This window comes from Diachasma alloeum, unplaced genomic scaffold, assembly GCF_001412515.2.
Source record: "Diachasma alloeum isolate Michigan unplaced genomic scaffold, Dall2.0 Dall_scaffold_00394, whole genome shotgun sequence".
Classification (NCBI taxonomy): domain Eukaryota; kingdom Metazoa; phylum Arthropoda; class Insecta; order Hymenoptera; family Braconidae; genus Diachasma; species Diachasma alloeum.
The window spans coordinates 251,083-323,171 of NW_021680533.1; the positions used below are offsets into that span (position 1 = coordinate 251,083).

A 72,089-nucleotide genomic window follows, 5' to 3' on the forward strand; every position below is an offset into this window, starting at 1 on the left:
CTACTGATAAATTTTTTAGGGTATGAAATTTTAGAAAACAGTTTACACTACACAATGGCACCTGACACTGCAAACATTTGAAACTCGTTTGGATCGGGCGTTTCGACGGAGTCCTTTTTTTCAACCAAGCAAATGACACACGATTGCACTCGGCCTGTTATTTTCCACATCGAATGATTCACAATCGCTTGGTCAACACTAAGCATATCTTCTCTTGGACTCATACTGGTTGAAGGCCGAGATTGTTCCTCTCGACCGGCACTAGCGCTAGTTGAAGACGGAGATTGTTCCTCTGGACCGGCACTGGCGCTAGTTGAAAGCAAGAATTCCTTCTCTTGTCTGACACTTGTTCCCATTTGATAACGACCAGCAGACATTTGACGATCTTGACTAGAAGTAATTAAAGAACGAATCGATAAACCAGCATGCCTCATGCGATAGCGACGACTCGAAAAATTTCCAATCAATTGCTTAGCTAAATTTGTTTGAAATTTCAAGTGAGTAGTTTTGTGCCCACTCTTCTTGTAAAGAAGATAACTATTTACCACACACACGTCAAGCATGAAATGGAAATCACACACGATACCACCACCATCTGTTACTAGGACGACCGACTTTATAATAAGAGCGGTGCTGATCAGCTAAATCAACTCCTCCCATGCACTCGTTATATTTTCTCACAGCCTCAGGACGGGTAATTGTAATGTTTTTCTTGAGTTTTGCATCCCAATCCTCTGCTGAAGAAGTCACACTTGGATCACAGTTTGTAGAAAATATATACACTTCTTTGCTGTCTTGCCAAACTGTAGCACTCACCTGCCCGAGTGGAAATTCCGATCAGGTCTTGATCAAGTTTGGATCAGGTTAGACCTGACCACTGATCAAGTATTGATCAAGTTGACGGATCCGGTTTTGAATAGACATGTTACGCCCCTGACCAATCCGGATTTGATCAGGACGAATGGATCCGAACTTGATCAAGTCAACTGTATGAAAACCGGATGACCTGTCTGTGTCAATAACAATTATCAATGATAACTAATCCAAAACAAAAGATAATTCAATTCTTTCACCGTAAGCCGCCTCTCTTAATGAATCTTTACTGTTATTACCTCTGAAAAAGCTTATTATTTTTTTACCGATGCTGGGGATCGAACCGAGGACCCTATGATTGCTAATCCTATGCCCTACCCACTACGCTATCACGCTATTACTATTGAGTAAGCTGTACATTGCCTATATGATTTGTATCGGGGTATTCGTTGAATTTACGATTATTCCTGATCTCGCGGATGTGCGTGTGTATTCTCAGAGATAAAATATGTTCAATTAAATTTCATTAATGAATAATAATAATGATAATAACAATAACTCTAATAAATAAATAGACATTTGGTGATTTTTTTTCTCAAGATCATTTGCGTGTAAATTTGATACTCTTCTAATACGTATTTACGACATCATCATCCCTCCCTTCTGTACATTTGAGAAGGACTGGCTGTTAATTAAATTGATTAATTAAATTAAATTCATTAAATTAAATTAATTTGATTTACTTTAATTATAGTATAATGATCCTTTTCAAAGATTGAAAATGAATATTGAGAATGGTTGATAAAACTCAATTTGAATGGTATAATAATAGTTAATTAAATTATCTCAAAAACTTCCCGCGTAGAAAAATTTTCTTTTTCAAAGATTGTCCAGAAATATTGGGAATAATCTTTGAAAGATTATGTGGGAGATCTGCTTGGTGCCCCAAAAAGATTCTTCAGAAGACAAAATTTTAAGGGTCAAAATTTTCAAAGTCCAAAATTCAGGGCTTAGTAATTTGAGCGTCAAAAAAGTAAGGATTTAAGGAGTAAGGATCGAAAATTAAAATTGTCTCTTGAAGATTTTGTCTTCTGAAGAATCTTTTTGGGTCACCAAGCAGATCTTCTACATAATCTTTCGAAGATTCTTCCCAAGATTTCTAGAAGACCTTCTAAAGACAAAAATTTTTCTACACGGGTTATTAAAATTAATTTCAGGTGGACCGGATCTGAATCTAATCATTTTCGCTTCAATTGACCCCGTTCAAATGCCGATCAAAGACATCAAATCCGAATTTGATCAAATTGGGGTCAGGCAGCCGACTTTAGGGTGAGATCGTGCCTACCTGATCAGAACTTGATCTGAATCATCCTGCAGTTTTTCGGGTCCGATCTACTGGATCAAAACTTGGTCAGGTTCTCATCAGGCATCATCTGATCATGTCTACCTGATCAGAACTTGATCTGAACCCACCTGTAGTTTTTCGGATCCGATCTGCTGGATCAGAACTTGGTCAGGTTCTCATCAGCCATCATCTGATCATGTCTACCTGATCAGAACTTGATCCGAATCCGCCTGTAGTTTTTCGGATCCGATCTGCTAGATCAGAACTTGGTCAGCTTCTCATCAGGAATCACCAGATCAGTCGAACCTTACAAAAACCTGATCAAGTTCTGATCATGCTTCAGGTGGGCCTGAAGCAATTTCCACTCGGGTGATTTCTCTGCCTAACTTCAAACGCTCCTTTCTGTAATTTCAGATTCTTTGGTTTTTTAAATTCCAGCTGCCAGCCAATACGATTAGTACGAACCGTTCCACAAGCGTAAATTTTTCTATCCAGCCATAGCTCCATCAAACGCAAGGAGGTGAAAAAATTATCAAAATAGACGTGGTGATAAACGTCAGTATAGGCCTCAGTCAATTGCAATACTACTTGCTCTCCCAACAGTAGATTCTTATCCACCATCTCTTTTTTCCCCAGATATGGTTTCATATTTAATATGTAACCAGTTATTTAATATGTACCCATGGATTACGTTGATCACGCATATACTGTCTTGTGGAAAATTTTCCTTTGTATTTGCACATTGCGTCGTCTACTGAGAAGGAACACTCTGGATGACGTAAGACACTACGAAATTGCTCGGCCAAATCGAGAGCCGGTCGAGCTTTGTATAAAATGTCATAATGGGTCGAATTGCGCTCTGGCATTTTTTTATTGTCAGCTAAGTGCAAATACCGATTGATTAAAGAAAACCGCTTATATGTCATCGATTTCTGAGATTCGTTTCTTCAACCAGTAATTTGTAAAACTCATTGTCAACGAATAATTCGAAGAATGCTTTCTCGTTGCTGCTTGGCGGTAGAATGTGCACTGGTCCAGGATGTCCCTCAAAACTCTCTATTGCACAACTTTTCAACTGTTTCGACCAGTCCTCAGAATTTTGTACGGTGTGTTGCAGTGTTGATTCGTCTTCATTATCTGAGAGTTCAAATTCGTCTTCGTCAAATGAATCATCAGTGCGGTCACTATCATAAGCATGATTATCAATATTTTTTTTCTTATTTTTATTTGAGGGAGCACGTTTTTTTTTACGGTTCTCGCTGAACGTTTTTTCGGCGAAGGACGCTTTACTTTACACGGAGACTTGTTTTTCTTTGACACTATTTTTGGACTTTTAAATGTAGATTTTTTCGTTAAGGTGAGACTTTTTCGAGTATTTGGACGTTGAGACATTTCTCGTGTTCTCAACTTTTCGTTATTATCAGCGTTTATTTTTACCTAGCGTTTTTTGCACACACCATAAACAAAAAATACTCTACACACTACACATAACACCCCGAAGTTCACAGCCTATCAATTTATTAATTCGTTCATTTTCTTTTTATTATTAATTAATTAATTCCACACGGATATTTTATTATTTCTCTTCTAAATAGTGGCTGTAGTGGTCACGGGGGGAGTGTGTGGCTCTGGCGGTCATCCAAGCTAAGCAGCGTTCAGTCTGCCCAGTACTTGGATGGGTGTCCGCTTAGGCACACCTAACCGCTTGGGACTACAGTCGCTAGGCACGAATGTAGGGAACCACTGTGCCAATTGAGTCAGTGTGACCCATGGACACAGCGGAATCGCTGCATTATCGGCCGGCTGCACGACTGAGGTTTTCCATGGTTTACCTGGCAGTCCAATCCCGAATGGAATGCAGTTGGGGATAAAGTAAGTCGGCCCATGGTAACGCAGATAGGGAAGGGAACAAAATGTAAAAACCCGAGAGGGTATACATATGGAATCAAAAAAAAAAAATTTCTTCTAAATAATGATCAATTAGTCTGGTTCGCGAATAAACCCTCTGGTCCACCATGCACACGAAGAAAAAACTGCCATTGCACCCACAGACATGTGTATACTTGTCACGAGGGAATCAATTTATTGTTTATTTTCGGAGGACACACGAACGATTCTTTATTTCTCGAATAAAAAATGACCACAATCTCACTAGTCTGTCGAATTAAATTTTCCAACTGCCCCGCGATTATCAACTGGATCAACAAGTTGATTTTAAGTGTCACACACAAAAAACAACATGGAAAAGTTCGCCAATAAACAATGAGAATAAAGAAACCCGGGGCCCCTGAACGCCGGTAGCCTAAGTATACTGCCGGTGTGCTGACCGAATACGATGCGACCCGAGCTCACTTCGTGCCGTAGAGCGATGGGATTGGCTCATCCCCACTCCGTGGGCTCTAGTACGTCCTAGTACGCTTTGACCGTGAGAGGGTTAAGGATGTTTAGCCATTTTCAGAAAATCTTATTTTTTCATGTTCAAGAAAAATTCTATAATTTGTTTGGCTGATAGCAGAACATATGAAACTTCTTTGATGTTGAGAAAACATTAATCGCAATAGTCTCGCCAGAAATAAATGAACAAATTTTTCCTTATACACAAGCTCTTACGGGATTTATGTTGAAATTTATAATTCGCCTACTATAAGACTCTAAAAATAGAAATAAAAATAGAAGGTAATGTGCAAAACTATACTGAATCGAATGGCCAGAAAAAAATGGGGTACTCGCGCAAAAAGAGGAAATATTTGAAAGATTCTCGTATAAGCGCATGTTAGCGCATGCGTTTGGTGCATTTTGTCCACTCCATTTCTAAATAATAACCGTGGGGTGGTGGATTGAAATTTTTATCAAGATAAAGGGAATACTTTCATCTCTCAGTTGAAAAAAAATCAATTTTTTTTAAATACTTGCGATTTTGGATAAATATCCTCAATGCCTGAAAAGGGGCCTGAGTTAGTCCGTTTCAAATCTGCCGTTTCTTTTGATTTCCACTGCGTTGAACAAGCCAGTGGAGACCCTAAACTAGCCTTTTCCATGCGTACCTCGGGCATGATATAGAGTATTATTTGAAATGGATTGGCTGGAAAGAACTCCAAGTCATCCCAATAACAAATGCCTCACTTGTAGAAGGGCCTCTGGTTTCCCCTAACAGACGTGCCAGATGGTCCTTTCAAATTTTTCCAATTTAGGCGCAACTTAGAAGCGCCTACAAAGATTCCGATATCGCCACCCTTTATACTTGTAAACGGGGGGGAGTTTCTCTCTCAACAAATTGTCTTGAATAAACCTTCACCCCAAATAATGTGAATCACGTCTAGAGAAACTGACACTAGCAATTTTAAATCGTTCCCCTCTGACATCCCCAACGATCATTTATTCCAAATCACCTGATGTGGGATCAGTACACCTCTATTTTTCTTCATAATTCCACCGATACCTGAGCCTTCGAGCCCACTGGGTCACGCACGTGTCAGGGCTCATAAAATTGAGTAATCCTTCAACAATACTTTCTATTTGATGAAACTGAAATCATTAAACCATAATAAATACATGCTTCCCACTTCAGATCTGTGTTTTATCGCTAGGAATTGAGCTAAAAAAAATTGTCAACGATGTAATGTGGGTCAAGAGGAGTTGAGAACACGTGGAAACGATGAGTCGTAAATTCACGAGGGGTATGAAATCCAATGCTCGTTCAGATGATTTTCAAGGATAATCGGGGGATTTTCTAAATTGGCTGTTTCATCCTCATGGCCATTTTCTTCACATCAACATATAAAACTATCATAGTGACTAAACAAGCAGCGCGACAGAAGCCATTTGATAGATTACATATGACTGCTACTCTTCACGCATTTTTTTTCTTCTATTTTCATTTCCACAAATTTCACTGGTAGTAGGCTTCCGAATGGATCCCAATGTATGTTTTCAAAAAATCAAACCATATATTCATGTTATATGGCTTTCTCAGTTATCCTGATATGAAAATGAACGGTGAAATATGGATGAGTTAATTTTTTTTTCTTAGGAATTTTGGGTGAATTGTTTCACCTCAAGAACTATCAAATATATCGACCTAAAATTTGATATGGGAATGTTCCTTGACAATCCTAACTAGAAGCCAAAGTTTTAAAAGATTTCCTTGACTTTTACCCATGTCATAAAGCGCAAAAGTGAATTCCGACCAAAAAAATACATAAACGTCGATATCTCGAAAAATTTTACGGGATATGGTATCCATATTTTGTTGTATCTAGGTAGATGACATCAAAACGCACATTTTGAAGGAAACAAATTGAAATCGGACCAATAGTTTTGGAGATATTGAGCAAAAGAGTTTCACATACAAAGTTGAATATCTCCGAAACTACTGGTCCGATTTCGTTCAACCAAAATCCCAAACTTTGTTACCATAAGATCTAAAATCATATCAAGTTTCAAGTTTCTATTTCGATTATTTTTTAAGTTATCGTGCGAACAAGCAATTTCGGCGAAAAAAATTAAGAAACGAGAATAAAACTATACTGCTCAGGGTGTAATGGTCTTTTTTCAATCCAATTGAATAGGTATCATCACGACGAGTATTTTGAAAAAAAAATCGAATCGAATGGCTCAGGAGATAATAATGATAAAAAACCATTTTTGAAGAAACGCTATATCTCAAGAACCGCTCAACGGATCGAGCTGAAATTTGGCACAAATTTGAGTCTCAGTAGTACCAATTAGCAGCCAAAATGTCAGCATCTTTGCCTCAATAATTCTCCAGTTATTGGGGACGCTTTATAACAAGACGCCCTCTATGAATGCCTGCGTTAAGGGTGCACATCTACGATACACAAGCAAATGGGGGCTTGTGTGAGCGCGTGTGTGTATACCTCTTTGACGGCCATATTGGCAAAAAACAGCGCCCTCAACGATATTTCCTGTTCCCAATGGAGACAGTTCTGGAGATACGAACACACATGTGCACATACATACAGAAATTTTTTAAAAAGCTCATTTCTTCACGTTTCATGACATTTCTTAGGCATTTCCACCCAAAATTAAGGAATCGAAAAAAATCACGATTACAAAGCTTCCATTCGGAAGTAAAAACACTTTCATTGACATAAAAGCAATAAAATATCCTATATCAAACGAAAATGTATTCAATTTTCATAACCAAATTAAAGCTAAAATTGTTTCTAGGAAAGGAAAAAATCCGTAGCTTTTTCTTTAGTCAGTGAAAGTTTGTAGATTTTATTACTAATAGGAGAAAAAATCTAGAGAATCTTTTACAAAAAGTTCTGAGCATAGTTTATATTTCCTATAGAAAAGTCTACAGATTTACCCGATATGTTACCTTCCGAAGAAATCTGTAGGAAAATTAGAATTTGCAGAGAAAAAACTCTCAATCGCTTGACTTTTATGCATTTATTAATCTTCAATTAACAAACATAATTTCTAGATTAACCATTATGAATAAATAGATTTCAAGATTATCAACGCAACCATGCAATCCAAATGTAATCATTAACCACTTAAACATCGAAATAATAATATTCCTCTCATATCATTTTATACAATCTGTTAAAAATGATTCACAATTTGACGACAAACTGACAAAAATCGATAGCCTCGATTTTTCCGTTGCCCGAGTAATAAAAAATTACAGAAACAATTGGCCCACTCATAATCATTGCAGAACACTCAAATAATTATTCTATTATTCAACTGGATGATTAAAAAAACGAGAAGCCATCACTCAGAAAACAATTTGCATACAACATTTACTAGTTTGTATACACCCTAAAGATTAATTAATTAATTTCAAATAAATCCTTTTTTCAAATGAAATAACGGTTTCTTCTACAATTTACGATGTTTTATTTATTTCTAGCTATTAAAATATTTGTATGAATTAAGGTAATATTTTCCCAAATTTGAAACCGTAAATAGAAACAAAGTTTAAGTTCAGATAAAAGTTTTAGTAGGTATAATAAACAATTTCTCTGGGTGTACCACGCGCACTTATTACTCATACTGCATATACATCGTTTTCTTTGTCATCTCCTCAAATACCCAAATCAAATTAAGAATCAAATGTCGAGGGAGGTTTAGCAAATAAAAAACACCCCTGATATCTACTCATTACGCATCCTCATCATCTGTGATTTCTTCAATCTTAGGGGTGTGGTCGATAGGTACCTCTAAGACTGGAACACTATTGAAACCCTCGTGTTCCCCATCATACGGATGACAATCGCTCAAGTCATCGTGATCTGTCGACAAACAGTTAGCTTCTTCTTCCACCTGAAACCAAGAATTGAATAGTCCTCAACAGATGGACTAGTTTAGACTAGAGATTACTTCAGTCTAGTGACTAGAGATGGGCAAAGTCCAGATAGCTTGGAGTAACCTCATAAACATGCATTAGGTACCCCATAAAGTTTATGGCCCTTCCAATTATAGGGATCCTAGTACGATGATAGAGAGGGTAGCAGTGGGGGCCGCAGAGTCAGTATAGTGGGGAGCGTTCCATGAAGAGCACCCCAAGTGGTAAATGAAGAATATAATAATCCGGTAAAAACTCCATAAAAATTATTTTGCTATTTTATGCAATTAATTGGTTATGACATGTCTTTCCATATCCACATTACACAAGAATATTCAATAGAAACATCTCGCATTCTCTCAAAAAAGTTTGATTGAATTTCTATTGAAATAGTTGAATTTTTCAATTTTATTAAAAAAAAAATCAAACATATCGTCCGTCTTCTAATTGATCTTTGTTGGTAGGAATAAGTAAATGCATATGACTTTCTGCGGTCATTTCCTCGGTACTGGAATTACTTTTTTTATATTTTATTTCAAACTACAATTTTTAAAGTAAATGAAAACGTCATGTCAAAAAGAAGAAATTTAAATTTTTTAATTCTACCGTACATTCGTCCTTTCCAGTAGTGTTACCCCCACTTTGTGCTGGGCTGAATGGACTGAGTCAAGCAGAGGGCATGGCCCTTCATGATCCGGGTCGTAAAGGCCCATCGCCCGATACAATGAGCTCTATTCATTCCATTGAAACACACTAGTTGAGGTCGGGAGCACGATTTGCTCCGAGAGCAGACTTTGCCTGGCCGTGGTCTAGTTCAGAGAAGGGCACAGAGCGCCCATCGAGTGATCGTAGTTCCCAAACGCAATTAGCTCGGTTACAATAGATTGGCCCCTTTGTACCGGGCGTAGAACTTTTATGACCCCCTTTATGGGGCCCCCTCCAACTGACTCAGCCTTATAGTAGTTTAGTCTTAGAACTCAGTAGTTTACTCTTGAATAACATGAAATTAATTTCAAAAAGAACAAAATGTCTCTTCATGCAGCTATCCCCAGTCCACTCGCTTCGTTACCCCCACTATGATCGTACTCGAACCCCTAGAAGGGATTGGAAGGGATGTAAACTTTATAGCGCTTCCTAATTGGTTTTATTGCAGTAGCTTCGAGCTACCTGGACTTTGTCCGTCCCGGGTCTAGTCTACTCTAGTCGAATTTAGATTAGTTCAGCTGACGTACATGTGTGTCCTCATCGGCATCAGGGCTGTCGGGCCTCTCCTCATGATCCTGTGACTTGGTATTGTCATGGCAACGGCATTCTTCGGAGGTGGAACGAGGTGCGCCAAAATCATCAGGTGTAGAGAGTACGATCTCCGCGAGTTTCTCCTCAATATCCTGCCTTTTACGAGCCTCTTCAGATGCCTTTTCAATAGCGTAACGCTCCTCCTCTTCCTTGGCGATGATTTCCTCAAGTTCAGCGGCAAGTCTTGATGATTAATAATTTTCATGATTAGAATCAGCAATGGATTTTTATGGCATGACAGTAAATCCTACCTCTGTTCCTCGGCAATTCTCGCGTCACGAGTCCTCTCAGCTTCAAGCCTCTCCTCTTCAGCTATTCTCTCCGCCTCCGCCTTTTCCTGCTCCTCAATTTCCCTCAGTCGCGCCGCACGCGCCTCCCGCTCCAACCTCTCGCGTTCTTCAATTTCCGCTTTCCACCTTTCCTCAGCCAATCTACATGATAACACAAGACGCACACAGATATGACGGGTATAAGAGAGGCAATCGAAGAGACCAGGTAATTGTTACCTGGCCTGTTCGGCTTGCCTCCTTTTTTCTTCCTCAGCTTGCCTTTTAAGCTCCTCGACTTGCCTTCTCAATTCTTCCTCATCGAGTTTACGTTGTAGCACTAGAAAAAAATTTTAAAAAATCACCAATGTTCCCACGGGTTTTCCATGCCTTAAGGTATGATAAGATTTTGTAGATATGTTCTGCTAGATTTTCTATAGGAAAACTCAAAAATTTTGTAAAAAAGACGTATAGAATTCTCGATAGCCATAATAACTTTATATAATTGTCTATAGAAGCTCTTCTCCTGGAACATCTCCCCAAGATATTGCCATACGCATCTCACAGAAATGGATATAAAAACGCATTAATGTGCAAAAGAAGTCCATTATGACAGTCAGGATGAGATAGCGAGATTGAAGTGGAGGTGATAAATCCAATAGATGATAGAAACATAGAGAACGTGCAACAAGTAACACTCAAGATGTGTATTGGAGAGTTTTACAAACAAAGAAAATACAGACAGACGAAAAATATATTCTGTGTTCAATAATTCTTTAGTTTGTGTTTTGAAATGTTTCAGTTTCATCGAAAAATCACTCGGACTGGGGCCCAATGGCGGTTTCAAGGAGACGAAGAAGTCCACGCTTTTTACCCTCATCGTCAGTCTCCTGTTTGTCTTCACCACTTCCCCAGTAGTCGTCAACTTCAACTTCTTCGACTTCTTCAGCTGGTGCTGGTTCAGTCTCCAAATCTGGTAGCTGCTCACCTTCGACTGCTACCTCTCCCTCTAATTCTGCAAGAACTTCTCCCTCTTTTGGCTCTGGCATTTGAATTTGTTCAGGTACTTCTTGTTGTGATTCGGGGATTTCTGATTCCTCCTGGACTTGAGGAGATTCAGATTCTATGATCACGGGTTTTTCTAGTTGTTGTTCCATTAATTCTGGTTCTACTTCTGGGTCTTCAGGAAATGCTTCTGGTATTTGAGCTCTAGGTTCTGAAAGTATCTCTTCTACCTCTACTTCTGTTTCCGGCTCTGGTTCTTTTAGAACCTGGGGTTCTGGCTCTGTTTCAACTAAAGCTTGTTGCTCTGGTTCGGATTCGGTTAGAACTTGTTGTTCTGGTTGGGATTCTGTTAGAACTTGTTGTTCTGGTTCTAGTTCTTCTCGAACTGGTTCTGATTCTGATTCTACGACCGCAAGCTCCTCTTGCACTGGTTCTGGTTCTGCTTCTGCGACGGCAATCTCATCTTGAACTGGTTCTGGTTCTGAAATTATTGGTACTTCCTCGACCGGTGCTGGCTCTGGCTCCACAATTTTGTCTGCTTTAGCAGATTTTCGTCTAGTAGTCCGCACTTTCTTTTCTTTTACGATTTCTGGCTTCTCTGCTTGAATTTCTTCAGGTTCTTTCTCAACGACTGGCTCTGGTTGCTTCTCCACAACTGGTTCTGGTGCTTTTACCTCTTGTGGCTCATAGACTGTCGCCAAGTCTGGTTTGTACACAGGTTCTGGATCTGGTGATGCTGAGCAGACAATCACAAGTTTTACTGAATGATCTGAGAAATTTTTCACTCAGGGAAGATAGCAGCAGGTTTGAAGCGTTTGATGCGTAAATTCCTAAGGATTGAAACTCTCACCTCTTCTTGGTGCTGCTGAAGCAATGAAGTCTTCTGCCAGTGCTCGAGCTAAAATTCATACTCATGATTTCTTTCATCCGTCATAGGGTTTAATTTCATTTCTTTCATATGTGGAAAAGCAGATGGAATGAAGGGACAAGTATCTCTACACTAAGAGAAAAACATTGCATACATATTTGATCAATTTATGGTAAATTTTAGATAAGAAATCAGTGCTCATCCGACTAAAGAGGAAGTTACCGAATGAAAGGATGATGTTTTTTTTCGAAATGAGATAATATTCCTTCAAAGACAAGAATAGTTTGACATAAGGAAAAGAAGATATTGTTTCCCTTTGGACTCAGCATAAAATTTCTATTCCTTCAATATGAAAGTCTCCGATTCATGATTCACTAAATGGCAGTTTTTAATATTTTCAGTCATTTTCTCATCTTCTGACACGAAAAAACCGATTTCTTGTGGCAAGAAATACTCACTTTATCATGAAATGTTTATGTTCAAGTCATGAACACTTCACCGCAATCTGACATTGTCTGACACATTATCCGAAATTTTCATCCCAAGAAATTTATCCTCAAGAGATAAAATACTTGGCGCCAGAAATTAGTTGTGTGACATTAAGACGATATCTGATTTCTGTCAGTGTATATTTCTCTCAATTGTGTTTTCCGCAAGATAATTAAATATATCCGGTCTTGATGATAAACGAACTGCCCTTGATGATTCGGCAGTAATTTTTTCAGTTGTAACTAATGATGCGGGGCATTTGCCCCATCTTTTAACAATAATTTTAGTAAAAATGTATGATTATCTGTCATATTGTAGGACAGAGATAATTCATCCCTTCATTCCGATCAATAAATTGAAACGAGGAAGGAAAATTATGATGTACTAACCCTTTCTGAGCTCCCTTTCGGTGAGCGGAGGATCGGGATCTGGGTGACACATGTAACACAAACGTTCCAGAGTAGTACCATCATCAGGATAACACCATGATAATTAAGCACAGATGCACTAAGCGTTGAATTAGTATTAACAAATCATTTGCCAGTGTTACAGCGCAAATGCACAGTGCAGAGAAAATAAAAGTACTAGGACAGTGAGTTATTAAAATGATATTAATGCCGTTTAATAGCCTTAATTACTCGCCGGTTCATTTTTGTCGCTGAAGCTGTTTTAGTTCCAGTGAACTAGAAGCTTACCTCAATATATGAAATTCAGTCGGAAAGATTTGTAACTAAATTGATATTCTGATTAATCAGTGAAAATGAGTAATTAAATGTTCATAAATTTCTTTATTGGTTCATTCGATTCAATTCCGTTTCTACATTTTTTTGATTAATTTTTATCGAGTCGTTTAGATTTGTCCAATGGGTATTTAATTACTAGTTTGTTTAGGCCATTGAGGATTTAAAAAAAAAGTCGCAAAAAATGTGATTGTTTCACTTGAAGTTTTTTAAAATCACTTTTAACACTTCGTTGGCCGCGTAAGAGCATGAATTTAGATGAAAATCCATTAAAAAAGGTCTATAGAAATTTCTGTAAATCTGAGATCTTTAAAATTTTCTATGGTTAAAAAGTTGATCGGATTTTCTGTAAAGAATGAAACGTTACAGAACGTTTCATATGACACAAAAATCTAAAGAACTTTTTAAGAATGGAATTTCATATTGCCACGGTCTCCCTTAGAACATTTTGTAAGAAAAGAATCCTATACAGTGTACTCTCCTTTATCCGCAGGCCTCGGGACTCGATCGTGACGTCATTTCATGTGAAACGCAGATAAAGGAACACTCCCACCCGTCCAGTTTACAGCAGCAATAGAAGAGGGAAAGGGTCGGGAATAGTGGGGGGAATCGTGGCAGTGGTTTACATTTGTGACCCACTGCGCTTTTCATAGTGCATGACGTCAAAGAGAAGGATGCATGATAGATATGGAGTGGTGGAAGGTTTTTGAGGGGCAACAGGCCTCGAGGGGAGTGAGTGCAGATTACGGAGTCGGCGGATAAAGGAGAGTTCACTGTATCGTTTTCTTTCAGGGACCAAAAGAGAAATTCTTATAAAAAGAGAAAAACTATAGAGAAAATTTTCCACGAAAAAAAGATCCTTATCGTTTAAAGAGATTTTCTCTGGTGGCAAAAGTTTCAATTTCTAGAATTCTCTGAAAAAAATCCACAGAAAAAATTTAAAAAAACAACGAGCATCACGGAGCATCATCGACGAAATCCCGCAAGCACTGTGATTGTAAATATTACCGATAACTATTTATTCCAGTCGAAAAATACAATTTTTAATTATTGATAAAATCATTCCTTAAAATATCTTTCGATGGGTCTTCTACCCGTCACAAAATGAGGTATCAATTTTCTCCACATTGTTTCAAAAGTCTAAAACAATGTTATTCGGAAAGTTGTAAAAATTATGGCGTGAAACTCATAGTGCGAGCAACGGAGTGTTAATATATTTCCCCCGAAAAAGACCGAATAGGATTCCGAGTTGAGATTACGTTCTTTTGGTGTTGGGGGCGAGATGATATGTCGGGGATAGTCCGGAGGGTTACGAGGGTTTTGATAACCTGCGGAGTAATCTTTACACGAGACGTTAAATTGGGAGTGATACCGATTTTTTTTCGTTATTTTTCGGGGTTTTGGATCAGGTATAAAACGAATGATTTTATTCCTCCTCGAGCTCGGGCAGGCCATCCTCCTCGTCCTGCGTCGGTTGTTTTTTCTTTTTACTCGGGTCCTCATTAAGCTCAGGTACGCGATCCCTCCATCCAGGGCCTGAAACGTTCAACATATCGGCTGCTGTTCCTTCTGCGTATTTTCATCAATTCCCAGTTTTTTGTGGGCGCGTCATTCGGCGCCTTCGCATACTGATCATGACTTAGTGTTATGTTTTTTTTCGCTTATGATTTTTTTTCTTTGGATTTTTAGCGCTCCCGAGGTAGACATAATTATGAATAAAACTCGGGGGCTTTAAACTTGAATTTTTATCCCGATTTTCGTTCTTTCCATTCAATTTTTACTGCCACTTGAATATTCCCGGTTTTTTGTTTCATTTAGAGATCATTAGACACATGTAAAATAATTGAAAAAAAAACAGTGACGATGAGTGTAAATGAATTTTAGTAAAATATCATTAACAATTGATATAACTAGAGACGATATTCTTGTCAAACCTTCAACTTTGGCTCTATATTTCCGATAGATTTCGAAATATTGAGCGAAAACAGAATTGCAGACGAAAAGTTTTGAAATTTGTCGGATGAGAATTCCCGGGTACAATAATTTCTGTCTTTGGAAGATCTTCCAAGAAAATTCGGCAGAACTCTTCAAAAGATTATCTTGAAGAGCTTTCTGGTGACACCAAAAGATTCTTCAGAAGAAAATATCTTCCGAAGACAATGCTGAAAGATCTTTGAAAGACAACTTTTTTTTCTACCAAATCCAGAAAAAATGTTGGAAGATCTTCGGAAGACAACTTTTTTTTCTAGGAAATTTTCCAGAATAAAAGTTAACACATCTTCAGAATTAAGACGACTTTTTTATGTCTTCACAAGATTGTCTAGTAATTTTTTTCTCTGTCAAAAATTGACAAGATGTAGAAGGATATTCCCAAAGGCAACGAGTTGAATCTATAGGAGGAGGATTCATTCTTGTGTGTAAGCATTCGCAAATGGAATTATTCCAGTTATCAATTGAAGATCAGGGGAGTAGTCGCAACCTCAACGTTTGGATCGTGTGTTTCTCTCTTGACCCTTCATTATTGATCCACATCCATCTTCATATACTGACGGTTCTTTTATCAGTAGGATTCAAGTTGGGCCATCAATCTTGGATTCACACATATCTGGGTTATGGCTCATTCAACGCAAGGAAAATGAACTCGAGTGGAAATTCCGGTCAGGTCTTGATCAAGTTTGGATCAGGTTAGACCTGCCACTGATCAGGTATTGATCAAGTTGACGGATCCGGTCTTGATCAGACATGTTACGCCTCTGACCAATCCGGATTTGATCAGGACGAATGGATCCGAACTTGATCAAGTCAACTGTATGAAAACCGGATGACCTGTATGTCAGTATCAATAACAATTATCAATGATAATTAATCCAAAACAAAAGATAATTCAATTCTTTCACCGTAGACCGCCTCTCTTAATGAATCTCTACTGTTATTACCTATGAAAAAGCTTATTATTTTTTTACCGATGCTGGGGATCGAACCGGGGACCCTATGATTACTAATCCTATGCCCTAACCACTATGCTATCGTGCTATTTCTATTGAGTTAACTGTACATTGCCTATATGATTTATATCGGGGTATTCGTTGAATTTACGATTATTCCTGATTTCGCGGATGTGCGTGTGTATTCTCAGAGATTAAATATGTTCAATTAAATTCTTATTTATTTCATTAATGATAATTACAATAACACTAATAAATAAATAGCCATCTGGTGATTTTTTTCTCAAGATCATTTGCGTGTAAGTTTGATATTCCTCTAATACGTATTTACGGCATCATCATCCCTCCCTTCTGTACATTTGAGAAGGGCTGGCTGTTAATTAAATTGATTAATTAAATTAAATTCATTAAATTAAATTAATTTAATTCAATTTATTTTAATTATAGTATAATGCTCCTTTTTGAAGATTGACAATAATTATTGATAATGGTTGATAAAAATTAATTTGAATAGTATAATAATAGTTAATTAAATTATCCGAAAAACTTATTAAAATTAATGTCAGATGGAGCGGATCTGAATCTGATTATTTTCTCTTCAATTGACCCCTTTCAAATGCCGATCAGGGACATCAAATCCGAATTTGATCAAATTGGGGTCAGGCAGCCGACCTCAGAGTGAGATCGTGCCTACCTGATCAGAACTTGATCTGAATCATCGTGCAGTTTTTCGGATCCGATCTACTGGATCAAAACTTGGTCAGGTTCTTATCAGGCATCATCTGATCATCTCTACCTGATCAGAACTTGATCTGAACCCGCCTGTAGTTTTTCGGATCTGATCTACTGGATCAGAACTTGGTTAGGTTCTCATCAGGAATCACCGGATCAGTCGAACCTTACAAAAACCTGATCAAGTTCTGATCGTGCTTCAGATGGGCCTGAAGCAATTTCCACTCGGGAAGTTGAATTCTAAACTTGACATGTTCCCCAGCATCAAAATTTTCCACCTTCAAAATTCTCCATCTCCTTAATGTTTCTGATTCAGAATTTACTCACTTCAGAATCCGCCTACTTCAAAACCATCCACGTTAAAATACGCCCACTTCACAACCGGCATACTTCAAAATGCCCCACTTTGACATTCCCACTTTAAAATTACTCACTTCAAATTTCCCCACTTCGAGTTTTTGCAGTTGGGATGTTCCACTTCACGATTTTCATTTTAAAATCTGAAGTAGGGCAGTTTTGAAGTGCAGAAAATCGAAGCGGGGAATTTTTTGAAGTGGAAAAGGTTGTAGTGGGGAATTTTGAAGTGGGTAAAATTCCGAATTTAAAAAATAATTGCGCGGAAGTATTTTGAAGATGGAAAATTTTGACGCTGGGAATTTTCAAGGTGAAAATCTTTCAAGCTAGAAAATTTTGATGCTGGGGACTTCGAGAGATCAAATTGGTAATTCAACTTCATTTTCCTTGCGTTGAATGAACCATAACCCAGATACATGTGAATTTGAGATTGATGGCCCAACTTGAATCCCACTGGTGAAAAAAACCGTCAGTATGTGAAGATAGATGTGGATCAATAATGAAGGGTCAAGAGAGAGACACAAAATCCAAACGTGGAGGTTGAGACTACTACTCTAATCTTGAATTAATCGCCGGAATAATTCCAGTTGCGAATGATTACACACAAGAATGAATTCTCCTCCTATAGATTCAAGTCGTTGCCATTGGGAACATCCTTCTGCATCTGGTCTATTTTTGACAGAAAAAAATGAGTCTTCCGACGACCTGCCAACGTTTATTCTGGAAAATTTCCTGGAAAAAAATAGTTGGCTTTCGAGGATGTTTCAGTATTGTCTCGAGAAGATTTTCTCTTCTGAAGAATCTTTTGGGGTCACCAGAAAGCTCTTTGAGATAATCTATTGAAGATTTCTGCCGAAGTTTTTTGGAAGATCTTCCAAAGACAGAAATTTTTCTACCCAGGATAAGTCTTCTAAAATTCACTTATCACACCAGGAAGACAAAAAAAATAGAAAATAAAGTAGAACACACGGGTTGCATACATCATAGCACAACATAAATAAAAACAGAATTCTCAGACAGGAACGTAGAGACAATAAGATAAAAAAACACGATGTCAAGAAACGGACAAAAAAATTCAAAATAAATCGAGACAATGCATCACACACGTCGGCGTCGTGAGGCCGCGGTTTGTACAATTTATGATCTTTTTTTTCAGTATTTTTATCTCAATAATGGTGATTCAGTAGTGGAGTGGAAACTTGTAATTTATGGGTAGAATTTCAAAATTTTCTAAATAATTTCGGTAACGAGTGGTTTCAGGAGAAAATGTGATAAGAACTTTCCACTAATAATATATTTCGTAACGAGCTAAAAAACATTTTTTCACGGGTTACGAACAATATTTTTCATCACAATGTGGCGGAAATTGGACTTTTAGGCACGCGGAGCGTGCCGAAAAGTTCACTTTTCGTCACAGCGTGATGAAAAAGTATATTTTAACATAACAAATTCAAAACAAAAATTGAACAAAAATTCAATTCCAACTCCACTACTAAATTCCAACGGCTATCAACTGAAATGAAAATGTAAATGGCTATGAGGTCTCAATGATTCCTCTAATTGTTCTAATCAACGTCTGAAAATCATAACTAAACTACAAAAGAAATTGATTGGTCCCGTCGAATCGTCAGAATGTATCGTCGCGTCGTCAGTTCTGTTGTACTCACAGGCACTGGCAGCCGCCTGCCGATTCTTAGCGTAATAACTCAGCAGATTAACATCACTCTGCACATCCGCTGCGCGCAAATCCGCTACTTTGTAGTAGGGTCTTCTTCTTGAGTGTGGTTTTCCTCCAGTGTAACTAACAGCGGCAAGATGACCGGTGCCGAATTCACGATGAGCTGGTGAATCATACCAATTTGGCGATTCATCCTCTTTTTTGGCACTGTTGCGTCCTTGTAGGAGACGCCTTATGTAGTCGTTGCTGCGCATACGTTCTGGGACTATGACTTCTGCAAAATCACTGCAATCATCACAAAAATATTGCATAAATATCAATTTGTGAATGCAGAAAATGATAAAGAAATATATTGTTGTCATAAGAAACCCAGTTGAAAAGTGTACAGACAGCTGAGCTGTGTGAAAAGGACCTACTTAATTAGGCCCATTCGACACTGGCCATATCAGAAATTTCAAAGGGTAATTAGAGCTGCGGGACACCCCAAAAGAAGCGCTTCTATAAATTGACTGATCGACCACTCACGTTCTAATGCGTAATTCTTCTTTTGAACAATGAACTGTGATCACGGAATGTCAAGTAAATAATTTGCAATCAATTTTAGGCATTGCGACTCTATTATCAATAATTTAATTATTCTAGTGCCCAAACTATGAAAGATATACTAAAATTTTTGCATCACGAATCATTTAGAATTTGATGAAGAATAATTTTTGTTTTTTGTCAATTTGACATATCTTCTTCAGATTTCGAGATATGAACAAGGAAAGAATTGCGTGACGCAACACAGCCCTCTCAAACCCACCGCGCGCTGCAAGTAGAGAGCGCTATTTCGGCGGGTCACGTAACCGAAGAGGGAAATTGCAAAGAGAGATCGATCATTATCAATCAGTATCAATCAAATTAAAAAATCTATTTTTGAATGTCTTTTCGAAATTTTTCAAATTGTTTTTTTCTTCTTAAAAAATGAACGGATTTCGTTCACAGAAACAGGAAATACGGAAAATGTAGGGAGGGAAAATCAGAAATAAAATTTAAAAATAGATTTTTCAATCGTGAAAATTTTAAAATGTTTTTTTTTTAATACTGAAGGGAAATCAATGTATTGTCTTTCTATTATCTACTTTTGATGGAAGAAAGTGAAACGAGAAAAAGAAACGAGATCAACACGAAAACAGAATTTTTAATTTTTCAATGACTAGGGAAAATTTTAAAATTCATATTCATTTTAGCGAATAATTAACCAATATCCACAAATTTAATTCCTATCCACACATTTTCATAGAATACACAAAGAATTCGAATCGTCGATGGAAAATTTTATCGGATAATTATTATGTAATGGCACTCTATAACAATGTCCTATGGAATATCTCTATACAATGTTTTCATACATGGTAGGCAACGCGTGATGGTCATCAGCGAGGTAGAATAAATTAAATAATTAATGACGATATCAATTACCTTGATAATGGTCTCGGTACAAAAACGTGGATTTTTCGCAGAAGCGAATCCGCCCTAGCGCGAATTTCTCGCGCTTCATCGTCGAACAGCTGTGAAAATACATAAAAATTATATTCAAGAACATCTCTAACTCGTTGTCATCAATTATGATAAACTATAATCATCTAATGATCGACAAAGTGACGCAATTTCCGCTCGCGATAAAGTCTGTTCAACAATATACAATTAATAAAGTAAATCATGTATTAATTCTCTATTCCTAACTCCGATATTTCGCTGACGTAATTGAGCTTTCAATGGTAACTTACGATGTTGTCTCTGGAGTTGAGGTACCTCGACACGTACGAAACACTGGAGGGTCTCGGCAAATCCCGTATCCTCTGTAGTTCAGCAGCAATAACACTCGGTCTGACTCGGGAGTAAATTCTAATCGGCACTGGCACTTGACGAGTGTAGTGAATAACTGGATAAGGTGTATGGATCACATGGACCAGCCTCTTGTGACCAATGTAGGGGATTGTGTGGGGCAGATGGTTGAGTGCCTAGTTTATCACATTTTTAATGACAATTGTTCCTCGATAAGCAATAGCACCGAGAGATCACAGCACATCACAATTTATTTTATTAAATTTTCATATCAATCTGTTGTACTAATACTTTTTTCTCAATCGAATCATCATTAAAACCTGTGTGTACTATCGTGCAACAATTTCCAGTGGACAATGCCAAATTATCATTGATTTATTAATTATAAAGGTTTACATTACCCTACAACAAATTTCGCCCTCAATTTGTTCACCAAATGTTCATTATCTTAGGACTATCGAATTTATTGATTTGAGCCAGTGATTCCGCGAGACGAGACGAGACGAGAAGATACAATTATAAGGGATTTTCTCGTCTCGTATCGAAATGCAAGAGCAATTTCTTCTCTCGTCTCGACGAGAATTAAGAGATTTTTTCGCGTCACGTCCCGTTTCTCTCGCGTCTCATATCATCACTAATTTAAGCGTTAATAAAAAAATTCACTCGGTGAAATAGTATTTCCCTGAATATTAACATTCATTTTTGTTATAGTCGAGAAATATATTTGGGTCATCATTTGACACTTGGTATTTGATGGATACATGATCTCTATTAGTGCCTAATGATTCGTGTGCAATAATTTTTTAAATATTGAGAGTTGTGATGTTATTTGGGATATTCCAAAATATCTGGGTTGAACTACTCCCTATCGTTTTTGGTAAAGAATATATCATAATGTGATTCACTGGTTCTTAGGTGTTGAAGTCCATTATGTTCTATATTTTCATTTTCATCGCGTTTCATCAACTTGTAATTAATCAAAGATATTCAGTGACGATTGATTCTCTCAGTGCTGATAATTAGCCATTGTTAGTCCTCCAAGCGTGGGTTCCATTTCAATTGATTTGAATAATCTTGCTAGAGTTGCTGGAGTCACCCAAAAGCGAAGGAAGCTGAGTCGCCTTCGAAGTTTGTCATGTAAAGAGGATGGGCGATTCCCTTTGCCGATGAATTGAGAATTTGTTAGGACACTCTTGGATGTACGTTCGACTGTGAAACATTCGTTTGAGAGGGACTTTGGAGATGCTGAGTGGAGCATTCCGGTGAGATACTTGAAGGTTAATCGAGATTGCTCTCCTTTCGGGTTGATTAGGCTTCAATGATGATGATCATGATGATGAGGGCGATGCGAGCGGAAAAGCGTCAAATTTTTTACATTTATGAAAGTGAAAAAAAGTCAAATCATCATTCGTTTCATGGTTTTGAATAATTCTCATTCGAACAAATTTTTTATATCTCGTTAAATTTCGAATTATCTCAATAACCTGTGATTTTAATGGAAAATGTCACGAGACATTTGTTATCGCAAATCATAACAAAATTTCGAATTCTACCAGAAAAGACTTTTGGGATTTTCCCTTATAATTACTTGGTTGTTGGATTGAGATTAAATGCGATTGATGGGACTTTGTCTCACTAGCAGATAATTATGCAATAATAGTCTTAAATAAAAAAAAAGTAATGGCTTAAAAGCTGACCTGCGTTTGCTGGATTGGTGTAATCGGTCGGATGATGCCCCCAGGATTCTGTTGTTTATTCATTGAATTCCCATATTTATGATGGAGTTACCAAGTTGTTAATTCAAGTTGAACCCACCCACTCACCAAAAATAAAAGAGAAGGGCAACGAAGGCGACAGGGCAAATTAAGCGCAGCGTATATAGAGAAAATAAAGCATATATTATGTTAGCATCTCATCATTTCCCATCTTTGTCTTAAAGTAATATGGTCATAACACTATCCTGAAGAATGAGTGAAAATTTATCTTTCCTACGAAAAATTACATCAACGTGAACATCCCAGCGCATCTCTATCTCAAATGACCGTTTAGTGTCATTGATAATAACTATTTGAAATGTGGAAGGTGAGTTTTCGATGGATGAGATTACAGGGAAAGACTAGAAAAATTACGATAAAAATTCAAAAAAGAACTGTCATGTATGAACTAAATATGACCATGCTACGTATTCCCATTTACCATTTTAGTTAATTCTGCAATAAAATGTAACTCGTGTACTCCGAAGTGTCACACGTTCTCACGATTGATATTAATATTAATGACAACTAAATAAATCTATAAAACAAGTGTCTCCTCCATTTTTCGAGTAGATAAATGATGATGTCCTCCTCGACATGAGCATAGACCGTCGTGATTTGTTCATATTCTGGACACGTGCAACCTGCCTATCTCAAGGCTTTTAACGTGAATTTTCCTGGTGATTTTGATTTATTCTTTCATCACTTCCTTCATCATTTGGCCAGTTGAACGCGGGGGATTAATTGATCAGTGATGACAGGTTGGATCGATTTACTCAATTCCATGATTTATGGTATGATACCACGTGCTATTAACGACAATCGTGCAGACTGCTAATTCAAGAGTGAAGTGGGAATTCGAAAGAGTCGATTTTCCGGATCATTATAAATGTGGAATTATTCCAATAACAAGTGGTTTTATGAGAAAATATCATATATAATACTTTTTTTCATTAATTTCTCTAGCCAAACACTGTTAAAAATTTTCGTCTGGATTTTCCGTGCCTAATTCCACGAAGTTTTATCGTGTTCAAGTTCCATTGAAATTTCAGGAAATCTTGTCATTGAAAAATCAAAAATTCCATTGATTGTCTGTTCAAATGATCTGAAATTCAATAAAATACTTGATTTTTCAGTTTAATTATTCGGTGAAAATTCAGAAAAATCACCAAAATTCAGGGAAAAATTGGAAATTGATGTAATTTTGTTTCTGAATATTCATGTTCCACTGAAAATTCAATCAAGTTGTCAAATTTCCATTTCACTCCCACTGAAAACTCATGGATTTCCGTGAATTCTACTTAAAACTTGAAATTTCATAACCATTTTTTCCCTAAATCCGATTCAATATCACTCTCATGAGATTTACTATAACATCTTTCATAAAATTTCAAAAAATTTCTAACAGTGTGCAGTCTTAAGACATTTTCTCCTGAAATCATCAGTTTCTGCAATATTTCATGTCTCACAGAAACCGAATTCTCATTTTTTATGTTTGGAAATCCCACTTCACTCCCAATTCTACATGACGTTTATAGGATCCATTGCACCAAGCCCTAGTAAGAAAATCATTAGTTAAATATCAAAATAAATCCGATCTGCCGCTTTATCTTGATCGGAAATTTATCGGAGATGTTTCACCACAAAACACGGTATATCGATGTATTATCACTATTTGCCAGTAATACCGCTAATTGTGAGGTATTTAGTCGACATTTACGGCCGAATGTAAAAGAAAATCATCCAACTGTGGAATAAAATTATTCGTGACAAATTTATTCTGCGGGTTGATTTAGTAAACAGGGCTTAGTACAACCGGCCTATTATATGCTACAGAATAATCTACAGAATAATGATCCTCGAATGTGGGTAAAACGTTCATTTATTAAGTCACAGATATATACGAGCAGTTAGCATTTTATATTATTGACAATGATGATAAATTCCTTTAATATGGAAACTGACTAGATAATCACTCTAACACAGAGAAAATAAAATGTTCGATTGAAACGATCATTTTAAAAATCACGTGTAAGACGTTTATGAATTTTTCATACGTCAATATGTACGTGAATCCTCGGGATACAAGAACGTGTTCCATAAAAAATTGTCGAGCTTATCGAATCCTTTTTTCTTGGACCATTTCTCCCCATATTCCGAGCCATTTCCCAACAAAATCACTTGGACAAGAAAGCTCTATCAATTTTCTCTGTGCCATTACCAAAATAAACACAATTCAAGAAGAACTGACATATCTAATCGCAATAGACAATTAATGAAACTTAATATTCCAAAATATAAAGCAGAGTTTCACAACAAAAACGAGCGTAAAGTTCTAATGAAAAATATCATTGTCAACCTGGAGAGACAGAAGGTGGAAAAAAATTCCATAGCGACTCTATAAAATATATGGAAAATCCTATAGCGATCCTGTAGAATATGACCCCTAGTTTTTCCATAAAATTTCTGAAATCTCGGTTCTATAAAGTACCTATGTCTTTTATAAAATCTTTCATCGGAAATATAAATTAGAAAGAAGAACTAGAAAGAATTAGAAAGAAGAACTGGGAACTGGATGCTCTGCGTTCTATACATTTTGTAGAAAACTATTGGTTCCGTAACAATATTTTCATGATCCTAATGATCCGGAGTACGTCGAAAAAACTACGTTAAAAAAACCTGGTTAAATTCAACTTAGGAAAGTGAACTTTTGGTTAGTTAAACTTTTGTCAAATTGAACTTCCGTCAATAAAACCTTTCGGTTATTTTGTCTTTTGTAAAATCTGTGTTTGTGGTCGGAATTTCAGAGTGCTGTTTGTTTGTGCATATGAATTTATGTCAAATCATTTGGAATCAAGACTTGATGCTGTTTATTCTGGATACAATGTTTTGAATTGTGATTCGTTCGGTTTTATTATATTTTTGCACCCGAATGTGAGCTTTATCAACGTTCAAATTTAAGTTTCAAAATTTTGGTTTCAGGGTAACTAAATATGGTCCCAAAAGTCTGGATGTGCGATTTTTAGAAAGTGTCTGTATGTATGTATGCATGCATATATGTATGTATGTGTGTGGACTTTTTTACCATTTTTTTTCGCAATTCTCTTTATGCGTTAACAGTTTGAAAGTTTTTTTCAACTTTTTTAAAGTTCAGGTTGTTCAAAGTTTTTTTAACGGATGTTTTTTAGACATGAACCCGAACGATCATGCTTGCAGAATTTCCCATAGGATTCATATATTTTCTATAGAGCGTTCTATAGAAAGTTTAACATGTACAGATCATAGAACTACATTTTATCCACTCTAAGATTTTGTAACAAAAACTCAATAGCAGCCGTCTGTAATTTGTAGGTTTAACGTGACATGAGGTCGTTCAGGAATTGGCCTACCATAACATTTCAATAATAAGGGCTGATTTTTTTTGCACATAGAAATCTATCATCAAGCTTTTGATTCTGTCTCATCAGGCTCTTAAGGACAATCTTAATTTCTAACATGTATTTTTTCTGTATCGATAGGGGATGTAATTCCCTTTTTAAACGCGATAAGAGTAGTGACGGTAGGTTGTGCCCCCAGGGAGACGTCCAGAGGTGTGGCTATCGTAGGATGAGTGATAACCACCGGGACCCCCCGTTGAACGCGTGGACCTTTCAGTCGAGTATGTACCATAGGGACCAGTCTCGCGCTTATAAGTGGACTGCTCCGTACGTGTCTGTGGTCTACCACGTGGATCGGACGATGATGAGGTGTTGGTGTAACTGTAGCTGTACTGCTCCTGCGCTGATCTCACTCCAACGTCGGGATAGTCACGGACGACGTAATGCCGGGGTGTCTAGATACGGGGGAGACAAGGATAACAATTGGAGAACCTTTTGTCCTTTTTAGGGTGCGCTTGAGTTTTTTGCACGGATACTGTTTTTTTAGCTCTTGTGATCGGCACTGAGGCACAGGCGGGGCTGTTGTGTCTTCAGGGTTTCTTGAGGATTATAGGCAAGAAGGAAATTGGTAAATTGAAGATATTTCTCGGAAAATTTGATAAGTTGAATTTCATAGTTTCGCTAATCGTGGATTAACCCTAGTCTGGTCCCCTCCGCGGGGATTCCCCGCCGTGTTATTTAGGCTCCAGCGTTGCCGAATTCACTCTATAGTGCCCGGACGTGTTTAGCGAGTTTCCGGCAACGTCGCGTCATGACTAATTTCGATTAACATGGGAAAACATAATTCATCTGTTCAAAATCATTTGTTTTCTTTGGTAATTTTGGATAATATGTTGTTCTTAAAAATATTATAATTCTTTAGACACTTCAATTGATAAAGTCAAATTTTTTTGAATTTTTACGGTTAGTCAGTCAATTGTCATTAAAGAAAAACGATGCAGGGCGGGGCTTCCCTCGTATGGTGACCCACCTAGGGTTAATCTCGGAAGCTAAAGGTTCGAGCGGGAAAGATCTAATGGAGATTCCTTGCATTGAATGGAATTTGCAATAAAAAATGTATTTCTCTCCAAGTAGGAAAAGTCGATTCTTTATGTGGACTGTAAAAATAACAAAATCAATTCTTATTAGAGAGGCATGATCTTGGTAACAGAGAATTAAACTTCCAACAAAAAATGATTATCTCACAGAGATAATTCCAATTTGAATAAATGCGAAAAATCTGCTTTTACGTGAAACGTAAAAGTGGAAAATTTCGTCTTCCTAAACATTAAATGTTCTCATAAAATTTTCCCTACATCGTTTAGATTTCGAAATGTTCATAAAAAACTCGTCAAAAACTCAATTCAACTCATCTTGTCCTTTTCCACTTCATTCCTAAAATGCGAGAAAGATATTCAATCCGTGTAATTTTCTTCTTCTCCAAATGCAGAAGCAGAGAGAGTGTCTAATATCGATTATGTTATACCCCCCCCCCTTCCCTCCCCCCAAGACCAAAATATCCTATTCATTCATTCCAAATAAAATTCCCTTCACATATTTCACCTTTATATTCTGTCCAAATAAAAATATCAACCTAATCCTGAGTCAATTCTTCACAGATTTTTCATCGAGGTCTTTATACCCTCGAAGTACCCTCTGAAGTTCCCCTGACAAGACATAAATATCCCCAACCCCTGACATTTAATCTCCTCCCGAACTTTTTATCACCCACGCAAAGATTATACCCCGAAAACTGCAAGTTCATATATAATTCCGAGCATTAATCAAGGCAAAAACATCCACGAGAATATTTCATTTTTCCTTCAAGATTTCCTCTCTATTAACGTCGCAAATTATAAATCCTCTATTTCGCAATACATTCTCTATTCAGTGAAGAGAAATCTTCTCAAGTAATAAAGAAAAAAGTGGAGTAAGATTATTGAACAAAAAAAATATCTTAAAAATAAAAAAAAAGAAATTTCCTCTTCACTTTTTTTATTCAATTGCATGAAAAAATATCTATTCAATCATTTATGTCACAATACATTGAATTCCTTCATTCGAATGACTGAATGATGCTAATCTTGAATAATCCATCAATAAAATCGTATCGGAATTTCCTCTCTCGGCAAAACGCTTGTCATCTCCATTCATTTGCAAAGAATGTCACTGAATGAAGATGCCAAATTTTTAAAGAGAGTGTGTGGGTGTGTTCAGCATCTAAACTTTTGTCCGACTCGACACCTCACGGAAGCTTCCTTTCCCTCCCACCATAGTAGTAAGGTAAAACTCGCAACGCCATCTCGTAGGAGTGATCCTCTTATAAAAAAAATAACGTAGTGCCAAGAACGTAAAATAATATTTGATAATGGATTTAATAATAATCTGCCCTTGGTGAAAATATTCGGAACAATGTCGACGAGGAGTTGTTGGGCAATAATGCTCTTGGCGAGCATCCCCTTGACATAAAATTATTAACAGTGAGAGGGGAAAAAAAGGAGTCCGTTGATTTATTATCCTTGGGAAATTACTTAATAAATGTTACTCGGTGTCTCATCGGCCAAATTTTTTAACGATGAATAATAATTATTTTTAGAATGATTATCTTTCGTGACGGTATCTATTTCAAATAAACTTGTTCATTCTCTCTCATCCGTCCTAAAGAACTTGCATGATTTGTTTTCAATTTATATTAATTTTGAGACTTCAATGAAATATTTTTTATCCGGGAACGTTTAGAAAATTGGTTAGGGACTATTCGATAGATCATGCGTATTGGATTTTTTTAGGATTGACTGAATCTTTGCTCTACAGAATTTCTACATCTTTAAGGGGAGACTACTATGAGTTTTAAAAGTCACGGGCGATTGGAGTGAGGTTTCTCATACATTGAAGATCGATTATATATGTCTAAAAACGTGTGCAAAAAAATTAGTTGTTTATTGTTCGTTTGCCCCGCACACGCTAAAAATGTTAAAAATAGTCCAGGGCCTGCAATTTTTTAGCTACAGGGTTTTTTTTCAAATTTTTTGAAAAATAGTATGGAATAATAATTATAAATTAGTTCTTTGAAATTCGACTCCTACACAGCTAATTTCGTTATGTTTAAGATAAAAATTTGCGCCATTCATGTAAAATAGGCAGAAAAATTATCCTTAAAATATTAAAAATATAGTGTCAATTCTTTTAGAAACATTTTTCGGGCTGTTTTCCACGAATGGTGCAATTTTTTATTGAAAAAAAAACTAAATTAGCTGTGTAGGAGTTGAATTTCACGAAAATTAATTCGTAATTGTTATTGTACACATTTTTCCAAAAACTTTGAAAAAAAGAAACCTCTGCAGTTAAAAAATTGGAGGCCCTGAACTATTTTTAAAATTTGAAACGTCTACCGGTAAAGCGAACAATAAACAATCATTTTTTTGCATTAATTATTCATTTTTGGATATATATAATCGATCTTCAATGTATGAGCAATCGCATTCTAATAGTCCACGACTTTTAAAACTCATAATAATCTCCCCTTAATAGAGTGTTAAAAAATTGGCCTCTATAGAATATAGAACGGGATTTCGATACAATTTTCTTTAAAACTATACTTAACGGAATCTAGAGAATCTACAGAAAATCATGTAGTAATTCTACAGATCATGTCTATCCATATTTTCTACAGAATTAAGAGAATCTCCCGTCTACGGAACTTTTAATCATATTTCTACATTTTCTACAGAATGTTTTGTAACAAATTGAGATGGTATAGAAAATTTCGAAAGTCTATAGACAATGATTGTTGTAATTCCTATAGTGTCTCTAAAATGCCTATACATCTTGTAATATTTCCATTGAACGATAATAGTTTCTATAGGTAATTTTCTAGTCCAAATTCCAGCCAATATCATTGCACCATTCGATTTTATTTTGTATAGCCTTCACGGTATTCAAATAATAATCTTTTCATCACGCTATGACGAAAAGTGAACTTTTCGGCACGCTCCGCGTGCCTAAAAGTCCAATTTTCGCCACTTTGTGATGAAAAATATTGTTCGTAACTCGTGAAAAAATGTTTTTTAGCACTCGTTACGAAATATACTATTATGGCACGCCGTGCAATAAGTCGAGTTTATCGCAACGCTGCGCTTCGCGCAGCGTGCTTCAGACTCGACTTCTGCACGATGTGGCATAAAATAGTATAGACCACTCGGACATAAACGAAATTTGTGCCCTTATACTCTAATGTACTATTCATGTTGCTTGTCTATAAAAAAACAAAAGGTCTTACGAATCGTACTGAAGCGTCCCATCCCTCATCTGATAATTTCATCTTACGATGCAGCTCTTTTAGCTGAAATTTAGATGGAAAAATTATCTCCCGTATACACGCATGCAAAAAATCGATAGAAAACCTAGCGAATTCGCTAGAATATTCTATTGGAATGCTATAGGAATTGTATGGGGTTTTTATAGGATTTCGATTGGAATTTTATTGAAAAATTCTATTTGTTTTTTACGCTGATTCTATTGGATATTCAATAAGAAAAAGTCAATAGATTTCAAATTTCTGTGTGAATTTTTCTCTTAGATTTTTTCTATTAAAATTATTGAACTCAAATTTTCTACGTTTTTCCCACTGGATTTTGTTTTGTTTTGCATTACAGAATCCCAGTGGAAAAAAATTGGAAAATTGATGCCCAAGAATTCTTATAGAAAAAATCTTAAAAAAAAATTCAAACAGAAATTTGAAATCTATTGACTTTTTCAAAAAACAAATAGAATTTTTCAATAGAATTCCAATAGAAATCCTATAGAAACCCCATAGACTTCCTATAGAATTCCGATAGAATTTTCTAACGAATTCGCTAGGTTTTCTATTGAATTTTTTCATACGTGTACCGCCCGAGTTTCAAAATTAATCGGGTATTTCCCTCAAGGTTGTCTGCATGCTAGAAGAATCACTCGCGCTACACGACTCGAGTGTACCCCACAATTTTGACTGCAAATTCTATGGCGACTCTATAGATTTTTTCAATGGAAATTTCCATAGCCCATGTGTACACCATTTCACTATATACAACGGTTATATTCGCCAGAACAATTGAAAAAAATATTGCATTCTTTATGGATATATAACAAAATGATTCTCATGGAAAGGCTTTTCTCCTAGATGAAGCCACAATTTTTACAGTTTTCTACGTGTTATTTTTGCGTTGAAAACGAGCAGTGGAGCCCTGGGGTCTAAAGCCATCGGCATTATAATTATCTCGGTAAAGTCGTATACTATGTCCCATATTCTCAATAACAAACAAGTGAAGGGGTTAAATATTGACACGATAAATCCGAAGTCATCAACCTCCTCTTTATTCACCAGAAAAATCTAAAAAAAATGATATTGTCACATATTTTTTTAGAATCTGTACCAAGATGGCTTCTGCAGTGCCATGAGAATTTTAGTCCGCCCAGTGGCAGGTGTAATGGCGTGTCTGTTGGCTCCAGGTTGCCTCGATAAGACACCCCTTTCAAAAACATGACCTCTAGCTGCCAATTCAGCAGCTGCATCCAATCCAACTTTGGACACAGTACCACCTCTGATTAATTGCCTTGTATGATCATCCTTGGCAGCACTTCTTCCACGAATACCCTCGTTATCTGTGATCGTAACATACTGATAGAATTCCTTCTCAGGATTCTGCTTCTTCCTGCCCCAAACAGTGAACGGCTCCGGTACCAATGATGGCCGGGGTACGAAGGGTACCTTCTCCCACGGGAACATTTCACGTTCCTAGAAAGTTATTTTATTTTGGAAGAGTTTAGGCAGTTTCGGGAATTTCGGGCTTCTCTGGATCATGACGGCGTTCTCAGCAGCGATATTAATATCCGATAGCCTTCCACTTCCACACCACAACCTCCACTGGCACGCATAAGATATTTAGAAAGAGGGCAGATGTTGGTGATTCGGAAAATTTTTGTTACCCCAGAGCTTGCTCTTTTCACAATTATTCGTAGATTTTTGTTCATTGCATGAAAAACAATCTATAGATTTTTTCATTCACATTCACGGGATTGTGTTCTATAGTCTAAAATTCCTATATATCTTCTCTCAATGTTAAACCGTTTCACAAAGCAAAATTATTTTATGGCATCTTATAGAATTGATTGATATGGGCTTCACCCTATAGGATTTAGTTGATAGAATTACTCCTAAATTTTTCAGGTTTTTGATAGATTTTCATCTTTTTTTCTTCCCCTATACCACATACAATACGCCTAATAATTTTATTATCTATGGAATCGTGGAGGCATACATTTTATAGGACTTCTATGTATTTTATATGATATTTTATTAAAAATCTAGAATAGAAAAAAAAATCTGTAGAAAATTACTTCATACTTCTTTATGGCCTACAGAAATTTTCAGATAAAACTGTAGCTTCTACAGACGAACCTGGAGCCAAATGCCATTTAAGGCCCGGGTGGATAATCTTTCGAACTTTCTCTCGATTGTTTATGATATATTTTAGATCTTCAGAATCTAAAATATATCACAATTTCCATTGGATTTTATATTACACAGGAGTCCCGAAAAATTATGATTATACAATCAAAAAAAGTAGAAAAAAAACAGAACTTTTTCAAAGGGCGTTTTTAATAGAGATTAAAAAATATGGCCGATAGAGAGGAAATAGTGAATGGATAATTTATCATGATAACCAACGATCTGATAGCCATTGACTACTGTGACCAGATAATTAATAATTAGATGCATCAAATTATTAATTTACAATTTCCTCCCTATTCGCTTTATTTCCAATATTATTCAAAAACACTCTTTGAAAATAATTAGTTTTTTCTTCAATGTTTTTTCGATTGTACAATCATAATTTGTGGAGACTCCAGGGCTACCTATGTAAAACTGAATAGCAATTGGAGATCATTTCAGATTATCAAAATAAATAAAAAACAACCAACATCACGTTCGAAAGATAATCCACCCGGACCTTAAATAATAACTTACATCAAATTCGATGGAAAGTCTGTACATGGAGTCTATAAGAAATAATCTATTGAAAACCCTGCAAGACGAGTACTCCGACGATTCTCAAAAGTTGTTATCAATGTTTTACAGAAAAAAAATCCTATAGCACATGTACATACATTTTTTAACATATAGGGGCGGTATTTCATGAAAAATACATACATAGGTGTCGCATCTCATAAGTGGACCATATCCAGAATTAGAATTATTCCAAACTAATTAGCTCAAATGATGAATGAAAATTAGCCAGCGATAATTTTGTTGAGCAGTTAAGATTAGAAAAATAAATAAGTTACACAGGCTCATGCCTCATACTCGTTTTATATCCGGAACTACCGGGGTCTTTGCCAAAATATTTGTCCATCGGTATTGCTCATACCGTTGACGTACCACTGACGTTGGAATTCTATCAAGTATTGACGGATTAGTCATACCTATCGATTGGAAAGTCTAATCGATGATTGATCATTCTTTGTTTGTTCATTTCACGAGAAAACAAAACTGACATTCACACTCTCCAATCCGAAACTCCCCATTCCCCCTTTTTTGATTTACAATCTGACGCTGATGACGTTAATCATTAGAATCTAACGAATATATTTACTGATGAAGAATGTTGGGATGTACGTGCATGAATTTACCGTGACGTAGATATGAAACACACGCTTGCATCCACAAACGGTGGGGGATAAACGAGCGTCGGGACGCCGCGAGGCTAAATTAGGGCAGCGTAACGCAACACCGACGCTACTACGTGACCGACGCCCTCCCACTATTCCCCTTCACCATACGTTCAAATGATTACGCGGAAAAATGAGTTTTGCGAATAAATTGTCGACGAGATTTATTCCATTTCAACCTGTCAATCTACACTTCTGACTCATGTACATTTAATGCAAGTTCTATGTACAATTTTTTGTTTGAGACGGAAATTCTTCCAATATACACATATATGCAAAAAAAGAAGAGCCTTTTTGCTCCAACTAAAAAATCTAAATATCAAATTTTGACGATCGAAAAATTTGTCGTCCACATATGAAAACTTCTGAGACATAACGATAAATTCTCTTTTACTTCGCGTGAAACTTTAATGGTTTTCTGATCACCGAAAGTGTCAAAGGAAATGTTTTCTTTGCGCAATTTTTCGGAAGTCATTTCGCTATTTTTTACTTGTACGCTACATAAATTTGAGTACATTTTTTTTCGTGTTTGTTTTCTAAGTATAAACATTTCACAGTCCCGGAAAATGGCCCTGTAGCTCGGAATAGTCGTAACTGTGACCCCACTGCCCTCTAGTTCTGCTATTAATACTCACTTTGATTTTTTAACTCTAGTTCACACACATCCCCTTTACACACACATTCTTTACGCTAATCACGAACACATGGCGAATTTTTTAGCTCTCCAACTGATTGTGCAAGGAAAAAATATGGAATTCGCAACTCTAACTTGGCGTTGGATTTTTTAATACGTAAAAATAAATTGTAAACGTTCGAGGCATAGCGCCAAGTATCGTTGATGTCCTGTGTGAAGGCACGTGCAGATTGTTACACGCTAATTCCGTGCCAAATATTACGCATACAGATTATGATAAACCCCGTAATTTCATATTTTTGTAAAAAATTTCACTAGGTTTTTCCATTTGAGGAGAATATTCACTTCATGAACATGAAAAACACAGAAAACTTGTCATACAGGACCCGGGATGACATCGGGATTTCGTTACACAAAGAATATCTTTATTCCTTAATATAAAGGAATTATTTGTAAACATGAATGTAGGTAAATATCAGTTCAGAGGTGGGGAGTCGGTTCCACTAGTTTATTTTTGTTGGATCTCAAAATCTATTGAATTTGTTGAAATATTCACTAAAATATTTTTCATGGAGAAAAACGAGAGCCACGAAAAATCTATTTTGCTAGCTCTGATAGATTTCGAAATCTTGAATGAAAATAAAGTCAGTAGTGAAGCTGAACAATGAAATGTATCAAGTTCATTTGACGGCTGAAAGTCTCTTTGCAGCTCTTGTTTTTCTCTATAAAAAATGTTGAATGGGGATTACGTTATCTTGGATAGATTTCAAGATATTCACAAAAAACTAAACTAATTTCCTCCGCTTCACTATTGAATTTAAATGTGAAAACAATTTCCTTTTGGTAATTATTATGAGAGACGGGGGTTTCGACAAAACGATGCATCTATAATGTTTTATTTCATGTGAGAAATAAATAACAATCATTAACCCGTGTGAGACACCGAGTACACGTTTTATTTTCAATGCAGAATAAGAAAGAACCAAAGATTATTGGAGTGACACAATGAAAGTAGTAGTGGTCGGAGTAAAGTGTGGAAGTTGAGACTTTTACGAAACATTTCCGAATCCATCCACCAACAGACTAGTTTTATTACTTGATTACTGTTACAATTTTATCTGGAAATAGTTTAATCTGTTGATGAACGGAACGTAAACGTAATGTTTTTTTTGTGAGTAACATTGAACACTGCAGAGTCGATGTTTCGCTGTATTTATTTGTCAGGTAAATAATTCGATTTGCGAGAACGCCATTACGATCCTCCGGTCAAGCTATACATGTAGAAGTCTTAGAAAAATTCAAGCGGAAAGCTGATTGTCATTGCGTGCATGGCTGTTTGTTACTGACATTTTGAGATCATTGAGCATTCATTGATAAAATCTAATCAAATCATTGAAAGAGAATAGTGAAGTAATCAATTTTTTCGTTTTGTATAAGAAGCAGTTTTTTAATAGTTTATTATTTGTTTTAGATTATCTCGATAACTAGTAACCTCAGAGCAAAATGCCAAAATGATTTTTCGTGTAAAATTAAATTTTCTACGAAAAAGGTCTGATAATATTTCCTCCTGAAACTATTCGTTTCTAAGGTAAATGAAAAAATATTAGACGATGTCAAGCCAATAACTGGCGTTTCACTTCGAAAATCAATTTTTCACATTTTATTTTAACTCGAATTATATCGATAACTAATGAGTTCAGTGAAAAACTTGAAATAAAATTTCTTGTTGAATATTCAATTTCCTACAAAAAGGATTGAACGAAATACCTCCGTAAAATCACTCCTTATTGAGAAACCAAAATTTCTTAATAGTATTAAACTCGATCATTACTGTTACCAGAATAAAATAATCCGAAACTTTGACTCGCATTTTCAAATACATATATATGTAATGTGTAATAAATAATTAATAATGAAAATGAACTGGGAAAATGGGGAATTAGTAGCAATTGCGTACACACGGTCCAATTAATCTCATTAGACCTCGAAAAACCTAAGATTATGAAAAACTAAATCACTCTCAACAAAACATTACTAACCGTGATGGTGTAGTGAGAAGAAATGGGCCGCGTGTAGGGTCGTCGGGTCGTATAGAAATCGCTTTCGTAAACCATGTTCGCTTCGTTAAGTTAGTACTCAATCTCGAAAGAAATATTCCTGTAGTTAATCCAAGTGAGCAATAGACCCGCTTAAACAGTTGACGTTGCCGCGGTGGAAGTTCGTACGGTTCTGTCTTGAAAATCAACGTGAGAGACTTTTGGTACGCGGTCCAACTCCTCTACATATGCCCAACGCTGTATTTTTTCCCGCCTGTAGAGAATCCCACCCCCTCATTGGTGATCTCTTTCGCTCATTAGTTTTTTTTTGTAGGGAGCGGGAAATATTACGTCATTGTGCCCCCACGGTCTGATGCATCGAGAGAAATAGAATCGTGTTAAGGTTGCACACGTCCACTATTTTTTATGCTTCTGAATGATGGAGACATTGTGTACTGATGATTCTGTAGAAATTTTTAGGAAATTGAAGGGCATCAAAAACGTTCCACTGTGATCCGCTGTCGCCTAGCTGTGGAAAAAATTTGAGTTCGTCGCAGAACTTGAGTCTTTCGGAAAAATTTTAATTCTCCACAAAAAATTCCATTCTTCGGAAAAAAATGATTTATCAATATCTGCTAAACAATAACAAATTATAATTTTGACAAAGATTGATGGTGATGACCTTCAATAAATATCACGGCGAATAATGCACCAATTCATTGTTTTTCCTTACTAATTTTCCTTTCCCTTCCTTATATTTTTGTTTTCGTTTTTCATCCCGCAATGACGTAGGAAATGGCAAGGTCGAGTGGAGCTTTAAATCTTTTATAATCGAAGAACACGCGATGAAAATCAATGGTGAAGAATTTTTATTTTCACAAGTTGATGCAGAAGGGTAAAGGAAATTAAGTAATAAGAGGCAAAAATCCCCTCCAGACGAGATTCAAAAATTATCATGAGTCATCTTTCTCTAGACCAATTATAGATGACTATTTCCATTACAGACCTCCTTAAAATCCCTCTCAACAATAACAATAATGATCATATTATAAAATATTCCTCATTGTCCGAAGGCCTTTAAGGCTCGCTTTCTTCCATGAACTCGTGAAGAATTCCATTACAAATAAAAATAAACAAACATTGTCCATGATACCTAATTTCAGATTTTTTTAAATTCACCGTCAACACGAGATATAGACGACGAAATGCGGCCAACGTCTAAATCAACAGTTTTCATCTCCGAATTCTCTCTCACCTCCCACGCAGGTAGACCAATCCTCAATATTTGTGTCAATGCCATGAAAAAATATTTGTTGAGTATGAAAAGAAATTTTGCGATCGATCCCGAATGCAATGATCTGCTTTATTAAATTTAAATTCAATTGGTAATCAATAAATATCCCGAGTGGAAATTTCGGTTAGGCCCTGATTAAGTCCGGATGAGGTCAGACCTGACCGCGGATCCGGTTTTGATCAACTTGACGGATCGGGACTTGATCAAACATGTAATGCCTGTGACCAATGTGGATTTGATCAGGGCGAATTGATTTGAACTTGATCAAGCCAAATGCATATGAACCGGACAACCTGTCTGCCGCTATCAATAATAATTACAATGATTAATTCAAAACAAAAGATAACCTAGTTTTTTCACTGTCAATCGCTTCTCTGAATGAATTCCTAATGCAATTACCGCTCAAAAAACGTTATTATTCTTACCGACGCCGGGGATCAAACCGGGGATCCTACACGGAGAGAAATATTCAATAAAAATTACGTTTTTTTTCCGTAATTCTGGAGCGAAATGTGGTTGTAGGAAATTTTACGGAACTGTCACGGAATTTTTCACGGAGCGTTCCGTAATTTTTATTTGAATCTCCTGTGAAAAATTACGATACCGTCTCTAAAATTTTCTGAGTCGATTCCGTAATCGGTAAGCGAATTGTGAGTTCCGCAATTTTTACTGGACATTTCTCTCCGTGTACGATTACTAATCCTATGCCCTAACTACTAGACTATCACGTTACTATACTGGGAGGACTTCACATTGCCTACATGAATCAGTATTCGTAACTTTGGAATTATTTATGATTTTCCCGTATGCTCCGAAGAATAATATTTTTTCAGTTAATTTTTATTTACATCATCAAATGATAATAAACGTGATAATAATAACATTGATGAATGGATGGAAACTTGGTACACTCACGATATGTTGTGTATAAATTTCATATTTTCCTATATACTGGTATATACCCCCCCCCCCCTCATTTGATATTGAAAAATCGATTCTTGGAGAAGGGTTATTAACATTGAGATCAGATTGAGCGGATTCAAATCCGATCAAACTGGGTTCAGGCAACCTGACCTCAGGGTAAAATCAGGGCCACGAAAAACTGCGACATCCCACATAATGATATCGATGATCAGGTAAATGACCGGAACCTCCCATTTCATAACATTCTTTTTTTATATAAATTAATGAGTACAAACCCAAGGCATTAAAATTTCAGCCTTACCAGCTCTTTGCGATACCCAGAATTCACGACGAGAACGTGATGAAATCAATATAACATATAAAGATATAAATAAATATAAAATTAATATGAAATGTATATTTCATATTATATTACATATGATATTTATATTTCATATTAATTATATATTCAGCACACCAAAACCAAATCTTCAATTAATTAAATTAAGTTTGGTGTATTGCTTTCAAATGAAAGGTGTGCAATCGGTCCATTTTTCGATTCTCTAATTTTGCTTGAAAATGATTTAAAATATCATGAAGCGTCGAGATATGATGTTTTTCGATAATGTAGGGGGGGGGGTTGGGGTAAAACGGACACTTGGCTTTTTTTTAAATGTTAATGAGGGTTGAAATGTTGATGAAATTGAATAATTTTTTTTTTCAATGCAAATAACAATTCTTTCCCTTTCTGACGAGCCTAAACTGAGCTCAATTGATAAATTTGTTTTTGAGTTATGAACAATTTAAAAAAAGTCTAAAGTGTCCATTTTACCCCACCCTCCCCTATGCCTGCACGACCGCACATCCGTATGTGTGTGCAAAATTCGAGGATTTTTATAAATTTTCACAGAAAAAGCACTAAAGCGATAGCTAAACATCTGAAATTTTGGTTCACAATTGATATTGTTTGGGAGCACATCTGAGCCAAATCTCAGCTCAATCGGTTCAGTAGTTTTTGAGATACCTACAGCGATTGCGAAAAAAATTTCTGTTCTCAATATCTCAAAAACTACTGCATCGCAATTAACTTTTTTGGCTTAAAAATATTCCTCGTGATAATATTTATCGTACCGGATTTCAGTAATTGACATTTTTAATTTTTGAGATAAAAATGACGTGAACACGATAATGCTCGAAAAAATTGAGATAGGAAATTGAAACTCGGTGGGATTGTGGCTCTTACTATACATATTACAAGCTGGCATTTCAGATGGGCTATGAATCCAAACGGAAGCTTACTATCAATGGACTTGGTAGAAATAAAAAAAAAGAAATAGACTAACAATGGAAAAAGTAACGTTCACATGCCTTTTGTCAGATTGGCTCGAACTCTTGCTTACTTGGTATTGAATATTCATGTTTTCATTGAATATTCAAGTAAGTTAAGGAATTTTCCTTTTTCTGTTTTTCATTAAAAAGCTCCCTAAAAAGTACGATCAAAATGTTCAGGAGATTTTTATTATTTTCTAACCGTGAGTGACAGAATGTATTCTAGGCATTTTTTGTTTTGATGGAGATTTAATATCAATCGAAAAGTCGTGATTTCATCATAAGATAGTCTAGTGTTTTTGCTAAATTTAATATGGCACAATTTGCTTATCAAATTCTTTGTCAAATAATATTAATTCACATCATGGACAGAGAAAAAACTATAGAACAATTATGACATTGGTGTTACATCAATTATTTAAGTTACATCAAACTCTAGAAAGGCCTAATACAATAAAAGTTATGAAAATACTCATGCTAGTAGTAATGCTCTAAGATATTTAAATTTACTTGACCTAGAATTCACTAATCCATTCATTATCCGAGAAAATTTCTATCATTTTTCACTAGGAAACGGGCGCTTCGCGCCCGTATATTGTTGTTGTGTGTATTTTTGTTCCTTAATTCACCAGTTACAACATTGAATGAAGAGGAATTCATCACAAATCACGTGAGAATACAGATCGACAAACAATTTTCGATAATCATACCTAAAATTTTTCATTTCTTTCTTTTTCTATAAAATAAATAGTACCACACGTATGAAAAAATCGTATAGAAATTTTCTATACGGATTGAGTATAGAAATTCTATAGGATTTCCGTATATGATATTCGGATATTTCTATACAAATATTTTCTGCACGAATTATTTCTATACATAAATTTTTGTTTTTATACAAAAGATGTCTAAACGCTCCGGAGAGAAACGTAGAGAAATGCCGTAACTCCATACAAAACGTTTCTATACATGTGGCAATGGGTTGTATAGGATCAAACCTATAGAAATGGAATAGAAATAATTTGTATAGAAAATATCCGTATAGAAATATCCGAATATCATATACGAAAATCCTATAGAAATTCTGTACGCAATCCGTATAGAAAATTTCTATACGGTTTTTTCATACGTGCAATGATCTGAAAATGTCAATGAATATGAACATTTTACATCCCTTTGATCTCATTTCAACGGAACCGAAGAAGAAAATTGCAAAGAGATCGATCATCATTAATCAGTATCAGTAAAATGAAAAAATCTATTTTTCTGTCTTTTCGAAATTTTTCAAATTGGTTTTTTACTTCTTAAAAAATGAAGGGAGATTAACATTTTCAATGTCTGTGATCGTATTCCAGTCATAGAAACAGGAAATACGGAGAATGCAGGGAAAGAAAATCAGAAATAAATTTAAAAAATCGATTTTTTAATCTTGAGAATTTCAAAACGGTTTTTTTAACTAATGAAGAAAATCCTATGTATTTTCTTTCTATTATCTGATTCTGATGGAAGAAAGTGAAAAGAGGAAGAAGAAACGAGATCAACACGAGAACAGAATTTTTAATTTTTCAATGTCTAGGGAAAATTTTAAAATTGATATATTCTTTCGAATAATGAACCATCACTCATAATTCAATAATAATAATTCAATTTCTATTCTCACATTTTCATAGAATACATTGAAAAAATAGCAAAGAATTCAAATTGGCGATGACAAATTTTATCAGATTATTATTATGTAATAATTTGATATTCGGAGGACGATTTGTCAAGGTGCATTTTATTTAAAAATAAATCTCTCAATGTCGAGTCCTCAAAATAGTTGAAAACTGCGACCTCACTGTGCGCTCAAAGAACCAATATTTTCACAATTGATAATACAGGGTCAATAATGCAGGGACTCGTCTCGCAGGAGTCGCCATCTTACGGCGCGACTAGCATCGGCTCCGGAAAACTGTCAACGATTTTTTTGTTTTCAAAACATTCGAGTGGAGGAACGGATAAATTAATTGTGTATTCTCAACAATAACATGTGGGGAATGATTTTGTAGACTAATTAGGATCTACAATTGAGGTCTAATATGTCACAACACGGAGCAGCTCTACAAACATATAATCAAGAGCTTGTTAAATGTGAGTTAATTATAACATAACCTTTCATTTTTTTTCAGAACAAGTCAATCGTACAATTTAGTTGAATTATCTCAAGGAGAAGTGGGCTTATGAGAAAATACAGGAAGATGGTTTTTGTAAAGAATTTTATGAACTTTAAAGTTGAGTTTGTCATATTTTTTCATAGAATCCATTGTTAATAAGATGAATACGAAATTGGAAAATCAAATGAGAATTCAGAAATTTATTTCAGAACTTGATCTTCTAGTTTCCGCTTATTATTGAATTCCCTTAAGATGGTTGGTTTTACGGGAAAATGTGAGTAGATATTTGTTGTAGAGTATTTTTTGAGCTATAAAAAAGGCTTTTCTGAAATTTTTTTGTAGAAAAAAAAAACGAAATTATAAAGTCAAATATGATGGATTTCATACTACACTGAGAGAGAACCGAGCAAGTTCTCAAACAAGTCTGGTTTGGACCAAAAAAATCGCATGCCAAAAATTACCAAAACAGAAATTGTTTGATTTGAATTTGAGAGTTTCAAACATGAATAATCGATCTGCTTTCAATGACAAGGAAATATTTGCCTGAAGAGGTGGAGCATCAACACGAACGATGTCTTCTCAGGATGAAAATATTTTCTGTAAAAGGATATTTGATAAAGAAAAAAAAGGGAAGTTTATCAAGAAATATGCTATCCCTAACTTACATGATTGCTATCATATCATTATTATTCATATCATTATTTCACATCAGAACAGTCTGCAAGTGGTCAGCACTAAATTAGATTTTTTTGATAATTTTTATCTTGCAATTTTTTTGTACTAACATGACTCGTTTTAGAAAATATCCTTTTTTCTCTCAGTATAGAGGTGAAATTGGTGGAATAAATCTTCTCTATTCGTCAATAACTCGAAATCGGAGGAGTGGAATTGAATGATTCTTCCTTTATTTTGGATTTTTTCAGCCTTTTTGTCCTAAAAATCCAAGGTACTTTAGCTAAATCGAGTCATTCAGTCTGGAAACATGGACGATTTAAGGAGGGTTATTCTAGAAGACCTTCCTCTGATGGAAATTTCAACGCTTTATTTGACTGCTCTCAAATATTTATTTCCATTAAATTAAATAGGTTTGGAGAACATGAAATTACGACGTGCTGAATTACAAACAGAAATAGACACACAAGAAGAGGAGAAGAACAATCTACAGAGAGAAATTGAAAAGATGTCATACAAACTGACACGTATCAACGACAGTCTGGGGAAGAGGATCGCTGTAAGAAATGAGTATGATCGAACAATAGCAGATACAGAATCAGCCTACATGAAGGTGATTGTCCTCTAAATAGAACAAATCGCCCTAGTATTAAAACAATCCCAAGAATAATTATACAACAGAAAAAGAATAACATCTGTGAAACTAAGTGGGATGAAAAAATATCAAATTATACATTTTTTTCAGCCCTAATTTTTCTCTACGATGAAGTTTAAACAAATATTCTAGATATTCGCGAAAATCTAAAGTTTGAATGACACTAACACTCCCAAAAATCTAAAAAAATCGTAAATAAAAATTTTTACTTATATTTCTAGATCCTTGAGAGTTCTCAACTCCTCCTAAACATGATAAAACGTGAAGCAACAACGTTGGATCAAACATTAATTAAAACCAGTGGAGAAAAGCAGCAGTATAGACAACAATAACAAACAACTCAAATTTTAGAAAATTATTTATTAAAATATTGATCACCGCAGTGGGGGCTGTCTCGACTGACTGGGGATTCAATCCAGTACAAACTTGTAAATATCACTAGACATATTTTTATAAATCACTCTTTCTACCTGCTTAATGATTATTGGTTCTATGAATACGTCAATAATCGAAGAATAAAATATGTATAACAACGCCTTTCAGATGAATTAATTATTACGAAGTCTGGTATCAGATGGATTGTAGCACTGCAATAATAGTAGAATAATGAACAGTTCAATAAATCTTATTAAAATAATGAGATTAGAGATTTTTAAATTGTTCTGAACTTGTTTGTTAATCCTCAAAACTATTTTATAATAATATAGGAATAACATGAATATAAAATCTATTTTTTGTATGACAATGATTCCATAAATTAGGTGATTAACTGCATTTGTAATAAATATCGTAAAAATTTCGTGAATTATATTAAGAATAAGAGCCTAAACATTCCACTCTCTTTATCATTGCAATCCTCTAAAACATCTAAAATAACTCCAATCAAAGTAAAATTAAAACCAACACATTTGTATTTTTTAATTCTATGGAAGAAAGTTTGCACAACCATCACCTCTTCACTCCCCTCAATAGGATTTCCAAAAGCAATTAATTAAATACCGTTTAAATTGATCAATTAATATTTCTTCAAGCATTTCCCATTCCCTTCTGTTCATTCCAGATCTCCACCATCTCCTCAGGATCCCCATACCCATGAGAAGAAATAACATACTTATAATTATACTTGGTATAATCCTTCTTATAAAAATGGAACTCATCACAGTGGAACGGCTCAATGTCGGCCTTTTTGGCAACTAGCCCCAGGAATATGTCATCAAACCTGAAATGCTGGGTGTACAAACTCGTGAGATACATCTCGATCATGGCAGCCTTCGAGAGGACATACGCCCCGGCCGTGACATACGGTGGCCAGAGGTGGTACGGATACTCTTCCAGAGAGACATACCACTTGGAACTCTTGTGTCTGTGAGGAGAAGACACGAAAACGTACCCTGCAAAGAGTTTCACATCGTCAGGAAGGTCGAAGTCAAAGACCTGACGTCGTCCTCTCGTTAATTTTTTATAGAGCATCGAGTTGTTGAATCTATTCACTAAATCGTCTTGAACATCTTCAGATTCTGCTGACCCATCATGCTCAACAGACACCGTCATTTTCTTGTGATGATTCCATCGCTTGCCTCGTTTCATCAAATTCCCCTCTCCAGCAGTCTCCACTAATTTTTTTGGCATCTTTTCATCTCTAGCTTTTATTGATTCATCACCTCCAACAGGCATTCTAGTCTTATTGTGATTCTTCCATCCCTCCCTTCGTCTCATCAATATTTTCTCTTGAGCAGTTGCTCTTTCACTCCTTAATAAAATCTTTGGCATCTCTTCATTCTTAGCTAAATTATCTTTACCATCATTGATCTCTGCTAATACATGATCTCCCGGCTTTCTGGTCTTGTAATGATTAATCCATACCTTCTTCCCTCTCATCAGGATCTCCTCCCCATCAGTCCTCAATGAATCCTTTGGCACCTCTTCATCCTTAACTAAATCATCTCCAACATGTTCAATTTCTCCTGATCTATCATTATTTTCAGGCATTTTAGTCTTATTATAACTTTTCCACCCTTCTCTTCGTCTCATCAAAATCTTCTCTCGAGCAGTTGCTCTTTCATTTCTCAGTGTATCTCTTGGCATCTCCTCATCTTGAATATCTTTAATATTTGTTAATTCATCATCATCTCTTGGCATTCTCACCTTATCATAGTGATTCCATGCTTTGTTTCCCTTCATCACAGCTTCCCTCTTGACCAATCTATTCGGGTCCTTCAAATACTCCGGGTAATAAGCGGGATTCCTGATGAACCGCAGGACATTCTTCACAGATACGTAAATATCGTCATCCACGAACATATAAAATTTGGAGTTCCTGCAGTGGTTGTACGCCCACTTGAACCCCATCATCGTTTTAATCGTGTTATTGAAATAAGAATCGATGAAGTTAGCTTGCAAGATGTCTTTGAACTTCTCTGATTCCTCGTCTATCCTCTTCTGGAGGTCTTCATCGTTCTCGTGAACTCCCAGCAGAAAGACAGTCCTCGTGGGCACATCAAAAAATCTTTTCTTGAAACCCCAAGTGTTTCTGATTGCGACTCGTCTCTGGAAATGTTCAGCGGAGGATTTTACTAGGAATACGATTCGCAAGCTTCGGAAGTCATTCTGAGTATCTACGCAGAAGTCCTTGAGATCGTGGATGTAGCTGTAGTTGTAGTCGTTGATCGGATCCAGCTCCGGTTTCTTTCGATGTTTCAGGGAGTCGATAAAGCCGTGGATATCACCCTCATAGGGATACTTGAAGTGAGTGTCGTAGGAGAGCTCGAAGACGTGGGTGAAGGCCCCGAAGAAGTCCAGGACGAAGATCGAGAATAGAAAGAGCAGGATGTGTTTCAGTTTTATCCTGGATATCATCCTGAGGAACTTCTGGGCGTAGGGGTCCAGTGAGGGGATCATGTCGAGATTTTTTCAATTGTTGGGCTCACATTATTCGTCTTAGGGTTTTGGAAAATGTTCAAGTGGGGGATGAAGGGGTTTACCAGGTGTTTTAGGTGTTAATGAGGGGAACTGTTAAGTGATGTCGATGAGAGGAATTGGATTTGAAGGCATTGAGATAAATCCAAGTATTCATGAATCTGTGAAGGAAAAAAATGAACGAAAAATTAGAATAATGATTTTTAGAGTGCACATTTGATTTTTGTCAAATATTCACGAAGAGAAGTTGTAATTTTTAAAAATATCAGTTTTTGGATGTTTAAAGTAAAAATTTGCAAAGTCGAAATTGAAAGTTATTTAATGATAAAATAATAACTTTGGTCTTGAATCAAAGTTCCGATGTTCGAGTAAAGTAGAGAAATCAGTAGTGAAGTGATTAAACGATTTAAGTAAATTCCATTCTAGCGCCATAGTTCTCGATAAATATCTCAAATTCTAAAGGAGTTAGCAAAATTTTTCCAAAAATCTTTTTTGTAAAGAAAAGTGAAGGCTATCGAACGAGATCTCACAAAAATTTCGCTATCTTACTTAAATTCCGAGTTATTCAACAAAAACTCAACTGGGAGCTAAGTCGACTTAAACCGATTGACCACTTCACTACTGAAATGTCGAAATAGTTATTTTCATCACAAGGTCCACAAAGTATTTTCTGACGAATGTGGCTTTGTAGGCCGAGCCGAAGGCGAGGGCTATAATCACTTTCGTCAGAAAATACTTTTGGACCGTGTGATGAATGCAATTTTTCGTCAGAAGGCCCGTAAACCGCGATCAAACCGAGCGAAGCGAGGTTAGAATCGCGGTTGACCGGGTCTTCTCACGAAAACTAATTTTTCGAATGGAGAAATTCTCAAAGTACTGGGATACCCTTAATAATCTACAACAATAAACATATGCAGGTGGACTTACACATGATAGTTGACCCTGCTTTCTCTTCAATCGAAAGTGACAGACGAAACCCCATAAAAACCCATTATTATGAATACCAAACCGATGAAACTGTATGAAAAAACACCACAAAAGTTGAATCACTCAATAACATACAATAACTTCACAGATGTTGAGGTTATTTCCCATCAGCTTCATCCTTCTTGATAATTTAATCAGTTACGTAGTGTGAATAACCTTGAAATAAGTACCAAGGACCCTTCAATTGTCTTAATTAAATTCTTATTATTATTCTACTTTTTAGTGGTCAATAAACACTCTCAATTTACAGTAATATAACCTCAATAATCACTTATATATTCAAAAAAACAATCCCTTCAATGTGTCACCCAAACACTCAATATTAAAAATATTAATCTCTATGTCTATTTTCTCCATTTTGTTTAAAGAGAACTATCAACAATCAATTAAAACGTGACTTTTAATCCAATAGATGATTCATCGGCTGTTAAATCCCAGTCATCTGGATATTTAAATTTTTCGGGTGCCTCTCGCTCGGGTCTTTAAGCCCTCGCCATCTTGTGACTAGGTCACGAACCGAAGGTAGGAGCTAGTCAAAACATCTTTCTACCACCGTCAATAAATACTCCCCAACAGTTAAACAAAAATCGTTCCCAACAAATAGCAAAAATCAGGAAAAAATTGGTTACATATTTAGGTGAACCGAGTGATAATATCCGCGATATGCCGAAAAGTTCAACGACCCCGGGGTGATTGTGACAAGCCGAGGCAACCGGCCATGTTTATACCCAAGTGAATTTGAGAGTCCTGGGCTGAAGGGGGCCTTCTCAAAATTAAAGGGTGCAGGAATAACACCGAATTTTATTTATCAGTGGTTTCAATAGTTTCTATTGAACTTTATCTGTCGGAAATTGTGGAACACGGCACTGAGGCATGGAAACTAGTGAGAGAGGTGAGCTATTCTAGTTTATTTATCGGGAATAGGAAGGTAACAATATTGAGGGATTGACACAAATCGTGAGGGCAATGGCAGTGTCAGGGTCGAAACGAAACTAGTTCAGTGACCGATTTCTTCAGCAAATCGTCAGATATCATTCGTATTAAATCATTTTATCCTCAGAAATGAACAATTTTCATAGTTTTACTAATGAAAATAGCTTAGATTTCGCGTAAATAATGGGAGAAATTTGGACAGAATTCTATCTATGTCACAGAGTCTGTTTATCTTCAGGAAAATCAACTAAAATGTTTACTCTAATTAATAAAGAATATAAATTTTATGAATAATTCACAATTATGATGATATTCCGGGGATAATTACAGAATGTTTGATAGATTTCTGTTTGTTTTCGACAAAAAAGGTATAAAAAATGAAAAAATTCTTCATCGATATAAAAATTAGAGAAGATCGTTATACTATCCAGGGGATAGAGATAAAAATATGAATAAAAATCGTGGTAAAAAATGGAATGAGGGCAAACGAATGTGACAGCGAGGAGAAGCACGTGAAAATAGTTCTAAGTGAGATACTATACATATATATATATATATATATATATATATATATATATCACGCAATCAGTGACTGCAGCGTGGCGACACCTATCGTACATATTTTTGGAGCCAAGATCGCGCCCGAGGTTTTCCCAAAAAACAATCTATTAGTGATGTATATCAATTAAAATTGATTCTATTCCATTTAATAATGGTTATATCAATTGATGCAGTTAATCCATGCTGGTGTAACTAGTTTTAACAATCTACAATTTTTCCCCATTGTTTTAAATTGGCCCTCATTCAATTTGCAATAATTAAAAATCGGCTTGATGAAATGCGATGATTTTCTGTCCCCTTCGAAAATATTTTTCGATTGTGAAAGTAGTGTTTATTTGTTGAAGTTGCATTATTAGATCAGAAATTATCGCCGATTTAATAAAGCACTTTGAACGTTAACAATTAATACCATTTTTTGCCATTTTTTTTTCAATTATCAGTGACTGCGATTCGGTTGAGTCAAATTTTCTATTTTGTTTTCCAGCGATCGATCGACAATCATTACATTTGTAATATTATTAGAATTAGCTCCTTTCTATTACCATAATTTTATTATCTTACTTGAAATTTGAAAATATTAAAATAATTCATAATTAAAATTTTGTATTAACTAATTGAGTAAATAATTCTAAATTTCATAAATGGGTTTTTTCAATTTGACATGTAATGGTCAAACTTCTGACACGATTACTGGTTGATAGATTATTTCGGAATTTGAATATTCGATTGATGATTCATTTGGTAATTGAAAATTGTTGGGTAATATTATCAGTTAACATAAGCTAAATTTAACTTATTTTGAAATTCATGATTGTTCTGATCCCTGTTGTTTTTCACGTTTAAGAATTTTTTTCAATCTTCAAAATACAACTTGACCTATCCAAATCCCACCATCAGTTTAAAAAATGTCAATAATGTAATATTAGTGAGTACCAGTTTATTTCATCTCGTTGGTTGATGATTTTTACTCTTTTGTCCCTTAATTTCATCTTCTTTCAGTCTGGATCCCTTTTATTTCCTCTCATTCCCTCGTTATATAAGTCCAAGGTCGTTTGCCATATCCCAGAGTTTCTCGTGTGCACGAGGAAAAGAAATAAAAGAAATTATCTTCAACGTGCGCTTGCAGTTCGCTGCTATTTTATACTCCCGGTGTAGCCCGAACTCTCCCTTCCAGTCGTCCACAGCCGGTTATAGCACCGAATAACTGCTGTGTTCCATCTTAAATATGAGCATTATTATATTTTCGCGTCAGCGGGGCGAATATTTGACAAGTTTATCGTTCGTAGACGAAACAAATTGTGTCAATTTTAACGAAATTAAATACCGACATGACCATTTCATGAAGTATGTAACACACTATTTTATTAGTAGTTATTTTTTCTGGTCACGTGGGGAGTGGGGTGCGGCGCGCCAATCTGCTGTTGCATCTGTCGATTTTGGTAACTTTTTTCTATTATGTTCCCTCTGGCTTTGTCGATTGAGAGGAGAGTACATATTAGATGAGTTTTACCTGGTTATTATGAGCTCGGTTTTTTTATTCTCTGTCGCATAAAAGTTTGTTTCGATGCTTCAGGTTTTTTAATAGGTTTATCTGAATGGGATCTGTAGGCGTGCAATATGGCATGAGGGAAACGGACGTCCTGGTGGTGTATCCCATGTTGATATTAATTATTATGGTTCTTATTCTTGAGATATTTGTTTGAGAATAAATTTTGAGACGTCCATTTTTTTAGAATAATTGATCAATTATTCATAGAATAGAAGAATCGTCACAATAAGTTCTTGTCGGGGATTCAATATAAATTCTGCTTAGACAATTCATTTGTCTTTTTTATAAACTATTTCGTGTTGAATATTACCAATAGATGCATATTTTAAACTAGTTTTTATGTTTATAAACGTTCAGGATTGATATCTATTCCGCGGCTTCCAGAATATATAATTCATTTATTTTTTGCCACAAAGAAAAATGGGCTGTAATACAGGAATTTTTATGTAACCTCCCGAGTGGAAATTGCTTCAGGTCCGCTTGAAGTATGATCAGAAATTGATCCAGTTTTCGTAAGATTTGACTGATCAGGTGATTTCTGATGAGAACTTGACCAAGTTTTGATCTAGTGGATTGGATTCCAAAAACTACCGGCGAGTTCAGATCAAGTTCTGGTCAGGTAGGCATGATCAGGTGACGCCTGATGAGACTCTGACTAAGTTTTGATCGGGTCGATCGGATCCCAAAAACTAACGGCGAGTTCAGATCAAGTTCTGGTCAGGTAGGCATGATCAGGTGACGCTTGATGAGGACCTGACCAAGTTCTGATCCACTCGATCGGATCCCAAAAACTTCAGACGGTCTCAGATGTAGTTCTGATCAGGTAGACATGATCTTAGTCTGAGGTCAGGTTGCCTGAACCCAATTTGATCCGATTTGGATTTGATGCAATTGATTTTCATTTGAACGGGGTTAATGAAAAAAAATGATAAGGTTCGGATCCAGTCTACTTGATCTTATTTTGAACAAACCTTTTTCGAGGATCAAATTTTTAATGAATTAAAATTTTTAATTAATTTTTAATCAATTTTTCTATTAATTTTCAATTTATTTTGTTAATTAATTAATTGTGCGGAGAGAGGGAGGGGTGGCTCACTCACAAGCAAATTATCTTGACTAGAAAAAAACTTATCAAGCTCCCATTTGTTCATTAATGTTACGATTATCAGGATTATTATCCATTAATGAAATGGATAAAATTCTAACTGAACAAATTTTCTCCCTGAATATACGCGCAAATCGGCGAGATCATAAATAATCTCAAAGTCAACAAATACCCAGATACAGATCATATAGGCAAAACGGAGTCCCCGTAATAAAAATGACGCGATAGTCTAGTGGTTAGGGTTTAGGATTAGTAATCGTAGGTTCCCCGGTTCGATCCCCACCATCGGAAAAAATACGAAGGTTTTTTCAACGGTAATTACGGTACGGATGCATTGGGAGAGACCATCTATCGTGGAAAAATTGAATTATCTTTTGTTTTGAATTAGTTATCACTAATAATTATTATTGATTCCGGCAGACAGGTCATCAGGTTTGGAATACGTCAGCTTGATCAAATGCGGAACTGTTAGGCCTGATCAAGTCTTGATTAAAAACCGCGTTACATGATTGATGCAACGCGGTCATGATTGATGGATCACACTTGATCCAGTCATCAGATCATTTTCTGATCAATTGCCAGGCCTGACCTGATCCACTCCTGACTTGGACCTGACCAGAATTTCCACTCGGGCTTCTGTCAAGAAATCACAATAACTATTTTAAAAAAATTAAAGGGCAATCTGGCCAACGTGTTTGGGTAAACACAACTCTAGTTACTAGAAGCCCTGTTCTAGGCTTATTTCATGGAAGAAAAAATCCGATGTAAGATACGAGTAAGACATTTGTTATTAGAATGACTTGCGCTCATTTTCAGCCAAGCCGCTTCCAATGGTACCCCATCATGACTGAGATATGTCTGGAAAAGTACCGCCTAGGGCCTCAAGTGGCCCACCTAACTCATTGAAAATCAACTTAGAAATGGCAGATCTGAACCGGACTAACTCAGGTCCTAATTAACCCTAGATTGGTCACCCTATGTGGGAAACCCCGCCGCGCGTCATCTTTCTTTAATTACAATTGGCTGGCTAACCGGAAAAATAAAAAAAAATGACTTTGTCAATTGAAGTGTCTAACAAATTATAGTATTTTTTAGAACAACATATTTCCCAAAATTCCTAAAGAAAACAAATTATTTCGGACAGATGAATTATTTTTTCCCCATGTTAAATGAAATTGTCCATGACGGGACGTTGCCGTAAACTCGCTAAACGCTCCCGGAGAGTGTAGACTGTAGAGTGAATTCGGCAATGCTAAAGTCTAAATAACACGGCGGCGAATCCTCGCGCAGGTGACCTAGTCGCAGGGTCGCGTTTGTTGACCAGACTGGACTTAATCCAATTCAAAGTCACATTGTGAAAATTTTTCCGATAATTGCCAATAAATTTTCAAAGAATTTTTAAGAGTGCATGTACCTTTTGATCGTGGAGGTATTCAAATCTTTCCCATTTTATAATCTTTCAAACATGTCACACCAGATGAACAATATCTTTCCTGCTTTGCGAGGCCCAAAGAGGGTTCGGAATATTTAACCCCCTCGAAGCCACTACACGCACGACGCTGAATTCAAGGTTCTGTCTGGAGTTAGCTAGGACTGCCACTTGACATTTTTATCTATTCATCATTTTTATGTCAATCTAAAAATAATTTTAAAAAATTGTTTTATTTTCAACCATTTTTTTTTCTTCTCTCACTTGATAAGATGTCACATGTTGTGGTAATACTTGACATGACCACCGCAACTTGTGCACGTTTGTAGTTGAAAATCTATCTTGAGGCACAAAGGCTGTCTCTCAAAACGATAAGAGACGAGTCGTGACGCTGATTGAACGTGCTTTTAGCATCACGTATGAGAATTAACATAGCATTCATTCTCACAGAGGCTAATTTATTTTAGTGTGTCAACTATCAGCGGAAAAACTCCACCCACGCAGGGATATTTATAACAATAAATATGCGCGATATTAAGGGGTTTCATCTGCGGAAAAAAATGATGACATTGATTTGAAATTTTTATAGAATGTTCATCGCAGTTGTCAAGTAATGTATGAATTGAGAGTTGTTAGCAGCCAATTTAATTTCTTACACATGGGCCTTTATGGAAATTTTTAAAATTAGTATGAAACTAGATTATCAGATCAGACAGTAACGCAGTTTGGTGCTAAACGGAAAAATCTCTATGAGAGCCTACGTATAAGAAGCCCCTTGAAACGAAAATCTATAAAAGTTGTAAAAAAATTTATAAATAACCCAACTATGATTATAAACATCCTATATGAGTTATTTCCGGGCAAGTCGTTCAACCTCTGATCCTCACCCTTCCAACGTAAACGGCGATGTTTCGCAGGGTTGGGCGACTTCAAAAACTATCTACTGATTTTTTTTCCAGAATTTTTTCACAGCCCGAATGGAAAACATGATTTCTTTTCGTGTTCTTCCGTTTTTTTACATTAGAATTTTGCCCATCTTCCGGTATCGTTCAAAATACTTGTTTTAATAGTAAGATGGGTAACTGAAAAATGAAGAAAATTAAATGTCTTGTAAGTCCTAAAATCCAAGTTTTTCAACTTTTTTGTCGAAAATTTATCATTGTCGATAGTTAGAATTTGAAAAAAGAATTTCGTCTAATGAATTTTCAAAGTTGGCAGAACAAGAAACATGTTGGTGCTTGACAAATTGAAATTGGTCGATTAGAACTCGAGTTATGTAGACCAAACGGAGAATCATGAAAAAAATCATATCTTCCATACGGGCTATTGAAAAATTCAGGAAAAAATTAGGATATCGTTTTGAAACCCCCTCAACACTATAAAAATTCTCGCTCACTTTCGAGAGGGTGACGCTTAGTGGTTGACCGATTTGACATAGAATATCTCATATGAATTCCACACGAATGTCATGATTTACCTTTACCGAACGGAACACTTTAATACTATACACTGAATCTGTTCTGCGTGGAAAAAGAAAATATGCGTCTGTGATCTGCACGCACGGGAAACTTCGGCATGAAATTTCTCAAGGCTACATGGCGCTGGATTCTGACACGTGCTAACGCTCTTGCCATTGCACATGTACGTGTTAAAATGCCTCACCGAACACTCAGACTTGCAGAGGATACGACTGCATGCAGATTAAATGTTACGAAACAATTTTATTGTCGTTGGTAGGGAACAAGGCTACGAGTGATGCCGGATTAGCACATATAGATGCTTTTTGGAATGGACCATAGATTAAATATATTTTAAATCAACGAAATCCGTAAAAATCATGCAAAAAACGAAATATGATATATATTTTCAATATTTCAAAACAGAAACTACATAAAACATATCTCAAAACATAGAATTGGCTCATTTTTATAGAAATCACCGATTTTCAGGAATCTACACGAAGAGAATATAAAATGAAAATTTACAATGTAAACATAGTAATCGAGGACCATACAGAAACAGCTTTAAAATTTGATTCATCTTAAGAGAATTTTTACTCGCGTCAAATTAAATTTTACTTTTATTCTAGCCCTTTCTATTATACCGACTCGCAATTTTTACTATGTTTAACAGTAAATTTTGAGTGTGGCGAGTATGGTCTTCGATTACTATGTTCACATAGTAAAAAATTATATTATATTGTTTCCGTCTATCACCAAATTTCATAGAAATCACTGGTGATCGAAGGAATGGGGATTATGTATATGCAATATATTGACAAGAATATGTTTTGTATATTTTCATCCATAATGTGTCCATTCCATATACAATTTTCCCCTATTCAAGAATATCAAACATTCCACCAAATCTCGTACCCAAATCCGGTCTTAACATTTTTGATATTTCTTTTTTTGGCGTTCTATGTACTATTTATGTATGGAAAATGATATTTCTCCAGAATGAGAGGTGTCGCGCTTTATTAATACGGATTTGCACAATTTTACTATTTTACCTTAATTTTTTTCAATTTACACGATAAATGCTTAAGGAAAAAATTGAAAATCTGGTTTTTGATAGTAATTTTCCTGAATTATGAAAAAATTATGGTCCTTCTTCCCCACACATAATATTTTTTATATAATTCTCTTCTGATTGGTCTACGGGACATCGAATACCGCAATTTTATTGTTCGGAAGGGTAATTGGGGGAGTATTAATACGCCATCAGTAGTAATACCCCAAGAGCTTCAAAATTATCGGCTACTTCCCGATAGCTTCGTCGGAAACAAAGCTCGAGGTGTATTTGTCGAATTATTTTTCCCAATCGTATTTTGACTAATCAAAGTACAGTGGATAACATCAGGAGGTGAATTACGGAAGATTTGAACAGATTATGTTACATTGCTAGAAATTTTTTTAAATTTCATGGGACATGTTATAGTAAATCTCATGAGAGGGACATTGAATCAAATTTAGAGAAAAAATGGTTATGAAATTTCCGTAATTCCAGAGCGAAATGTGGTTGTAAGAAATTTTACGGAACTGTCATGTAATTTTTATCTAAAATCACGGAATTTTTCCAGAGCGTGCCGTAATTTTTACTTGAATCTCCTGTGAAAAATTACGATACCGTCACTTAAATTTTCCGAGTCCCTTCCGTAATCGGTGAGTGAACTGCGAGTTCCGTAATTTTTACTGAACGTTTTTTCTCCGTGCAGTGGAACAGGAATATTTGGAAACAAAGTGACATGAATTTTCAATTTTTCCTTGAATTTTCCTGATTTTTCTGAATTTTCACAGAATAATTGAATCGAAAAATCAAGTATTTTACTGATTTACAGATCATTTGAACAGAAAATCTATAGAATATTTGATTTTTCAATGACAAGATTTCCTGAAATTTCAGTGGAACTTGAACACGATAAAAATTTACGCAATTTGGCATGGAAAATTCAGACGAAAATTTTTAACACTGTAATACAATAACCCGACTCCCTTAGACTGTCAAATACAAGATTCGATCTGAAATGAGCCGAAAAAATGAAGAGCTACTGCGAAGTATTATAAAAGCTAGCAGGAAATATCCGAAATAAAACTGTCGGATAGCCTCAAATACTGCAATCTGATTGGTCGCATTTCGATTGGGAAAAATAACCATTGCAAAAATCGAAAAACAAAACGTAAATCGTCACTACCAATATTGGCCCCAATTACCTATTTAGCCCCAATTGTCGTCCCGACAATTTTGGGGCCAAATTCGCGTACGATATGTGGTGGAATGTACACTGAGAAAAAAAATTTCTAAGAAATAGAAATTCTATGATTGATCCAAATCGTTCATCGATTGAATAGTCGCAAAAGAAAATGCTATTGTAAGAAACAAATATCGATTTAATTTTAATGTTTTCGATTGAAAAAGAATGAGATCAGTTGTCTAAACTTTTTTTTTGTTGCTATCTACTTTTCAGTACATACAAAGCAATGTCTGTATTATCAGATATCTTCTTCGAATAAAGCATATAATTATCCAATTTATCAGCGTCACGATATCCCGCAAAAGAATATCTGTTCGATTGAAAGCAGAATTCATAGATGCAATAAAATATTCATTTGGCCTATGAGGAACATATTGTTGGATACTCATTGATGCGAGACTTTCGCGAAGCGCAGTTTCTTGTTTACGACAAACGCAATTCTTCATCATTTGAACTGATTATTTTTCCATTGCAATTGTGAAAAAAAAATTATTTGCGCCAAATCCGAAGCGTTTGAACTAAACCAAAATTGAATTGTATGAAATCGATTTTGTCGCAAAAACAAGTATTTTCTAAATTCGATAGAATAAACAAAATATACTATACTATAACAAAATCGATTTCATACAATCCAATTTTGGTTTAGTTCAAATCGATATTTGTGTCTTACAATAGCATTTTCTTTTGCGACTATTCAATCGATGAACGATTTGGATCAATCATAGAATTTCTATTTCTTAGAAATTTTTTTTCTCAGTGTATAAAAAAATATTTGATGGAATGACCTATAATGGTCCATTTCTACGAAAGCATTTTCTGTTCATGAGAGCAATATCAGGTGTTTGGGTTTGATTTAATTACAGATGATTAAAAAAGTGAAGTGGAGCGACTCTTTTTGATTGTATTAACGTTTTTCTCGCAAAAATCGGAGAGTGAATGAGTTGACCCGAGATAATTACTAGGTATATTTCGACGGGACAAAGAGGAGTAAAGAAGATGATCATTTGTGTACGAGTTTGTGTACAGAGGTTATCGGGATAAATTAGAGTGGTGTTTATAGTTGGAGTAGTGGGTAATTTTTTTTTATTGTTCATGAAATTAGAAGTAATTGTGAAAAAATCAACTCCAATAGTAGTTTTCGATGAGCTTCCATTGAAAGTTTTTTGTTGAAAGTGGATAAATACTTTGAATCAGAATTAATTAAAAGCTTTTTAACGAATAATTCAAAATTATCTATCTATCTCAACACGCGCGTTTGTTATTAATCTAAATGCCAATTTGTTTTTTAATTCTTATCATAAAACTTTAAATTAATTTCGATAAAAAGCTTTTCATTCTCTGTATTATCCGCGGGCTTTTCAATCAATATGCACCAAGCGAGATTAATTGTTACAATTTCATCGCAGATTCCTCAACTATTTACATTTATTTTATTGGTTGTGAAGTTAGAAGTCGTTTTGTCGAAGCATTAACTTTAAGGATGTTTAGCCATTTTCAGCAAATCTTATTTTTTCATGTGCAAGGAAAATTCGATAATTTTTTTGGCTGATAGCAGAACATGTGTAACTAACTTCTTTGATGTTAAACAAACATTAATCGCAATAGTCTCGCCAAAAATAAATAAATTGATTTTTCTTTATACACGACCTCTTATGGGATTTATGTTGAAATTCATAATTCACCTACTATAAGACTTTCAAAATAGAAATAAAAACAGTAAGTAATGTGCCCGGGCATAAAGAGGAAATATTTGAAAGATTCTATCCCATATAAGCGCATGTTAGTGCATGCGTTTTGTGCATTTTGTCCACTGCATTTCTTAATAATAAACGTGGGTTGGTGGATTGAAATTTTTATCAAGATGAGGGAAATGACTTCATTTCTCAGAAAAAAAATCAATTTTTTTTGAATACTTGGGATTTCGGATAAACATCCTTATTAGTAGTTTTTGGTGAACTTCTATTAAAAGTTTTTTTTTTATTGAAGTTGATTAAAAACTGTGAATCAGAGTTAAGTTTTCCATCTATTCAATCTATTTCAATCTGAATGCCACGATGTTTGTCAATTCTTGCCTTAACACTTTTCATTAATTTCAATAAAAAGCTTCTCATTCGATGCATCAAGTGAAATTGAACTGTCGCAATTTCCTCAGAGATTCCTCAACCATCAATATTTATAAATTGACTATCACATTAAGTCGGTAACCACGTATCATCAACGGTTTATTCAATTATTTTTGATTGTCATGCGCAATCCGAGTTGTATATCAGTTTCGATTGGTGATTGAATTCAATTGAGTCGGAGGGTCTGTCGCTAATTCTATTCATGGGATCCAGCCATTCAATTCTCGCCATGTCGAATACATTTTCCATATTTCTGTTCGAAAAAGGTAATCGATATTGAAATTATATTCTTTCCTCGAAACCTCGGACCTCGGATTCGGGTATTCATTCGCGATGAAATTGTAGTGTATGTATCTCGTTAAATCGTTAGGATCCAGACATTTCTATTTATGCAGTCTACGAAGAATAAATTTCACTTGATATCCATGAATTAATTTTGGAGTACGTATGTTCAGTCATAATATGATTCCCTCAGCACTCAATAAATACCACATTTCAAGTAAATGAACATGTGTTTCCACAGAATCAACATGATATTAGGGCCCTGAACTACAGAGTGAAGAGGTTCAGCTAATAATTTTTCACAAAAACGGGTCAGGTTATAAATTTCCAATGTTGACAAGTGTGGAAAGTGGGTTAGTAGGTAATGTGCGCCGACTAACAGCGGAAAGTATCCCGACATTGGCCCATATCCGGCTGTTGCACACTGCTTCCCTGCCCCTCACTAGTGTCAAGGGAATTTGAAGAGATGAGGAAGGGGATGCGGACCAAGGGGAGAGAGCTAGAGGGATGGAGGATGTTTTCAACCAACTTCATCGGTACAAGGTCCTGACAACCCTGTCGAGTGCACTCGAACCCCATATCAAGTCTCTGGACAATTTGAGAACTCGTAACGGTGTAGATGTTCGTGAAGTTTTGAGGAAGTGCACCCAGAAAGATGACACATTTGAATCAAATAGAATTTTTTATTTTTGCTTCCGAATGGAAGCATTGCAATCCTTCGATTTTCACATTCTCTAATTTTGATTGGAAATGATGTAGAATGGTTTGAAACGGAAAAATACGAAGTTTGGCGACCATGTCTGTATGTGACCACGTCCAGTGCTACTTTCCCGGTGGTCAATTTTTATAAAATTGAGTAATTAAGCGGCTAAAGTAATTCCAAAAAATTTGAAATTTTGTCAGATTATAGGTCTTAATGAGTACTAACTCTGCGCAAAATTTTAGTCCGATCGATCTAATAGTTTTGGAGAAAAAACGATTCGTTTTTAAATCGTTTTCCGCAAATATCTTCAAAACTAGTGGACCGATTTCGATTTTTTGTTTTCAAAGTATTCGCTTCGATGCCTTCTCCCTAAATCAATCGAAACATATATACCCATTCATACAAAGTTTTCGAAAGATTCCAGTTTTTCCGTTTTTTTCATTAAAAAAAACTCTGTAAACACTCTAGCTTGTGCAAAAATGGAGATATCAACTTGAAATTTGGACAGAAAATTTGTATACGCGCTAATACGAAGTATTCAAAACATTGGAATTTTGATAGCACCCATGGAAGTGGCATCAACCATCTGAAATTTTTGCTGCTAGTTAGTGTTGTGAAGCTATAAACTTTTGTAATATTTCAGATCATTCGGAAGCCAGCCATCAATGTATTGATTGCAAAAAAAATAAGACGTCACTCTGTGACATGCTCACTGTCACATGACACGCTGTCATATCCTCGCTGACCCCTGCTTATTTTCACAATACATTTTTAATAATCTAATGTGAAAAATTTAAATTTTAGTTTTTATGAAGAACAGTTTCACAGGAAACTTCGCTGTTCAGGATACTTCACATTCTCCAGAAAAACTAATCTCTCCGTAAAATTTCACGTTTTATCCTAGGTAATCAATTCATCTCAATTCAAAGTATGGGATAAACTTTGATTGAAGCATTTAATTAACCTGCGTCGAAAGTTATCCATTAAAGTTAATCAATAGCTGTTTATGAAGTTAAATCGGTAACTTTCAATTAACCTCAATTAATTACCATTCACAAAAAGTTCTGAATGTTTCACGACATTTCAACTCTAGGCTAAGTTAGGATTCGAAAAATAGACTGAAGCTTCCATTTCGAGATAAAAACAGAAATATTAAACTTGTATTCGGGCCGTCGAGCTCTGATTCTTTATCAATTATGCGCATATTGAGAGACGTGGACTCCCCCCGTCCATGACAATGTTCTCATATTAATCGCAAACTAATTGAAATTTTCATGCTTCTGCGCCCAATCGATAAATGACAATTGTTTTTTAACGCGCATTTATTTTCTATCCCATTTTTGCCGCACAATGTGGTCACCAGGATAACGGTGCATGGGTGTGATTGTCACACGGCTCGAATGCTGTTTCACTGGTGTCCTTGGTGGTTATGTTACTGCGCTAACTGCGCCCACACCCGTTAGATCAATCTTCCTCATGAACGAGCATTATTTATAGCCAAGTACCTACGTGCATGTGTTTATCAACGTTTTCATGTGTAGCATGGCTTCTTATACTTCGAGATGCATGAGTGATCGAATAATCGGGCATTCATGCGAAATCGAAAAGAGATAGCTTCATCGTTAATGACAACAAGTAGCATCCACAACAAGTTGAGAATTAACATCTTGAGCGTCTTTAACTGACAATAACTGGAGATGGACAGGGCCAAATTCCCCGTTTTTTCTCAAGCTTAAAAATGACGGGAAATCGCCGAAATCACTGAAATCAAATAATTTCAGCTCGCCGAAATCATCTCCGGAATCACGCGAAATCGTTTGAAATCAACGAAATCATCAAAATCGGTAGCGCACTGACGTAGTACGAACCGTGCAAGTAATTCGTGATTTTGAAATTGACACGCCAACGATGATAATAAAATGCCGTTGTAAATCTCACTGCTATGGTTAAATGGTAAAATGGACCGCTTTTCATCGTAATCAGCTCAAGATTGGCGGAGTAGAATCAAACGAATTCGTTATTATTTGATAGTTAATATTGCCATTTCTGATTTTCATAATTTGGCACAACCCGTTTTGCCCCCACCTCTATTATTCATCAACTTTATTTTTCTGAAATCACTGATTTCGAATTAATTAAATCATTTGAAATCATGACATCACTTTCCGTAATGCTCAAAATCATCGAAATCATTTTTTTCCGAAATCACTGAAATTACCGCTGAAATCACCCGAAATTGACTTCATTTCGAAATCATGGCGATTTGATCAAAATATATTGAGAATTGTGAAAGTTTTTAAATACATTTTTTTCAATTGTCGATAGCTCGAGATCAGCTCAATGAATCCCACATTTTTCTTATTTTCTATTAAAGGTATTTTTCAAACTTCGATTTGAGATTTGACTTATCGAAAGTCTCGTTCGTTCGGGGCATATTGAGAATTTGCGACGGCCCATTTTAGGGAGTTTTTTGTGAATATAATTTCTCATAAAATTCATTAGCCGTTATTGTCTTTTAATAAAACAGTTAAGTTGATACATTGACTTTGACCTCGCACCTGTTCGATTATGTTTCAAGGTTACACGTGAAAGAACCGTTTCCACTGAGACCCGACTATATTTCTCCATCAATAGATTCTTTGATTTATTATTAGAGGTTGAATAATAGAAGTTTGTCAATTTTCGCATGAATTTCATAGGCATTGGTTTTATTAATTGGCTAATTGATAGGAGGAATAGCTCATTATCTCCCCCATTGAACAAAAATACAGAGTGACCATGGGAATACGGAAGAAACTAAAGAGAAACTGGTGGATAGACGGATAGTTTTTGAGAAGAGAGAAAGAACAAAAAAGGCCGAAAACGGCTTGGATGCAGCTGTCGAAAAAACGGTCGGTTGTACAATGCACGGATTCGGACCAGCCTAATTTCTAAAACAGTTTGTGGCCCCCAATCAGACGCTCCATTGTACCACAGGAACCCAGGAAGGCTTTTGCAATTTTTTCCCAAAACATCCTTCTCGTTTCAACTTCACCTAATGACCGCTGAGGATTTAATGCGTTTTTTATCTTGGTTCCCGAGTTACCTTGCTTTTAAAATTTTCAGAAACTTCACTGGTTTAATGTCTTTTCTACGACCGAACGTAAAATCGAAGAGTTAATAATATGTATTATGGTTTTCGGACTGAAATATAATATCAGAAATCGAATTAACCTAGTTAAGTACGCATTTATAAATACAACGAATGGAATATAATAAAAGATTAGAATAAATAAAAACCCGTGAATCATCACATAGGAGTTATCAGATACCAACTCATCTCCAAAAAATATCAAACATCAAATGATATGTCAAAGATGTTCCTCAACTATAATAATCAAAGCAAACGTTGAGGGGATACGTCGGTGAAATTTAAAAGTCTTCAGTGGGCCTTCGGACCCATTCAACAGTTTATGATATATGACGGAATATGGAAATAACTAAGAAAAATGGCAGACCCGATCGATTTTGCCTCATATAACCACGAAAAACTTCATTTTTTCCTGTTTTTACCTTAAAAATGCTTCTTGCGTCCTAGTTTTCATACGATTTTAACTTTTTTCTTTTAAATGTTCGTTACACTTCAGAGAATAAAGTTAAGCATCTGTTTTACTTTATTCGCAATAGATCATGAATTTAGAATTTTATAAATTTTTCGCGTCTCTAGAGTACAAGAAAATTTATGAAATTCAAAATTCGCTTTGAAAAAAAAAGTGAGAAATCAAGAGACCCTAAGTATAAACCGCTACGTTAGAATGTGAATAAATATTGGAAATAAACAGTGATAACAACTCGGATGCATTCACTCTTCCTTCTCACTAAGATATATCCGTATGTTGTTATTATTGTTTATTTCCAATATTTATTTGCATTCCAACGCATCGGCTTATAAGGCGCCCTGATTTCTTACCTTTTTCCAAATTTAGCGATCACTCGACCACTATTTTTCAAACAAGTCTACGATTTGTTTTTTTCATGTTCAGTGATATTCCATTTCATCGAGTGATATTTTCAGATAGAAGATTTTGTATTGTTATGTGTCTCACATGCGATATTCATTGTTAATATTATCGCCTCTAATATTATATTCGAGCGATGAATAGGGTTGATGTTCAATTCTGTAAATATTTAAATCAATGAATTTGATAATCCAATGGCAATGAATAATTGTTCAACGAATTGAGGATGAGATTTGTTGTAGGATATGTTAATAATGAATTGGAATTATTCACCTGCACATGTTGCGGACTACAACTATAGTTCATCAAATTGAAACGAAAATAAATCAGGGAAACTGTGAAATTATTGTCATTCCAGTGACCGTCCTTTACTCCTATACTTTCAAGGATAACATTTATTTTTTACGCGGAACTTAATAATTTTGGAGATGAAAAATAACTAGAGATTTGAAAATGACCCTCATTTTTAGGTCCCAATTTTTAGATGGGATATGACGATCGCAGAGAATCAATGTCACAAAAAGTATCACAAAATTAAGAAGTCATCATGATATATCAAAAAGTGTCATATTTTTACTGCTATTGAGATGGAATATGACGGTTACATAAGATTTATGTCACAAAAAAGGTTATAATCGACAAGTGTGATCAGAGAATTTTATCAAATCAAAGGACTATGACAATGGACTTTTCATCAACTTTTTTTTATTGACGGTCAGTCGATAATGTTGTCACTAATTGGTGATGTGAGGAAAATTTTGTGGCAGACCATCTACTTAGTTGGGATATGACCATCATATCATAATGTCATAATTTGGTGACAACATGACAGAAATTTCCATAGCTGGCCTCTGTCATCTGACAATCATGTGACCGTCATATGACGTGTCATAAAATTTGTGCACATTCCTACAAATAACCAATATACCTATCTGATAATTCAGAAAGAATGCCGTGGTCCGTAGACAATGCGTTTAGGGGTCTCCTCAGTAAGGCAAAACGGTGATAGGCGCGCGGGTGAGTGGAGCGTAAAATGGTTAAGTTAGTGAGGTTATTTTCGAGAGACGAAACATCGAACATGGCGTACGTTGGATAGTGACAGACATCACGCCAATTATTTTTATCGTTAATTTATTCAACAAATTACTGGCAAAACTCGATGAGACTTCACTCCATTATTTTTGAGAGTTTAATATAAGTAAATGTAGCTTCCTTTGTTGGCTAGCACATTGTCAACAGGGTGAGGGATAAGGGACAAAATTTCGTTTCTAAAGCCCATGTATAAGCAGAAATTCGAATGATTAATTGAATTTTTTTTACAATTTTCCTTTTACCATTTTTGATTATTATATTACATATTCAATTCGCTAGCACATTGTCGTTTTGTGGCGAAAATTACTGAGGAGACCCCTTCAATAAAACAACAAGATAACTATTCATCATTTATGAAACCCGCGGCCTTTTCTATTGATTGCAATGGGTCAATGGGTTATTGAAGCATTTGCATTTTACTCCATAATATTCAATCTTTAACATCTATACCTTGTTCATCATTGTCTTCATCTTCTAATTAGTGATGCTGCGAGACGCGAGAGAAACGAGACAAACGAGACGAGAAGAGAAGAGTCATTCGAGACAATGACAAAAACGAGACGAGACGAGAAAAGCCGGTCGAGAACGGGAGAAATGAGAGTCGAGAGAGCCTCTCCCTCTCTGCCCCACTGTGTATTTTTTTACATGCAAATTGCATTATAGATACGAGATAGGGCGAGGCGAGACGCGACGAGAGAATGGTTTTCTGGCAATGAGACGAGATAAGAAACTGCATCTTTTCATCTCGTCTCGTTGCCGCGTCTCCTGTCGCGGCATCACTGCTTCTAATTCTAATTCTTCAGAAATCACGAACAATCGGGGAAATATCTCCGACATTGGACAATTCCACTTCAACAGAAATTCATAAATACCTCATTTTAGATTAAATTCTCGAACAAAATGCAGTTAAAAGAAACCCTGAGAGATTCTGACATTTCGAGGGAGTGGAAATGGCCCATAAAACCAAGTGCTCGTCGCTACCGCGCAATCCAGGGAGATTCACGCGCAATTCTCATGTGTTGTCGTCGCGAGTTAACATTGTGGAGAATCGAGAGCCACAAGAGACTGCATCCGACCCGAACCACCAAAGTCCCAAGAATTTTTCGGCTACAGCCCATCCTTCCCTTTTTTTTACTTCATATTTTGTTTATTCCATTTTTTTTCTCAACCCAACGGATTGCAGCCTCGTCACTTTGCAGGGGCACATGCAGGACGAACGCTAGAGAAACCAGTTCCTGTGTCGGGTTTCTGAAAAAATTCAAAACGGAATAACGCAGAGTCCAGTTAACCTTTTCTCGTCCTCGGAGACTCGCGCCAATCGCGAAAATGAGAGGGAGAAATAAATCAAAGGTGGAAATAGAATAACACGGGGTGCGGGTAAACCCGTATGACTGTTAAACTATTTACTTTCTCTAATTCAAACGTAGGTCGAGGATTTGCATGTTTCAAGGACATTTCGGATTGTTATTCATTAAATTTACGCATTCATGAGGAAAAAATTACGAAAGCATTGAGTGAACCATTTCAAATGGCTAAACGACTTGGAAAACAAAAATAATCTCAAAGGCATTAAAACGATGAACTTTCATTGAAGTAAATATAAAATATGGTCATCTGAAGTGGAAAAGGCCTAGTGAGACAAACTATATTGGCCAGTCCCGGCTGCCTCATAAAGACCTTTAATTTAGTGTCACGCCTGGTTTCGTGGGGGTCACATATTTCGAACCCTCTTTGAGCCTCAACAGACAAAAATATACTGTTCATCTGGTGCAACATGTATGATGGAATACGCAGAAAAACACTATGCGAATTTTCCGCAATCACTAGACGGGTTTTACGCATAAACTCCGCGAACCTAACCCTATGAGTAAAGTTCGATTATTTATGCGTAAAATACGCATAAAGCGTGCATTGAGTCTGCCCACTTTGTGCGCATTCTACACATAGGGTCAAGTTCGCCGAGCTTATCCGTAAAACCTGTATAGTGATTACGGGAATTCCACATAGTGTTTTCTGTGTGTATAAAGCACACTGAGAGAAAAACAAACACGTACTCAAACAAGTCTTATTTGGGCCAACAAAATCTCTAGTTGAAAATTGCCAAAAAAAAAGTTGTTTGGTTCGAATTTGAAAGTCTCAAACATGAATACAGTAGCGAAGTAGTCAAACCGTTTAAGTCGATTTTGGCTATTGGCCAGTTTTCAATGAATATCTCGAAATGAAAGGGAGATTTTTCTCATAAACTTTTTAGTAGCGCTCACTTCGCTCTACAAAAAAAGTTATTATGAAATTTCGCTATCTCACTTAAATTCAGAAATATTTCTGGAAAACTCAACTAAAGACTACATTAACTTAAACCATTTGACCACTTCGCTACTGAATAATTGCTCTGCTTTCGACGACAACGAAATATTTGGCTCAAGAAGCGGCTAATTCACACGAGACGGTGCCTTTTCAGGATGAAAATATCTCATATAGAGGAAAATTTATCAAGAAATATTTTGTCCCTAAGTTACAAGATTGCTATCATATCATTATTACTGTTTCATTTAAGCGTTCATTCCTTGTCTATGATTATTAGATAGCCGAAACGAAGAACTCCTCTCCCTTGTTTCGCATACACCGAACATTCTTGGGGAGCAAAATACGTATGGGAGTATCGAATAACAAAAGAGTAATGCTGGAAATGGCATTTCATGTGTGTACAGAGAATTCATTTTTTTTATTAACTATTAAATCTATTTCTGTGACGACAATTTTTCATCTCGGCACAGTTTCTGCATGTTTGCCACAAAAAATCCTTTTTTGATCATTTCCAAAAAAACATTTTCTTGGCACAAGTAAGACTTGTTTGATAACACTGTAATTTTTTTCTCAGTGTAGGATATATTTGAATACATCTACGGTCAGATGATCATCCAGTCGTCATCTATATTGTTGGAAATTCTTTGAAAATTAGTTGACAGTTATTCGTCAATTTTTAATGATGGGGCCTTAAATTGGGTGGGAGATAAAGGCCACTTCAAGCTTGCCATTTTTAAGTTGGAATTTTTATTGAGGTTTAGGCACGTCAGTCAAGGCCCTACGCTGGCCTTTTCCGCACATATGTCAGCCATCATGGTGTATCATTCGAAAGGGGTTGACTGAAAAGAACCTCAAGTCAATTGAAGAGGGCCACTTACTCGACGTCTCCTAATAAAACAAGAGTATTTCAATGTTATTTTTAAAACAAGGGTATCTCAAAATGTGAAAACTTGTTGTTCGCATCCATTTCTAAATGTCATGGAGTTCGCAAATCATTTTATTTCTCTTCCAATGTGAACTACCTCATGTTATTGGTACTTTTCGATCCGTATCATTTGTATAGCTGTCAAGAGAAGGAAAACATGACATTTGAGAAGATTTTTCACATGAATTTTGGGATACCCTAGTCTTAACGCGAATTTTGAGATACCCTTGTTTTAATAAGAAAATTGAAATACCCTTGTTTTATTAGGAGATGTCGAATTGTCCTCAACTGGTATGCCATATTGACGTCACTATAACGCATTCGTAATGCTTCATTGGCCCAGAGTGGTGCTGTGACTCTCATTTCTATTGGTGAAGTGTGGATATGCGCACGCAGAGTCTAGATTAGGCTAGGTTAGAGGCTATCTAATATGACTTGTAAAACCTCATCACCAATTCCTGATTTTTTTAATGTTACTGAACAAAAAATAGCACATCGTTTGGAATAAGAAATGTACGGAAAAATCATACGTTAATAGCAAAAACCCCGAATGTTAAGTGTTTTGTATTATTTCCTCGAAAATAACATAGAACAAAACAAAAGTGATAAAAGAACTAGAGATGAAGGAGTTGCGAGAATAAAAATGAGTAAAAAATAAGTGGTGGTGGCTGTCAAGGTCAGCCACATGGTATAGTATAACGAAGAGAAGGCGTCTCCGTGTTGCTATCTTTTCTGGTCTTTTCGCTGCACCACGCGCCAAACAAACATTTACATCTTTCTCGCACGTCTTGGGGTACGAGAGGAGGGAGAGGGGAGGGAATATATCTCGCTCTACTTTTTTTAAATTAGTTTTTAAGGGGTCTGATATTGTTGAATTTACGCACTCATGATTCAGATATATTTCTGGTATAATTCCGTGATTATGGGTTTATTAGTAGTTTTATGAATGTGAGGTCACTTCCGGATTTGGAGGGCGATTTAAATTGTGTGGTTGTATGTGAACTCTAATGACTAGATAATATGAAATTCTTCACACAATTTCTGTTAATTTTGAATCCAACGCTAACTTCCCATGAAACCACCATTTTGATTTTAATGAAATCAAAATGGTGGTTTCATAAAATGGCCGCCAGGGCGGCAAATGATGAATCACCTAGACCGATATTCCATGCCAGAATTGAGGAAAAATTGGATTAGTGCAAGTATGGATCACCGATGTTATCCGGACAAAAATCAGGACAAAAAGGAAGAAATATTGTAACTTTAGTACCTCGTTTTCCGTGTTATCTCCGGCTAACCTTGAGCGAGTGATCGAGCAAGGCCATCAAGGGAGCACGGGCTCGCTTTCATGTCAACTTAGGTGGTGGGGAGCAACTGGAGAGGGGATGCCAGTTGATTGTTGCACTAGAACTTGACTCGCGCAAGCTCCAAGAACCCCTTTCCAAGCTCTATCCCACTTTTCACTCATCTCTACACGGATTTGTTGGTAACTTTCTCGGGTTGTCTCATCACCTTGACATTTACGTGAGTGTTATCAGGGGATTGAAAAACTATGAAAAATTTTTTAAACTGTCTCTAACTATTTTTGAGGTGATCGTGTGGGATATATTCGTTGAATCACTGAGTGAAATTTTAATTGAATGAAATTGATCCCTGGAAAAAATTAATTATTGGGTTTTTTATAGATCTGACATTTTCTCACTTTTTTTTCATTTCTCATTTTTTTTTTCATTGAATGAGAATTACAGTCGTGTAAGAGTGAAGGTTTGGTAAATTTTGGATTCAATTTTTTTTTGCACTGAGTGACGAGGACCATCGTTAGTTGCACAGAGGAGTCAGCGCGGTAGAGACCACTAGTAGCAACCACGCACATACGGCTCCGTTCTGGACTGGTGTTCTCAGTCGTTCGCCGGTTCGCGACTATAATGCTCGATCCGCTGCGTGTGCCTCCGCCGGTATAATTTAATTATCAATATTTTACTCCAAATATCACATGCATTTTTCCAAGTTTATCTTTTAATTGATACAAGTTGATTCCGTAATCGAAAAACAACATTTTTTTAGATTTTATGAGCAGAAGAATGAAGTTCAAAATTTATGAAAAAAATAGTGAATATCAACAATTTCTCATCTGTTTTCGGAAAAAAGAAAAGAGAACAAAAAATCCTCATTAGCAAAGGAATGAAGTTTGAAATTCGTGAAATATAGTGAAAAAGGATCATTGGGAATTGAAATTTTTCTGTAAAAGAAACGTTTCATTTATGAAAAAGAAACTATTGAAAATTTAATTTTTTCTTAACGAAAAACGGGTGATATTTTAACAGCCGTTATGCAATATGGAATTTTTCTTTTTTATCCCATGACAATTTTTCGTTTTTTTTATGATTCATTTTTTTTAATAAATGAAATTATTAGTGCAGTGGAAATATACGTGTCATTAACACCAAAAATTTTTCCCAAGTGATTGATAAAACTTTAACGAACTCCCAGACTCTCCAACCCAGTTGCCAAAATTTTATCGCACACGTTTCGCGGACTTTTGCGCAGTTACGGCCAGTATATGCGGCGATGCACATAACCGAGGCCAATGCACACTCTCAAAATCACCCTGCGCCCCTCGCAAAATCGAGATCGTTGACGCGACGATGTAATTCACGATTCAAAACAAGTCTATATTTATCCCTTTAAATCCTTAATTTAAAAATAAATTAGTGAAATATTCCGTCCGACAGATGCTTGAACTTGACCACTTGACAAAACGAAGAAAAAAAAAGTAAATAAAACATCTTTTGTCGAGTGATATGGTTGAAAATAATCTTAACCTTGGACTTGCAGACGTTTAAATTGAGTCATCGGTTAGGCCGGAGTTTGCAAATGTAATGTTCGCCGACGAATTGCCGAGATAACGCAATTTTAGTCGTATCGGACGCTCGAATATTCAGGCCGTCGACATTTATTTTTAGTGATAAGGATTACCTTGAAATATGTAATTGCAAGTTCATTCTGAATCATGGTATTAATAGAAAAATCTGTTTCAAGACATGGATTTTTATTTTCGTCTTCGAGAACATCTTTAATTTTTTCAATTTTTTCATTTTTGGAGGTAAAAAAAAATTGACCATGACTCTCACATGTTATCCTTATCATATTGTCCCAGAATATAGTCCAAATAAGAGAACGGAGCAGAACAGAAGTGAAATCGTGGGGCACATATCGATTCCGCAGGCGCGTCTATATCGCTCTATGCACCCGCTTGAGGGCCAGACGAGCCACCGACATTGGCCTTGAAATTCTCGCCGCAAACTCCTAGTCCCCCGCGGATACCCCTGAAAACCCATATACGTTTGTCTTTCGCACAAGAGCAAATAGATTTAAAAAATGAGATACGGTATAAAAACAGTCGGCTCTCACCACTCGATCTCGTCGTGTTTCTTGTGATAAATATGTCGGAACAGCGCGTTCATTCACACATCTCAAATCCCTGGGATTTGACTTTTTTGTACATGGTTAGCAAATTCCCAAAAATAAACATGATATTCGAAAGTAAAATTTTTTAGGACTTCATCCTTTCGCTCATCAAATTGTATAAATGGAATTTCACTTTTTGTTCTTTAGAGTGAAGAGTTTTAAAAAGAAACGTTGGGAGATTTTTCTTCGTAGACAATTGGATTTTAAATTTGAGAAAACGGCATAAATACACGTTTCATGTAAAAAAAAATCGAAAAACCAGAGATTTTAAATTTTAACGATAAAAGAAATTTAGAGTTGCATTTCTACCGAAATAGTCCTTCACTATATTTTCATAAAATCATTTGTCCATTCAACATTTAGCAAAAAGTACGAAATTCAAGAAGTTCTAGAAATTCTGAACAGTGTTCACGCATGTTTCAAATAAGTGATTTCAGACATTTTATCAAAAAACTTTTCTAGAAACGAAATTTCCCAACAAAAATGTTTACTAACTTTATAAAACGGGACAAATCGGCTTTTTATATGAACAAAAACTTGGAAAATCGAATTAATTCTTATCAACTATTATATCTTGAGACATTTTTCACAGAGAACGCAATTTCCAGCAAAAAAATCCGCAAAAAGTTTCTCCTAATTTCAGTCTGAATTAAGATAATCCACAATTTACCAAAATACAAAAGATCGAACAGAATCACTTTCCTCCCTCACCATTAGTCCCTCAAAG

At 35.8% G+C, this 72,089-nt stretch overlaps 4 protein-coding genes across 15 annotated transcripts in view; 2 read left to right on the forward strand and 2 right to left on the reverse strand.

Moving 5' to 3' along the window:
• Positions 1-7,554: 7,554 nt before the first annotated feature.
• Positions 7,555-36,495, reverse strand: LOC107041936 (retinitis pigmentosa 1-like 1 protein). Of its 8 annotated transcripts, none has more exons than XM_015262750.2 (12): positions 36,231-36,495; positions 22,375-22,422; positions 20,620-20,853; positions 20,312-20,400; positions 18,837-19,132; positions 12,788-12,826; positions 11,892-11,939; positions 10,911-11,777; positions 10,277-10,376; positions 10,022-10,186; positions 9,707-9,953; positions 7,555-8,452 (listed from the first exon to the last, which is right to left on the reverse strand). In XM_015262750.2, the coding sequence occupies exons 1-12, from the start codon at positions 36,303-36,305 to the stop codon at positions 8,291-8,293; spliced, it is 2,370 nt and encodes a 789-aa protein (XP_015118236.1). In that variant the 5' UTR covers positions 36,306-36,495; the 3' UTR covers positions 7,555-8,290. The 8 variants fall into 8 exon arrangements, with proteins under 8 accessions (XP_015118236.1, XP_015118241.1, XP_015118237.1 ...); XM_015262755.2 differs by having other exon boundaries at positions 10,340-10,376; positions 36,231-36,494; XM_015262751.2 differs by having other exon boundaries at positions 10,022-10,201; positions 10,319-10,376; positions 36,231-36,494.
• A 5,183-nt stretch (positions 36,496-41,678) lies between these two features.
• Positions 41,679-44,187, forward strand: LOC107041941 (Sjoegren syndrome nuclear autoantigen 1 homolog). Its single transcript, XM_015262765.2, has 3 exons — positions 41,679-41,883; positions 42,992-43,191; positions 43,455-44,187. Exons 1-3 carry the CDS (start codon positions 41,832-41,834, stop codon positions 43,563-43,565), a joined length of 363 nt encoding a protein of 120 aa, XP_015118251.1. The 5' UTR covers positions 41,679-41,831; the 3' UTR covers positions 43,566-44,187.
• LOC107041937 lies at positions 43,526-47,952 on the reverse strand. Its single transcript, XM_015262758.2, has 2 exons — positions 47,077-47,952; positions 43,526-46,310 (listed from the first exon to the last, which is right to left on the reverse strand). The coding sequence occupies exon 2, from the start codon at positions 46,129-46,131 to the stop codon at positions 44,260-44,262; it is 1,872 nt and encodes a 623-aa protein (XP_015118244.1). The 5' UTR covers positions 46,132-46,310; positions 47,077-47,952; the 3' UTR covers positions 43,526-44,259.
• The window catches only part of LOC107041938 (retinoic acid receptor RXR), a 63,746-nt gene continuing 39,531 nt past the window's right edge, over positions 47,875-72,089 (forward strand). For 2 of the 5 annotated variants that reach the window (XM_015262759.1, XM_015262762.1), the window contains exon 1: positions 69,804-69,849. Coding sequence is in view for 1 of the 5 variants with exons in the window: in XM_015262763.2 (XP_015118249.1) it covers positions 48,010-48,028 (19 nt within the window). In the remaining 4 variants the exon portion in view is untranslated. Of the gene's footprint in view, positions 48,029-69,329; positions 69,419-69,803; positions 69,850-71,246; positions 71,401-72,089 lie in introns of those variants that run through there. The other 3 variants (XM_015262763.2, XM_015262760.1, XM_015262761.1) reach the window with 3 other exon arrangements.

Bases quoted from the DNA above. Each gene is read 5' to 3' on its own strand.
- LOC107041936 (XM_015262749.2), bottom strand. From the start codon at position 36,305: ATGGTTTACGAAAGCGATTTCTATACGACCCGACGACCCTACACGCGG. The intron at 20,854-22,374 runs GTCAGCTTTTAA...GTGATAAACTAG, and splicing joins CACCAATCCAGCAAACGCAG to GCACTCAACCATCTGCCCCA. The intron at 9,954-10,021 runs GTAGGATTTACT...TTAATCATCAAG, and splicing joins AGAATTGCCGAGGAACAGAG to ACTTGCCGCTGAACTTGAGG.
- LOC107041941 (XM_015262765.2), top strand. From the start codon at position 41,832: ATGTCACAACACGGAGCAGCTCTACAAACATATAATCAAGAGCTTGTT. The intron at 41,884-42,991 runs GTGAGTTAATTA...TAAATTAAATAG, and splicing joins TAATCAAGAGCTTGTTAAAT to GTTTGGAGAACATGAAATTA. The intron at 43,192-43,454 runs GTGATTGTCCTC...TTATATTTCTAG, and splicing joins CAGAATCAGCCTACATGAAG to ATCCTTGAGAGTTCTCAACT.
- LOC107041937 (XM_015262758.2), bottom strand. From the start codon at position 46,131: ATGATCCCCTCACTGGACCCCTACGCCCAGAAGTTCCTCAGGATGATA.